At 38.8% G+C, this 66061-nt stretch overlaps 1 protein-coding gene and 1 long non-coding RNA gene across 4 annotated transcripts; one reads left to right on the top strand and one right to left on the bottom strand.

Annotated features, from left to right (window-relative positions):
• Nucleotides 1-3469: 3469 nt before the first annotated feature.
• Nucleotides 3470-52019, bottom strand: SCAF11 (SR-related CTD associated factor 11). Of its 3 annotated transcripts, none has more exons than XM_064701824.1 (15): nt 51872-52019; nt 34765-34840; nt 33781-33935; nt 24788-24865; nt 22992-23089; nt 21907-21974; nt 21229-21284; nt 18776-18882; nt 17755-17844; nt 16333-16439; nt 10138-12633; nt 7911-8143; nt 5145-5363; nt 4588-4707; nt 3470-4216 (listed from the first exon to the last, which is right to left on the bottom strand). In XM_064701824.1, exons 2-15 carry the CDS (start codon nt 34823-34825, stop codon nt 4088-4090), a joined length of 4017 nt encoding a protein of 1338 aa, XP_064557894.1. In that variant the 5' UTR covers nt 34826-34840; nt 51872-52019; the 3' UTR covers nt 3470-4087. The 3 variants fall into 3 exon arrangements, with proteins under 3 accessions (XP_064557894.1, XP_064557892.1, XP_064557893.1); XM_064701822.1 differs by having other exon boundaries at nt 7800-8143; XM_064701823.1 differs by lacking the exon at nt 51872-52019 and adding an exon at nt 51048-51580 and having other exon boundaries at nt 7800-8143.
• Nucleotides 52020-52497: 478 nt separating this feature from the next.
• On the top strand, nt 52498-57579 carry LOC135456903 (uncharacterized). The gene is made up of 5 exons (XR_010442627.1): nt 52498-52845; nt 54017-54523; nt 55399-55916; nt 56629-56668; nt 57460-57579. It is a non-coding gene; the product is annotated as an uncharacterized LOC135456903 (long non-coding RNA).
• Nucleotides 57580-66061: the final 8482 nt, after the last annotated feature.

The raw sequence follows: 66061 nt of genomic DNA on the forward strand, positions 1-66061 counted from the left end.
GCACTGCAGGGCTGTGTTCTATTGCCCCTGTACCGAGTGCTGCCCTACTGCTATAGAAATGTTGGTTCAAAGAGCCCTCTAGGAAAAGCCCTGCGATTCCAGGTACAGGCCTTGACCAAGACCATGTGTAAGCTACATTCCTGGTCCTCAAAATTCCTGAATTTTGGTAAAGGGCTCTGGAATTTACAGTGAATTCTGATTTCCATGAGTTATTTTCTCTCATAACGCTACTGCACCAAAGGATCAAGAAATGCCTGGCTATTTTTGATTGATACTCCTTATAATCCTCAGTGGGTATTAAATTTCTTCAAAACTTTAGGACTAATCCTATGACAACCTGCTGCCAAAATCTCATGTTTGGTTCCTGCAGTAGTTTGTGTTGGACTACACTCTGGGTTTGCATATTTATCATGTGTAACAGGCATTGACTTCATTGCTGTCAGCCCCTGTACTTACTGCACAGTGCAAGACAATGAAAATCAGGTTGAGCTTTATTGTTGGTGGGTGAGTCTGGGAGTTGTGAGTGACATTGGAAGTGTCAGGTTTATAATCAAGTTCCAGATCCCAGCCTGTGCTTTTCCAGAGCTTTATCTCCTTTTCTACAAGTAGTTACTTGTGCTCTTAGTGGTTTTCTTACCAACCTAGTGATTAAAAACTTTTTAAAAAATCATAGGTACTCCATTAGTAATAATTAGTACTATTAGTACATTAGTAATAATTATTACTCTTCAATTACTGAAATTGGTGATACACTTTATTGTTTTTACTGTCACCTCTGCTATTTATCAAGTATTGATCAATGTGAATATTATAAGGTGCAGTAATAATGAAAAATGTTGCCAGCATAGCTCCTTCACTGTAACTCTCACACCCATGCCAGCCTTACCTATGGAGCTACCTCATGAGGGTACAGTGGAGGTAATTCTTGGAAGCAAAGGGATGCCTGGAATTGCATTCCCAAGGCAGGGCAGCTCTCCTGCATTAAAATCCCCCGAGGGTATTTCAGTGAAGCTGCTTGTTCCTAGGGCAAGCCCAGGGTTTGGCTGCTGCCCTGGTGGCTTCCTGCAGCAGTAACCCACTCCTGCCCTGAGCCCCTCCATGTTGTTCAAGACCCAGGTGAACGGGCTCTTTGCCACCTGCACTTGTTTGTTTCTAGCTTGGAGCACCTGCAGATGGGCAAGGCAGGGTGAAGGCCAACTTAAAACAAATGAGATGTAAAGGAGGGGGCGCCCAGGCAACAAAGAACAAGATAAATGCATGTGCACAGAAGGAACAGGAGCTACCTTGCTTTCCAGACAACACCACTTGAGCCAGAGTCATTTAAAACCAAACACTGCCAGCTGAGAGAAAAGAATTTATTAGAAACTGTTAAACACTACACAAGACTAAATTTTAGAGTATTTTTTTCAGTAGACAGCACTCCAGCCTACATATACAGTACTGTGGACTTTGGACAGCCATGGTGCTGGTAAGGTATATCTTTAGGATGAGACATTCAAGCAGCATGCACAGTGAGAAAGGGAAAGGGGTGCAAGGGAAACCCTTTTGATTTGCATAAGTTCACACAAGGTACACTTTTGTAATTGTTTCCCACAAGGTAGTTTGGATCGAAGGAATCACCACTACCCCAGAGGCAGCAAGGGGGCTCAGCTCCCCAGCTCTGCTCTCAGTGCTGGTGCACGTTGGGAGGTTTCAGTAGAAGGCGTTTCAATAAAGAGAATTACACCTTTCATCCTACTGGAACGCAACCAGGACTCCGAGGTTGCCAAACTCCCCTTCTCACACAGAGACCAGCAGAGACCTCGCTGCTTTTCAGTAGAAACAGGAGCAGAGTCTACAGATTAAGGCAATGCATTTCTGTAATTCAACATAGAAATTGTAACAAACTCTGTATTTTATGATAAATTCTGAAGTATTTAATTTTAAAAAATAAAGTTACTGATCACACGCTACTCTATTTGGTATTCTTCATTAGGTTTTGAAATACAGTGGAGCATCACTATAGTCACTGCCCCAACAACATGGAAGCCAGTGACAGCTTCTCTTCCACCCAGGAGCTGCAAAACAAGAAACCAATTACCCCTCCCTTCTCCCAGTTCAAATCCTCCCTTGTGTCTTCCATCTCCCCCAATTTCCACCTCTCTTCCAAAAGAGGAAAAAAAACCCTTGAAATATTTATCTGACTCCTGAAAGGAGCTTTATAGCAAGGCTCAACTGTACAGACTAGAAAAAGATATAAAAGTGATTAAAATCCAAAAATTCAGAGAAGGAAAATGTAATAAAGTACGCATGGCGTGATAAACCAGGATACACATAGCAATTTGCTACATTTTTCAAAAAGTGCTAACCAATTTTAGCTTAAAATAATTCAAGAGATCTTACAAATTGCTATCATAGTGTAAAACTGAGTATATTGAAAAGCCTAAAACCTGACTTGACTGTAGAAAATGTATTATATCTGTTTCTAATTTACATAGCATCTGTACTTAGGCACACAAAAATAAATATAGACAGTCAAATGCTTCATTAAGTCTGCAGAAAGTTACAGTTAAAACCAAGCAATCAACTGTTGTGACAAACATCATGCTTTTACACCTCTGTCTCTACACCACACATGTACACAGGTGGATATCCCTTATGTCATCCTTAGGCTTCGGCAAAAGTTACTTAAAAGGTGAGAAAGTTTTCTGCCAAAAACAGGTAATTTGGGAACTACTGGCTACACAGAGATAATTCCTCAGAAATCTCAACTGATACTTTCTGTTAAAATGTTTTATTCCTGCTTCTGGGCCAGGAGGCTTGGGGCTGGAGCAGAAGCCAGGGTGATCCAACCCCAAAGACTGTTATGGCACAACAGGACTGGAGGGTTAGCGACGACATTTTACCAGCACTGTGTAAGAGTAAGGGAACAAATTGGAGTAAGGCTCCTTGGAGAAGGATCTCAAGCTGTTCTTTTGCTAAGGAGCACACGGTGATTGCAGTATTCCAGCAACCCTCCCTGCTGCTGCCTCAGTGAAACTGGTTTTACCTGAGCTGTAAGCTTTCCCCAGGCACATCCAGTGACCTGACAGCTGTTTTTAGAATGCTTGTGGTACCTCTAATAACTTGTCTCCAGTGCTCGGGGAAGCAGGAAGACACTTGGCTTCCAATGGCATGGGCTCACCAATACCAGTCTGGTGATTCATGCCACAGTCCCTAATTAAAGGAGAAAAGTATCATGCAGCTGAGATTGGCACAACTGGCAGTCTGCTCAACTGGGAACCTAACAAATTCCAGCTTTCTTGATTTTACTTGAAGAAGAAACTTTTCTGTTTCTGAACATCTAGCTTTGGTACACTAATTTCCTGCTAGCCTAAGGGCATAACCTAAACTGAGGTTCTCAGTGTGTGGTGACTGAGGGCTTTCAACACATAAAAATTATTCAAGTTATCCCACTATCTTGAAACAAATTAAAAAACATCACAAACAATACCAAGCAGCATAATTTTTATTTGGTGTTACAACAGCTGTGCAGCACCCATGCTTTTGGGCACCACATTTTACTGTTTATGACTTTTCTTTTTGAAATCTAAACAGTTGTGTTCAGACAACTCTATGTGCTTTTTTAATATACACACTGTGACCCCTTCATTCAGCCTGTCCAGTTAACACTAGAAATGTTTGTCAAGGCAATTAATTATTTCATCTTTGCTATAATTAGGGAGCAATCAAAAGAAAAAATTTACTTTAATCTGACTGATCACATGTACTGTACATACCTGTTCCAAACCCAACGTACTCCAAGTTTCTAAGTTAATGCACTCTCTTATTCAAGTCAAAATGCTGTACATCTAAGTATCCACACAACCGTACATTCCTAATGATTCTTCTTTACACCTTTATTCTTTTTAGAAATCTGTTTTTAAAAAGGAATAAAGAAGTTGCCCTGCAGATCTATATTTCTTTAGAACAAAACATCATACACTACCTTGAAAAATAGTTTTATCAAAACCAAATTCAAATCACTGTCATGTACAATTTTCAGTTAACAGTTCACATTGAAATTGCACTTTGCAGATAGAATAAAACTAAAAAATGAAAACATATTCTACTTCCTTTCACAGGAGACTGCCTCTTCAGGATTTTTCTTCCGTGAATGCTTGTATTTGTCTACATATGCTTTGACTAGATTTGCCACTTTTGCAGCATTAACTTCTCCGCTCTTGCTATGACAAACCTGCAACAGTTGAAAAAACAAAAACGTTTGAAACATTTCCATTGATTTGCCACAGTCCCACATGATTCACTTATTTCCCCACACTTCTGACTCTTCCATCCCAGGCAAAACATATTTTAAAACTCCTAATACTTTCCAATTGCTCCCCTAAATACTTCTGAATTCCCATTCAATTCTTCCACACAATAACCAGGTTCTGTTTTGAGAAGCCAAAGAAAGCTCTTGTGGATGGAGAAAGAAGAAAGGTATTTTTGCTTCTCCCTCTTCCCCCTTCCCAGCACCAATGTGCTGTTCCCAGAAAAGTGAGGAACCCACCCCAAAGCTTGCCCCAAGGTGAAATGTGTGCAGCCTGGATTACTGGACCCACTTACTTTATCTACAGCTTTCCGCACAATTTCTTTGTATTCCTCCTTGGTGATATCTTTGTTTTGGTAGAAAGGTTTGATCGCCAGCTTGACCTCTTGTGCTGCTTTTTCTTGAATTAACAATTTCTGAAGAGAAAACAAACTTGAGTGTTGTATTTCACTGCCTACGTATCTTTATCAATCCCAAGTTAAAACTTAACAGGAAAACGTTGCTACAGAAGATTAGAAAACCACTCCCCACACACACATTTCAGCTCTCATGGGAGCTGCCCCTGCTCTGCTAAGCACAGAACATTTTCCCATAGCAATTCAAGTGATATTTATAATAGTGCTGATTTAAAGAAGATTACATTAAAAAGAGTCAGAGGCTAATCTGTGTCCTATGATGGCCACAAAAATATTACATACATGATGGTATGGAGTACATTGCACTGAGGGGTTATTGTCATAACTTGCTATTTTTTAGTACATCAAAATGCATTTACATAAAAATTAAATTTTATATGTTTTAATGTAAATATATAAACAGTGTATATAAAATATATGCTGAACTTTGAACTTGCCTGGTCCTTCTTCGAGCTATCTGCACTGGCTTCCACTGTTACACTTGCTTTGTTTTCTCCCAATTTTACAGCTGCATTAGAGCTCTTCATGTGACCTGATGACGTTGCATTACCCGAATTTGGTCCCTGAACTGTTCCCACGTTTCCCAGGACTGCTGCTGGAGCAGGCAAAGCTGGAGCACTCATGCTGTTACTTACATGAGAAGCATTTGGAATACCCTGTTTTAAAAAGTTATCAGCAGTTAATACATCATTCTTCTATATGGCAATGTGCCTTTCTAGGAGTCGCAGCTGCTCCAGAACGAGCACAAATACTGCATGCTTTGGTTCATTACCTAACTTCCACACTGCCCACTATTATGGAAGGTACAAACATTACATTAGATTGACTCAAAGAAAAAAACAAAAAGAAAAGCTTGAAAAGTAAAGCATCTTCCATGTCACCACAATGGCTGCCATTTTCTAGCTCTGATCCCAGTAATAAAATACCCTGCAAACAGGCACAGAGGGTGTTAGAACAAGGGGAAGGAAGTTTATGGCTGCAGAATCAACCTGATTTACAAAACAAGTCTCTGATAAATTGACATTTTCTAAAAAAAAATCAGCACCTAAACACACCTGCAAAAGGTATCACCCAAAGCCACACTTGCATTCCTGCATCATACTGATGCTGCTTTGAAAACACCTATTTTCACGTTTGTTATCAGCTTGAACTTGCAAATATAAATACATAGGCAAGAGATGAAACGCTGGCTGAAATACCAGGATCTGTTTTCCAGGAAAAGCCATTTTCTGGCCATTTCCAAACATCACCAAAAGGCACTGCACATACTTTGGAACTGAGAAATTAAGTAGCTCTCAGACTTTAGATAGAGGCCATTTTTAGCAAAAGCCCAGAACATCCTCCTGGCATGTTTCTGGCAGGCTACACTAAACGTCGCTTTTTTGCAGGTCATCACCATTACTCTTTACACATCTGCATTTATCCATATGGAAAATAACGAAACAGGAATCTGAGCTCTTTGGAAAGGACATAGAAATGGAGCTGTTATAGCCAGCATGCCAACGCTCACCAGTGTGCTGCCTTCATTTTCCTTTCAGCAGGAAGGACAGGTGGTGTCCTGCAGTATTCAGTCATTTCTATTGTGCCACCACTAAGGGGTTGTTGAATGAAAGCTCAAAGAAAAAGCAGCAGCAGCTGCAAGAGCATTCAGGTTCACGGACACCAGTCCACAAAAGCAGGTAAGAGCAACAAGTGTAACATGGGCTTTACAATAGGTAAAGCTGCATTTTGCAGCAATACACAATCTTTACTGGAATTTATTTATTGCTACACTAGATACTCATTTCAGAGGTTTGAGGCCTATGTTCTGACTACTTACATTTTTGGAGGTTAAATCTACTAGATTTCCAATCGTGAAAATATTTTAATTAAGACAGGAGGAATTAATTAAATCAACAAGCAATCAACCAGCATTTTAGTTCCAGCAGTACCTTGCTGGTTTAATTTGCAGTGTATAAAGTTATTTCATATGGCCTGTAACCCCACTCAGTATTTCCCACAGCACTCAACTCTCTTTGTTGTAAGTTAATGACTATAAACAGATGACAGCAGTGAAAAGTGAGAATAATGTAGGCCATTTATCAGTTCACTTCAGATCTTTACAGGTGATGTATGAAAACAGAGGGCTAGAAATCGTTTGCTCACTTTTTCAAGCTCAAATGTAGGGGAAAGTGGTTTAGGTTAAAACAGGCAACAGCAAAAGAAAAGCACAAACCCCAGTCAACTCCTGAAGAGCCCTTTACTTATCATAAATGCAGTATTACATCTTCTTGCAGGGCCATGGGTTCTCCTCCAAGTTGCTCATATTCTTTTCCTTGATACAAAAGCTCTTAATGTAAACAGCCAGCTACAGGAGGAGCTCACATACATAAGAGTTGTTTTAAAGATATCTTGAGAGTCACAAAAAGATGGTCTGACCTGCCCTAAGCATGGCAGAGTCTTTTTGAAACTGGAGAAATAAAGTGGGAGTTAGGTCTCAAACAGGGCATGCAATACCAGGAAAATCGGGTAAGAAGGTAGAAGCAAAAAACACCAAAGAGACCTCAGAAATTATTAATTAAAAAGCTTAAAAGATCAAACAGAATAAAAAATGTGTATGTGGGGAAGCCACTGAGATGGTGACAGCTGGAAAATGGAAGTGTGGAAGAAATGGGTGCCATGTAGTACTTGGCAATTTTCCTCTGTTGATAGACCCCCCATGGGATGAGAACTGCAACACAGAAGGTTAGATCACTTCCTACATGCTGCTGAAACGGTATTCAAGCATTTCCTAAAATGCTTAAAAATCAGATTTGAAAGGGGAAGATTTAGTTTTGGAAGCAGGTCACTTCTAAGATAAAAAAGATAATGGACAACACTGATGAAATTTTTCATTACCACAAAAACCTGGTTATGATGCTCTATGTTGTTATTTTTTAAAAGCTACAACCCATATGCTCATGGATGCTTCCACTTCAAATTTGGTGCAGAGTGGAAAAAAGCAGGCAAGAGAGAAAGAAACTGCAAGTATAAATTTATGGTATTCAAGATAAAGAATCCTTAACTGGTATTATTTCACCACTGTTCTTGCCATGGCCTCTGATAAAGCATACCTGCAATTGTTTTCCATCTTGCTGTGAAGCAATGTAGTTGACTTGTTGAGATGGTGGGGGTGGAGGTGGAGGCGGAGGTAATCCCTGAGAAATATTTGTGGGAGCAGCTACCTGTATGAGAGGCACTCCAGCAGGGAGATGCATGGCCATTGCAGGGTGCATGTTGAATGGATTTCGTGGCATATTCATCAAGGGAGGATGGACACCCACTGGATACGGGAAGATATTCATAGGTTGGTGCTGTGCATTCACTTGTGGCATTACATTCATTTGTTGTTGCATCATATTTATTGCTAAATGAGAACCATCATTTTGCTGGTTGCCTTGGTCTTTGAGGTTTGGATCTGCCAAAACAAAAAAAACCAGACAGTATATCAAGAAGAAATTCTGTACTTCATAAAGCAAAGTGGGAGCCAGGTGTGTAAACTCTTAATTAGGGATGAATTATCAAAAAGCTTTCTATAATCTGAGTATTTTCAAGATATTGCACAGCACTCACCACCACGTGTGCCATGAAACCAAATGCTAGTTTCAAAGTTTAAAAAATGTAGGTTACTATGAAAGCCTGTATTTTGAATTTTTTTTCTATACTTGTTGCCATAACAAATCCAATAAATTATTTCATCACAATGAAACTGCAATTTTTCACCAAAGAGCAGGAAGACAACATAATTTACCCAGTAAATTTACCTTCTGCAATTGCAGAAGGTTAGTCACACATTACCACATCAGCAAGTCTCTGCTCCTGATTCACACATGCTCACTGTACACTTCTGGTAATTCCAGAAATACTCTGCTGGGATTTTTCACACTGAGCAATAAGTCATCCTCAAACCATTTAACAGATATTCATATTCAGAAAGAGTTGTTCAAAAACCCCATCATGGTTCAACAAGTAAAACCCAGAAGTAAAAATAACCTCTTGGGGTAGCAGGTAGCACTTTTTAACTGAGTTACTTTGATATCCCATCTTCTCTTCAACAGAAGCCAAAAAGTTAAAATCTAGACACAAGCACCAAGACTTCCAGAAGTCAATAACTTAGTTTGGAGAAATGATTGATATGCTGCAATTCAGATGTCCTTCCTTAGAATCCCTTCCTCGAGGAACCCTGTCATCTAATTCACAGGGATTGCAATCTAAGGCCTTACATGTCAGCCCAAATCCTCATTTGTAAAGATAATGGGTAACAGAATCACTGAGGTTGGAAGGGACCTACTGAGACTCTGCTTCAGCCTCCCTGCTCAAGCAGGATCAGCAAAAGCAGGTTGCCTTGGAGGACCATGTCATGATGGCAACCTAGCCTGTTTTATTCAGTTATCAGAGATGGTTGTACTATTCTCAGCTTCTAAAAGTGAATAACAGCATGACTGCTCCTCAACTACATTAAAAAGTCTCTGAATCACAAAATGCTTTCAGTTACAGGTTTGGTAGGTTTTCCCTGCAGCAGATAGAAGGGTGACAATGTTGCCTCAAAACTAGGAAGGCACTGATGCAGTTATCTCTTACAAGAGGGAGAAAACCGCTTGCATATGGGATGAAAATGCATAAAAATGAAAGGCAGAACAAGGAGAGAGTGCAAGAGTGCAAGTCTTCAGTGTCTTCAGAAATGGATTTCATAGTTATTAAAGTCAATCCACATCTATCTTTAAAGATTATTAATCAGGACCTTAATAATCTGTGGATGACTTCTTAACTACTCAGAATCAATCTCATCCACAGTTCAGTGAACTTACTTTCTACCAAAAAGTTTATTTCTGTCAGGGCAGTTGTCTTTTAGATATAAAAACCCCTCTAAAACTGATTTAGACTGATATTAAAATTTTGGAGGAATTTTAAAACTGAAATACAGTAAAGGCACTGGTTTTGTATTTATAAATTACCCTAAATTTTTAAAAAGCATTTAAACAGGACTACTTATCTAGGAGCAAGATAAATATCAATATGCTGCTTGGTCATCTCCAAAATCTGCCATGTGGGTCTGCACAGGCAAATTAATGTATTTTTGAAACAAATTAGCCTTTTTAAAGTTTTGCAGATGCTAAAAGTAACTATGAAGATATGCTTTCTCTTCAGCCAAATCAATTTACTTCAACAGCACTCTTCAGATGCAGTCCTTAAACCTGAACTTGGGCTTTATGCAAAACTAAGAAGCCATCAAAACACAAGAAATCACCAAATTCCACCTTTACCCCTCCATATTGCAAAAAGAGTATGGATTCACCCAAAATAATTTTTTTTAAGAACTTATCGGCAGATCAGATCACAGGACAATGTGACAGGATTTTGTTCAGCTATTGCATCTGTGACAAAGATATCATACTTCAAAACCATTAATACCTTGTTCAGGTGCCTCTTCTTCTTGTCTCATTCCCCATCCAGACTGTGGGCTTGATGAATTGCGTCCCCTTCTTGAATAATAATTCTGCACATCAGCAGGTAAAGTCTTCCTCACAGCCCAGCTGGATGCAGATGTCCACCCAGACCTGTCAGCAGGCGTTTCGAACGAAAACTCTTGTTCATTCTTACGCTTGCAAGGCTGCTGTTCCGAGAACCTTGAAGCTTCATTCCCAGAACCATCTGAGTTCCCTGAGAGAGGTTTTCTGTTTTGCCAGTGACTTTCACTCTGGTCTCCATACATGAAACCACTTCGGCCACGGCCACCTCGGCCACGCTGACCTCTCCCTCGATTCGGAATCCAACCTGAACCAAAGTTTTTATTCCAAGACTGTCCTGCATTATCATGCCTGCTCTCTTCCCAATGTGGTTTCTCTCTCTCTCTGTTCCTGGCCTCAGGAACAGAGTTTATCCTCTCCATTACCCAGTCTGGACAATCATTTCTCTGCTTATCTGAAGAACACTGATCATCGTTGCTTTTTTCTGCATTATTGTCCTTCTCTTTTTTAAGATTTTCATTCTGTTTCTCTTGATCATTTCTCCTGTATCGATCATTTCCTCTGGGACTTCTCCAGCTGTCATTTGCCCATCTGTCTTTCCATCGAGGTGAATGACTTTCCCTCTCATTTCTAGTGAATGAAGAACCTTTATTTCTAGTCCTAGATCGTGATCTTGATCTAGAGCGTGACCGTGACCTAGACCACCTCCTACTTCTTCTTTCTCTGTCACGATCTCTTCTTTGATTATCTCTATCACTGCTTCGAGACCTAGATTTTCGCCTTGGAGATGAATCCTTAATTCGTGATCGAGAAGATGACCTCCTGCTTTCCCTGACAGTTTCCCTTTTGGGAGATCGAGATGGTGGTTTTTTCTCATCTTTGAGTGTGTCTCTCTTTGGAGAACAAGATAAGGATCTCCTTCCCTCTTTCACAACTACCTTCTTGGGTGATCGTGAGCTCCTGTCTCCAGCTGTCTCCCTTTTAGGGGATGGTGATTGAGATTGCCTGCCCTCTCTCCCAGAAGGAGACCAAGTTGTCGATGGAGAGTGAAATCTAGATCTTCTAGTTCGAGCCTTTTTCTCTTTTTTGAGCTCTGGCTGGGACTCTCTTGCTTGAGGAACAGTTTCATCTTTTTCATCAGAACCTGATAGAGAGTTTCCCACATCACACTGTAAGGAGTTCACTTCCTGCTCTGTACTCTCAGGTGGTACTAACTGCTCAATCTTAGGTTCATTCTGGTCACTGCAAAACGAGTCACAGTCCATTGGTATCATTTCATTGTTATCTTCACCAAAATGTTTATGTTCAGCATTTACCGGTGGAGACTCAGAAGTTCCACCCTCTTCAATTTCTGAAATGGTGTTTTCTTTTGAGGGCTGTTCTGAGGTACTGTCCATGGAAATACTGTGTATTAATGCAGCTGGTTCTTCATCTTGAACAGGTTTTGTATCTGCACAGTCGCCTACTGGTTTTAGTTCAGACTCAGAATTATCTGTTTCCATGGCTTCAGGATGTTCAGGCAACTCACTTCCAGGGCTCTCTAATGGCTGATCTTTTCCCAGAGGATCCAAATGTTCCAACACTTCATTTTCTGGACTAGCTATGGGTTGATCTACTTTTGTCAAAGTTTCTATGTTCTCCATTAATTCTTTCTGAGTACTACATGATGTCTGATCTACTTTTTCAGAAGTTGCATGGTCACATACATCATCTTTGGGACTAGCTACTGTTTCCACTTTTTCAAGATTATTTTCACAATTGTCCTGACTGCCAAGATCTGCATTTTTTTCAGTAACATCTTTTACTTTAAATTCCTGACTTTCACTTCCTAAAGTTAGTATTGGGAGTTCTTGAAGAGAAAAACCAACATCTGCATTGCCTGAAGTATCTTCATCTCTGTCACATTCTCCTGTAGTTTCCTCAATTTCTGCATGCTCACTACAGCTTTCCAATCCATTAGCAGATTCTGTTTCTACATTATTCTTCTGTGGGAGGCTTGCATTACTGCTTTCATTATCTGACTGGTGGTCCTTATCTAAAGTTAAGACTGCTTCAGGCTCAGCAATGTCATCATCTTCCACTGAGCCACAGGGTGATTTTTCAGAACGTGCAGAACGTCTCAGTTTCTTTTTAACTGCAGGTGTTTGTTGTTTAACTGCTCTTTTAGACTTGCGTTTTGGAGGAGCATTCTCTGCTTCTGAATGAGTTTTATTCAGAGATGGGTTATTGCTTTCAGGGGCACTGCAAGCAGAACTGCTTGATCGAGGGGAGCTCCGAGACTGAGTCAGAGCCTCGTTTTTGCTGTTCCGTGCAGACCTTCTTGTAGGAGTAGTAGCAACTGATTTTCTCCTACTTCCTCTAGTACCAGATGAACCAGAAGCTTCCTTTTTCTCTTCTCCTTCTTGGGTACATGCAACAGCATATCCTTTGCCTAAAGATTCTAATAAAAACAGAAGACACTAAGATTTGATAATAATCATTTATCTGAACATATTTAAGAACATAAAAGGGCCTTCTGCAACATAAGAGATATCCTCCAATAATACAATTTAAGATTTAGTATGTAATACTGCCACAGCTTTTTTTCTTTTTTAAATGAAAACTGGTTGTTTTAAAGAACAGAAACAAGGTAAAGTGACACATCAGACATCTGAACACACAGTTTAGAAGCAGTGCTGGCATGGCTACACGGACAGTGACAGCATGCACAGTGAAACTGCTATTGAAATGGCTGCTCAAAGATAGCCAGCATTTAAGCTGTTAGAAAAGTAATTAAAGCACAGTACTAGAGAATGGGACATCTTCCAGTGGCCACCAGTGGATGATCACATGTGCAGCAGTTGATCAGGTACAGCAATGACAGTGCAAACTTATTCAGTTATAGGGCAAACTGAACTTAAACTCTGCCACAAGACACACAAGGTGCCAGCAGCACATACAGCATGCAGCCTACAGTGCATTAAAAAAACAAAAGCTCTACAAAGAATGACTAAGGCACACCTAGCAAGCAGCTCAGCTCTTGTGTTGATACTGCACTAATTTATTTCATTCAACAAAAGTCTTGGTAGGGAAGCTAAGGGTTCACTGCATAGGGAAGACTGCACTGTCAGCTATGAAAGCTTCTGGTGGACAGCTCAGGAATTAAAGATTAATGATAATTAAGAAAATATACTTGAATGTAATACTTCAGAACTAAATTAATTTATTGGGATGTCCATTAATTTGTTTCACACTTTGTGTAGATTAGAGGAAGCATCAAGGATGTAGTGCTAAAATGCATTCTTTCATGGCTTCAATTTCATACATGAACAGTGCAAACTAAGAAAGATTAATTGCTATAGATTTTGCAATAAATCTCTCACATCACAAATGTGTGATTTTAACTCTGCACATTATTTCCCATGCTTCTGCTACAGCAAAAATTTGGCTAATGTATTCACAAACATATTTTAGAAAAGTAAGACTGGAATAAGAAAACTAAGTAACTGCAAAAAAGCCTCTTTCTACCACTTACTACTTTGTTAGCAGAACCAAAAAAACCTATCACTGTATTAAATGCAAACAATAATTTCAAGAGAATTAATTCCATAACCACCTTGCTAACTTTTAAAACAGCACAGGACTACAATCACATCCTGTGACCTTCCTTGCAAATACAACAATTTGCCTGAACATGAAAAAGAAAAAAAGGACTGGTTCTGGGTTTTGCATGTCCAATGATCAAATAATGACTTGAGAAAATGAAAACCAACATCAACTGTACTGTATAGAAGGTACCATGTATTTAAAAGAAAACAACATGACAGTAAAGAACTTCCAGGGAATTTCAGGTGACTGACACTATTTCTCCTATCTACTCTAACAGTCTCACCAATCATTTTGTTACAAAGTGACTTTACAGTGGTTAAGCAGCACTTAGCAACAGGTGGCTGTTTCAGACTAATTATGTCTTCAAACCTATTACAATAGCCAGGAAATCAAGTCAGATGTTACATGACATTTCAAATTTTAATATCTGTGATTATTTTCTTCAAGGGAGAAGAAATCTTGCAATAATAAAAAAAAAACTCCAGCAGAATACCAGTGGAATGTGGGAATCTGGACAGAATTAAAAGGCGAGTTATTTTTCTAGCACATTCAAAATCTACATGTGAAGCACAAATCCTTTTTTAGCATGTCCTACTACTTGTAAAATTTTAACAGAAAAGCTTCACAAGATTTGGACTTGCACCAAATAAAAGGCATTTCAGCTCACTAACTCTTTACTGAAAAATATTTTAATCACACAAAAACTGCATAATGCCAGCATAAATCTTAGTGGTATTCGTAGATTCACTAAAGTGTTTTCAGGTCAAGTTAGTAAAACAGATTATTTAAGAGGAACAGGCTACTAAAACTGCAGCAGCTACAGGCATGATTCAGACACTGTAGTTATATGGTCATTATTGATATTTGTATGCCTCCTCATACAACTCTGGAAGCCAGTGTCAGCTGTTACTCTGCTGCAAAACTGTATACTTTAGGTGAGACCAAAAGTTGAGAGAAGCATAAAAGGAAAATAAAAAATGCTTATGCTATGATGTTTCAGGCACAATTTAGTAATAAATGAAATAACCAGTTTGCATCTTTTTTAAAATGTATTTATTGTCTTCATTCTCCTTTTCTTCACCTTTTTAAAAAGTCTGTGTCCTTTTATATATGTGTATATATATATATATGTACACTTGCTGTACATCTCTAACAATATTCAGATTAGGTTCCTCTTTGCCTTTGTCTTTACCTTTCTTATGCATGCTGTCCTTTTACTCAGATGCTATATAAAAATGAAATGGGGTAGGAACACTCACTCAACAGAATGTGACTGAAATCCTCAAGGGACATCTTCATGTCCACCATCCCCTTGTTTTACTATGAAATTTTAAGACTCTTACTTCCTGCATGCTCCTTACCAATAGAAAGTATTTAAATAAAATGTGAAGATGACTTAAAACTCTGAATCTTAAAACACTGTAGTATGTTGGAACTAATCTTATAATTCAATCTTTGTCCACAGTACAAGCATCAAAATTCTAATCAAGACAAATGATAAGATTCTGGTTTAAATGTAATTTTTTAATGCTTCTGGGACATCCTAACAAAAAAGCTTGACTATAGAAGTGGAAAAGTAGACAGGGAAGTCAAGAGGTATGAGCTGACATGTATATTACTAGAAGCAAAGTGGTTAAGGATCGGCTACAATGCACTGCCAAACATCAGAGCCCTGCGGAAGCAACCTATCCATTTTTCACTGGGAAATGTGGAGGTGAAACACATACCTTTAAAAAGAATAAAGAATATGAATGCAACTTTTTCATCATCCTACTACTACTTAATTCCTTCCAGTAATTTATTTTGACACAATTTTCATAAGCCAGGAGACCCAAATCTGTCCTATCTGCCTACTAGACAAGTGAAAGTGGTGTGATTCCCAATTCAAAGAAGGTATTAACTCAAGCCTTATAAAAGACTACTCCTTTGTTTCTACTTCTTTGAACCTGTGCAGCTTTTTGGAAGAGAAACTACATTTTTGCTGAGCATGGAGACAGAGGCTGTTAAAGTAACTGGAGGAAGGCAATTCCTTCCATGTCTTGTCTTCTGCTGCTTTCCTGACAGACCATGGAGCTCCAGCACTTTTGCAAGGTTTTGCCCAGTAGAGCTTGTAAGCAAACTGAAAGAGATCCATACACTTCACTGCTTCCTGACTAATGCTCTTCCCTGCTAGAAAGGTTTGTTCCTCACAGCACACAATATACCTCTGAAATATGCCATTCAAAATGCATCAAAATAAGATTTATCCTTGAACAATAGGAAATGACGAAAGAAGAGCACGAAATGTTGCAATTAGAAATGGAATGAAGTTACATAAATACTTATTAATTTAATCTTCAAAAGAATAAGTTAAACCAGCTTTGGGGTGGATGATTTATGTTGTGTACTTCAAATTCAGAAATTAGGTAGCTGATTTTGAAATACTACCAAACTGCATCAAAACAGATTTTTTTCCCCATTAAGTGTAACTAACTCTGTTCGATTTCTAATAATCATATTTTAACAATACTCCACATGAGCTATAAAGAAAACTTACAAAAAAAAAGTTTACCAAAGTTTTCCAAAGGCCTGATATTTGTTGGAAAAACTCTTCCAGCCACTGCAGAAGAAGTGAGAAGACAGGTCTCACCTTCAACTCCACAAGATACTAAAGGAGCACTGCAAAGTAAAAGCAAAAGCAGTGACATAAGTTGTTTTAGCTGTTTGCAGCAAGTCTTGGAAATAATGCACAAAACCAAAACACATTAGGCAACTACAATCCTTTTAACTTCATCAGAGCTGGAGAGAAACACAAAGCTGGCAGTGAACAAAACTTTCCTTGTCATATTTCATTTCAGATTTATTTTACTGCCTAATCTATTAAAACTGTTTGAACAAGGTATGTTATGTTAAAGCAATATACATCTGGCTTTCTTTAAAGTCAAATATAGAACAGCAACAGCCCAGTCCAAAGTAGTAGGTTATAGCACTGGAAATAAGGGAATGAGTGCTGATTCAGTACTTCAGCAGAACAGCAACCTTTTCTGCACAAAAAGGAGAAACTGTCTACATGAGAATTTAGAAAATACTCCTTTTATTTTTTTCTTCATACAAACAAAAAAATATATATTTATTCAGACTCCCTCAGAAAACCTTGGGCAAAAAGAGAGTTTAGTTAGAGATCTACAATTTTTGCATTATTGCTGAGTTGGAATGAAACTTCTCCTAAGAAAATGCAAATGTAATAAATTTTTTATTTCAATCCTAGATGCAATTTTTTATTATATTTTAAAAACTCTTCACTTGCAATTTTAATTTTAATCTTTTTTTAAATACCAAAAAGAGCAAAGAGATATGTAATGGAATTAAGATCATAGAACCAATTTCTTATTCTGTTATTTTAAAATCAGTTATTTTTATGGTTCTGTTTTACAGTCACAAAAAATATCCTTAGGGCATGCTTTAACACACATCTGCTCTCTGACAAAAAAACCCATAGAATTACTTTATGTTCTTGGTTTCACTTGATACAACTCCTGTTAGCTCTTTTTAGATGCAAACAGGATTTTTTTATAAATTATTACAGAAAAAGTGATAGAACCAACCCATGAAAGTAAGATACAGGGTACTGTGGGGACTCAGAATCAGATTGATGTTAAAGCAAGCATAACCTAATATCTAAGGATAGAAATAATTTTAAAAGCTCATTGAATATTAGCTTCCAAATAGAAAACATATTTCTGTGAAAAGGTGACATATTAAGAGGCACAAGTCAGTGGAGTTACTGTGCTTGTCACAAGTACCAAAAAAAGTATTAAGACATACAAAAAAGAATCTATTGACATAAAATCACCAAGCAGCAAATACACAAAAATTCAACGAGTTAAATGCAAACATAGTCTCATGAAAATAATATTCTATCTAAAGACCAATTTGAATTAATCAAACTCCGAACTTGAAGTATAAAGATCCACTACGAATCCAAAACACAGACCTTTCAACTCTAGCAATCAGAGATGAACAGGACAATTCCAGTTCTTGTCTCTTCTGTCTGATCCCTGAATTGACTTCTGTGAATTCTGCACTGAAAGACAAATTTCACACAAGAAGTTATAAAAAGTAACTTTGCACTATGATAATTTTGTATTTCAGTAACTACTCCTACCAATTACTTTAATTTAACTGTATTAGAACTTTCAGCAGACATGATTAAACTATGCACTGGTTATTGCTAAGAGGAAAAATACAGTCTCAGCAAACACAAAAGAAGTCCTAAACAAATAAAGCAGATGGAATGGAAAACAGGAGATGAAATGTGTCTGTTGGAAAGTTGAAGGACGGAGAAACTTTGCATCCTTGACTAATTAATTCTGTTGCACGCACGGCAAAAAGTTCATCTTTTACAGACTGTCAAAAACACACATAGTACTTTTTTTTTAATTAGGCCATATTATTCAAATAACATTCTTTTAGACTGTTCTTTTTCTTCCATTTATTCAATGAACAATTTATTTATACACCCATTCTTAAGTTAAAGGCTTAATTAAGTATTTTGCTTAATGCAAAATTGCTTCATGGATATTTAAAGTATTCCTCTTGGAATCAAAGAACAACAACAAAGAAGATTGTTTCTGATACAAACCAGGATATTTACCAATAACTTTTTTGGTAACTGCTGTTGTAGTAACAGGGCTAAGCCTTTCCTGTCCAAGGCTTCAAATCAGCAAGGAATTAAACATGAACTAAAGTTAAAACTCTTGTGAAATCAATGAGATTAAAATACTCAAGTGTGTGTTTCTGATGCTGACACATGACAGAAATTGGGGTGTGCCCTTAACAGTACTCATATTAAAATATTTGTGTTTGTCCTTTAACTGCTCTTTATCAAGGAATAAATACTCTGCCAATCTTCAAAAGATTTCAAGGCAGTATATATACAGGTAGGAGCAGAAGGAAGTTAAGAATCCACAGTACAGTTACCCATCAATTTATATGAAGCACTAGTACACACTAACCAGTCATTTCTACAGCTAATAAAGGATTCTTCACTGCTACCACCAGCCAGAAGTGTGCTGAAGAAATTAGTTCTCATGAGCTCATTCCAGCAGGTCTGTCTTCTGGGCTACACAAAAAATAAATTATGAATTAAAAACACCTAAACTAAAATAATTAACACAAAATACAAGAAGATACACTGAAATTAAATTAGGTCAGAAAGACTTTAGTTCATAAAAAGCAGACACCATAATAGCCCGATTGGTATATGTAGATATTTGCAGTTACAGCAAACAAATTTTCTCTACTCAGTCTCTAAGTTTTCAACAACTGCTCTTTGTAGATGAACTTCACATTTTATATAAAGCAAAATCTTTCATGTTCCACACAGACATTATGAATAAATAACCCTGATCTTAACTATTTCACAATTCTGCTACCTAATGCACCAAAGTACAGCTCAAGCACCTTCACAGCAATTCACCAAATACTTGGTTTCAAATAACAAGAAAACCTAACGAGGATAGCTGGGATTCTCCTTTGCCCTCAGGTAGGATTATGGAATATGAAGATTGTCTAGTGTGTCTAGTTACTGAGCCCTCACACAGAGGCACAACACTCAGAACCCACTTTGTATTTCAAAAGCTACCAGCAGCACCAGCAATTTACGTTGCTAACAAGGCCCAGCCATGTGCTGTGTGCCGCTGCCGTTTGCAGGGAGCTCTGCTCTGGGCACTGCACCGGCTGCAGGGGAAAAACCAAACCCCAACAGCAAACCATCAACAGTCCTCCAGATACCTTCCCACACTAATATATACCTACACTGATCCATGTTTGTCACAGCACCTTACGGGCTCATACCACCTCAATCTGACTAAAAGTTTCCTTTCATTCCCTAGGGTGGTATTTTAGTACAGGAATTTAGAATACTCCTGTAATTTTAATTCAGAAAAATGAAAAATAAACTTTGGAGTGGGATGTATAAGAATACATATGCAGAATGTCTCAATATGCAGAAATTATCCATATGCTCCATCAAACTTTGGCGCACAAAGCTGCTTCTGCAGGGAAAATGCCCTATTTTATCAGTGTAAAATTTTTAAGTTTTGCCTAAAAAACTGTTGGGTTTAAGTTTTATTTTAAGAATAATATAATTTTTTAATATTAACTTTTCTCCCTCCAACTGAAAGAGCTATCCAGATGTTCCACAAATATCCTTATGAAGTAGTTGCTAGTACACCATGGCTTTCTTTTAAATTTTGAACATTTTTTGGATAACTGAGTCCCATGCTTCCTCCTGAAGGTTTTTAATGGTTCTACTTTTGTTTATGCACTTTTTTTTTGCTACAGGTACTATCTGAGACGTTAATCCTATTAAACACTCTACCATAAATCAGTAAAACTAAAAATGAAAGCATTCCCCAGCCATGAAGTCACATTAGTGGCTGATCTACCGTTAAACCCTGTCTTTCCAGTTCAAAACCCCCTCAATGCAGTGAAATGTACTCTAAGTTTACAGGGCAACAGAACCCAAATTTCCAAATACCTGATTTAAAAGGGGCAAACTGGAGCTAACAATATCCCTGACAACCATGATGTAATGAGCACCAAACAGAAGTTACAATTCAGGCCATCGGCTGCTGAAAATGCACAGGATGTGCCCCATACTACATGAAACAAAGCAGTAGCCGGAACAGGGACTTGAACAAAGCTTTTCCTCCAAATATTCAAACTTCAGGTAAGATAGAATGATGGCAAATGATGGCATTTGCACTGCAGAACTAAATTTATGGCCTAAAACTTTTTCTTGCACATTCATTTACAACTACAACTATGAGTAAGAAAACACTGATCAAAAACTTGTGTCTTAGAGACACAAAGTACTTTTGACAGGAGGGATGGTAGAAATCAAACGAGAGCCTTTACAGCTCCTTATAAATCTGGCATCTGGTGATCTGTGTTTATAGGCCAAGATTTATAAACAAGAAACCTGGAAACAGAAACCTTCTTGACAGAAATGTCACATTTTAAAAAATCCCAATTTGATGCAAACCATAATATCTATGTCAGATTCACATAAATTACTTGGTTGATTACATTTATATATTTTATTGAAAATAATGAAAACCTTCATATAATGGTGCTTGGCTAAAATCTTCCCAAAGGAAACCATCTTCCTTTGGATGAAAGGAGACGAATGAAAACAGGGTTCGGGATCTTATAACGTAACAGCCTAATCTAAATGAAAATATTTACTACCACAAAACTAATTTTAATCTGAGAAAGAAACTCATATAACCTGGCTCTATATTCTAATTACTTAAAGACAAAAAGAGACAAAATAAAAAAGTTTTAATCATACCAAAATTAACAAATTTTGGAGAAGTTAACCTCAAAAAAAGGCAGGAAGGTAGTCTTAAAAATGCTCTAAATAAAAGAAAGCATTTACAAATGTTTCCTTTTCAGAACCAACCTTGTTTATCTTCACAGAGAAAGCTTTCTTGTTTTGTTTGTCATGCAAAATATTACCTGTGAAACAAGGAACAAAACTTTCATCTTAACTTTAACATATTCTTGATTGTTCATCAAAATCATTAATGCAATGGGAGGTTAATAAAATGTGCATCTTGAGTACATTTACAATGTTTACATACAACTGAGTAAATGAAAACGCACACACCTTTACAATAGCTTTTTAGCTACCAAAAAGTTTTTACCTCTTCAGTTATTTTCTTTATTTCCTAAGTTATGAACAGACTTATCAAACAACTTTTATTGAATAATTCTCTCAGAGCAGCAATCTCAAAACACAGCTAAATGTTGCTTGTGTTTGAACTCTCACCAAAAAAAACTTCTGTGAGTAAAAGCTAGTCATTAGCAGTTCCCCAGCTGCCTGATGCAGAAAATTACTTGAGGCTGAAACCACATCCATTTGAGTTGTGACTGAAATTGAAGAGGCAGTTTTCCAGTAATATAAGAACAGGAATTCCACATATTGCAATTCTGCTCTAAAAGTTCCACATTTCTACTACTTGGATTTTCAGTTTTATATAAAAATGTAAGCAATTTAAAAAAAATAAATTGGCTCATCAAGAAAGATATTCTAGAGTTCCTTAATAAAACACAGCAATTCTGGCAAATACCAACTTACTGTATTTTTTCTTCACAATTCTGCTTAATTTTATTGTTACTGGCCCTCTGTCTGGACATGCAGCTCTTCTGCAAGACCAAAAAAAGACATGAAAAAAGCAGTTTCTAGGCATCCAAACAAAATCCTCTCCTATTTGAAGGTAATTTTATTCTTGGCACATAAATCAAGTTTAAACTACTATTAAAATCTGAACTTGCATATCATCTTTTGTCTTTCAAAAGTCATAGTGCTTCAAACAGCTTAGGAAAAAAAAAAAAAGAAAACCAATTTACACAAAAGTTAATATCCTGTATTAAATCAGAATGCTGAGATTTGTTAGATTTCATGGCAACATGTGAAAGATGTTATAACCTGCTTCCTTTTAAGAATATCAGTCAGTGTTGATTCAGAATAGTGAATCTTATTTTCTTATGAGTTAAAAAAGGTAATTTACCTCCAGTTATCTTTGCTGTAATGAAGTCTGCTTCACATTAAACTTCAAGAACTCTGTAGTTTTCATACATTCCAATAAACACTGACTTTAGATAAGCACTATTTAGCAAAATTCATCTGTGTAATCCTCAGCTTCCCTTTATACAATGCAGCAAATGTTACAAGATAAGGTTTACTAAAACAGAAAGGTTATTTCCATATAACAACAGAAATGTTCCCTCTCAAGCTGACTAGAAAAAAATCAGTCCTTTACTACAATTATGTTTTACAGAAAAGGAGCATCACCAGTGCTTACGATAATATGCAAGAAAAGTGGATCTTTGTTTAGAGAAACAAAAAAAAAAAAATTTATATTGTTAGAATTTGATGTAGCCATACTTCAAAGGAATGTAAAATTTTTCAGAATTGCTGGAAAAATGCAACTTTCACAGAGATCAATGCAAGAAATACATTGCCCTTTACTTCTTCCCTGCTATTTTAAGTGGGAATTACAGCAATGATAAAAGTAAAATTAAACTACCACTCATGAAAACGAACATATTTTAAAATGAAAATAATTTTACAAAATTTTCAGGCTGTACATGTTAAACCAATTGATTTTATTTCTTTTGAATATTCCAATTCAAATACTTGAAATTACATGGCTGACCAACCTCACAAAACTTCTCATCTTCACATGGCTGTAAGTTTTCTTATTGCAGGCACAGTTTTCCTCTTCCTCCTTCCTCCTTAGTTGTTTTGTAACCTGAACCTGTGTTGTAAAATAGAATCAGCCCAATCTAGAATGTCATGACACTTAGGCTTTAAATTCATACAAAGTCTCTTCAGGTCTGTACAGAAATTAAACTCAAACAGAAGGACTAGAAAACATTTCAAATCTTACTTCTTTTGAGGTAGACATGACTTTGACTTCAGAGTTTGGAGGTTTCATTTTTTTTTTTCCCATAAAATAGAAAAACCTACACCTTGATATGCTATTGACAATGCCTAGATGCATACCATAGAACATAAAAGCCCTGAACATTCCAACTGCCATGGCTAGTGTCTCAGAGCTATGCACTAGTTTCCATTAAGAATCTATATGCTAAGTTTTTTAAAACTAAGTTGGTTGTTCAGAATACACCAGGTTCACCTTGGGAAAATCCTGAACTACCACTCAAATTAATATGCTTCCTCATAAATCAAACACACACAATTTTCTTCTAGAGTAAAATGACTGAGGTTTTTTTCACATCTCAAAAACACAGAGCAATACAACTTATATTTCACACTGTGAAGTTGCTTCAATGGCTACACTGCAATTGGTTGCATTAGAAATTTTGTATTTCCTCACCCCCAAAATCTGGCTTTTTATGCAACCCCCTAACATATTAGCATGCCAATTGTGAATATCACAAAGAAAGCTGCCAGTCTCCTGACAGCACCACTGATGATGCTGACAACTGTGTCTGTATATCTTGGTACACATTCCACCTATTCCTACAGCTCCGCTGGTTCTTTTTCAGGGAAGGACATTTTTCTCTGCCTACCTGTTTACACTGCAATTCTGCGAACAGACAATCTTTCAAACTATATTTTGATACAGCCTTTACACTTTTCCAAATGTAAACTTCAGTTTATCCCATTTCAACTAATTCCTTGATTCTTCAGAAATAAAGAAGACAAAATACACAAGAGGGGTTTTCTATGAGAAGGAAGCACCTCTAGTTGGCAGCATGGATCCTTTACAGGTGACTGCCTGGGCTTCCACAAGTACAAGAAATGAGTAGTGGGAGCCTGTTTTCTAAATGTCACAAAGTGCAAGACCAGCAGCTTATGAACTACTTATAAGCATAATTTCATCACAAAATTTTCAAATTGTACATGGAACTACCAGGATCTTTCTATATGCATTTTCAAGATCAACTATCAGAAGAGGTTTTTTCCTACTTGATAAACTACTCTCCATATCAGTATTTTTAAGAAGAATACAGAACTGAAAAAAATTCAGATTTTGGTTGAACAACATTTAACATTAATTGATCCTCTTGCGTTTTTGTCTGGGAATTGGAGGCTGTGAACCCAGAAGATTCACCTCAGCTAAAAAAAAAGGCAGTATTGCAGGATAATTGGTATAGCAGTTGTTTACAAAACCTAGTTTAAAAAACACTTTGAGACCAATTACTATGCTTCTATTCTTGGATATATCATGAATACTCAGAGATACTACAAAGTAGCAACAGCAGCTTTATGATTATTATTATTAGGGTAAAATACTTGCTCTGAAAAAAATAATTAAGAATAATTCCTAGCTTCAAATATATAATAGAAACATTTAAACAGTAATTATTTTGTTAAGAAAGCTTATTTAACACAACACATTTCATTTTATATGAATGAAAGGCTGCAGGAAAGGAACTTGGACATTTCCACAAGGGGAGTGATTTAAGAAAATAAGTCTGGAACATACCTTTATCTGCTTATCCAGTGCATCCAGCCTGCACACTGCTTGAAATGGTCTGCGATCAATAGGACATGAAGCCTGCGTCTGAAACATTATTTTTCTTATTACAAACTTGGTAATGAGTTAAGAGAAGCCCTAGAATTTCTAAACTTTTTATTCACTATTATAGTAGCTTACAGAAGCACAAAAAATCCCAACTTGTTCACAGTAAGAATACATTTGGACACATTATCCATACACTCAGTATTTTGTTTTATATAAGCAAGATTGCTCTTTCAGGAAAAATCTAAAGGAAACCAGAATATAAGCCAGAAGTTGTGTTTAGAAAAGGAAAAGCATTTAAACCATTTTACATCAAGTTACCTTCATTTTCTGGTATTTTAATTCCTTTTAGGTAACTGATTTTATACCAATGTGTCCGAATTTTGGCTGGGATAAAGCTATTTTTTCTTAGTAGCTGGTACACTGCTTTACCAGATTAATGTTGATAACACACTGAAAAGCATAACAATATGCAAATGTCCTCTACATTTCATATTGTTCTAACATTTTATTTTCAACAGGAAGTGGGCTGCATTGTGTCTCCTTTAAAGCATAAAACTGGTAATGCAAAAAGCAAACAGTGGTTATAACACATCTCTTTTGTTGCAGTCAGCAGACAACAGATTCCCACATGTAGTACATCAAAAGTTTTACAAATCAATTTTCAAGAAAAGGAAACTGAAGGCTATTTTACTCTACTGTTTGATGGAAATAGCCATTTTTTGTTTTTCCCTGATCACCTACATGCTCTCTTATTGGGGCTGCACTACATCAGATAAAACACACACACAGAACAATAACACATTATTAAGCACAGAAAGGGGAAATTTCAACTGAAGTGCCAGGTAAGTGGATCACATAGTGAATCAGCTTTAAGAAAAATCCACATTAGATATTAACTTTTGCTGTGAGAGAACCCTTTATCCCTTTTAATTCCAGACATGTTTGCTGTGGGGGTGTGGTACTTTGTTTGGTTTGGGGGTTTTGTCATCACTACACCCTCCACACCCACTTAAATTCCACTGGCCTTCAGAGGCTCAATTCAACAGCTGTAAAACAAAATAAAAAACCAAAACACACCCCAGTCTCCAGCCCTAATTCATTCACTGAACAAAATCAAGTACAGGAACTGCATGCCCTGAAGAGGCATATAATTTCTGCAATTTAGAGAGCTACAGGGTATCTATGCAAGCAAGATGCCATACTAGAATTACATAAGAAGCTAGGAAAAACCTGCATAAGAACTCTGCCCCAAAATCCAGTTGTGAACTTCATCGCTGTCTTTTCATCAGGCCTTCTAATTTTCCAGTTAATTCTGTTCTTTTCTCAATTTCAAGGAGTGCTCAACTTCATTTTCACATACCAGCCCCCAAACATGGAGCATTCAGGAAGTTTTTGAGCTTCTGATTTCAACTGAAGTAGATAGAACCAAACAAGACTGATTTTAAAAAAATCCCCAGGGGTAGTTTCAGGTGTAAGCTGTTGAACAAGAATGTAAGTTAAAGCCATCACCTACCCTTTGATGCTCTGGTATTTTGTCCTAACTAAAAACTTCCTCTTTTGGGGGATACCATTGTTCTCTGCAGTGTCATGGCCCCAGATCAGAAAAGCATATTGGGTAATTAAGCCTGTTCCCTAAGGACTCAGATAATGAAGACAGTTCTTGTCCTGTAGTCAAGGTACAGCTAACCCACAGTAACACAGCAGTGCAATGTTCCATCAGGATATTTGATAGCATGCAATGCACTGTAGCTTCTGAATCTACTGCAAACATCAAGGTACATGCTTTCATTCTTAGATATGCCAGATTGTAAAAGATAGGTAGGAGGAAGTCATTTTTCTTAGCCATTTTTATTCCCATTTCAGGATCTACCTTAGCTGAAATGTTTATCCAATACAGTCTCTTCCTACATTAAATTTACACATGAATGTCAAGTTATCTTCGTAAGTTTAAGTCACTGCAAGTTCCATTTATTCATTGCAATAAAGTATCATGGAATCTAAGTGTTACTAGCAGCAATCCAAATAACAGCTGGTTTTGCTTCACTAGAAAGATGTTCAATTCTTCTGAGCAAATGTTTAACAACTTAATACAGTTTTATACAGTAGTAAAAAGGGAGGAGAACATTCTGGAAGAGTCAAAAACTACCATTAGGTTCAGATAAGTTCAGAAACAGCGGATGCTCTTTCCACTCCTATTCAGTTGCTTTTTGTAGCCTTATAATTGTCTGTAAGCTGACAACATCATCACTAGAGAAATTCTGATAAACCTAGGACATTTGGTTGTACATCCCCAGGTGAAGTACAGTTTTGAGTACCCTGAGGGAAACTAGAAGTTACTTCTGTCTAAACATGCATCAGTTCTCACCTGTCTGCTAACAAATAAAAGCAAACCTTTAAAACATTGGAAAAAATGGAAGAAAAAACCCAAAGTTCCTCTCCTGTCCCTTTTCCCAACAGCAAGACAGGATTTATATGCTACAGAAAGGAATAAAGGTAGAAAAAGTCAACATTCATTAGAAGAAGCAATTATGAGGAGTGGTGACCTTTAACTCATCTCTCCTGTTTTTTGAGAACCTGGTTCAGGTAACAAAGTTGTTGAGCCTTCTTTCATCAAAGGCAGGTTAGCAATTCTAGTCTTCTGAAGTTTCCATTCAGGGAGCATTGTAAGTAATAGAGAATGTACACTGTACTTTTTGATAAAGAATATTTAAAACGAGAAAGAAGATGCTGAGATGGAGCAGCTACCACTTTTATTGTGCACAAGGGAGAAGGTATGTGAAATGTATCAAAACCTTAAAAGAACCACAGATTGTCACAGTATCTTTCTTTACCATAACTTTAAAAATCAGAACATGCAGCACATAATATCATTAGAACCTCAGCACAGGTATTTGTGGCCTGCTTGCTTTGCTTCTGAACAGTTCTATCTTTAGAAAATCACACACTAGTAGCTTAGCACACTTCAAAATATCTTTGATTGTTTTATTCTCCACATGAAACTATTGAGAGTTTTCCTGTTAAACCTGATAACTCCACAGTGATTTATTCTTTCACCCATCCTGTGATAGCTGAAGAATTTGCTTCATAAAATACATAAGCATTCACAAAAACCTGCAAGCCCTGGAAAGTTATCCACAAGCAATGTGCTTCATTTTCAGATTAAAAAAAAAAAATTGTATTTTATTTGTTTTTTATGACACTCTAGAAAAATCTTACTTTAGCTTCAGAGGCATAACTTTATTTCTATATTCCTGTAACTGCTAGAGTGACACAGAACTGCACTCTCTAAACTCAAGGAGCAATAGTCCCCAGTTTTAACTGCATCACTTCAAACAGCATTTGAACTAAGTGAGGTAGGTAAAAGGATGAAGCAGTTAGTATATTCCAGCCAGGAATTTTCAGAAAGCTATACCAACAGGTGCAAGCTAACCCTGAAACATATTTGGCTGATAAAATAACTTTGACAGATACCCCCATTTCATCAAGTTCCATGTTAAGAGGTTTCATAACAAGCAGTAACAAGATGCAAGTACAGAAGTCAAGTTGCTGCAGTAAATCCCTCCACCTTTTTTTTTTTTTTCAAGTGGCTCATAATAAAGTCTGTTCTCCAAATTTTATATTGAAAAGCTGATACAAAAAGAAACACGATCCTGCACTCTTAGATCTTTTAAACACAAATAATACCACATTCTCCTAAATAAATTCAGACTTAAAGTGCGATTTAGACTGTTAAAGCAATGTCTATTTCACTTCACCTTGTAATAACAGTACAGCAAAAAGCCCACAGTAACACCTCCAGCTTCAGTGAACAGGGAGACCATTACACCACATGTAGTGAGAAACATCCTCTCCACATTTTAATGAAAGTAGGAACACATCAGAAAACGCACTATTTTCTAGAAGCATGCAAAAAACTTACCATTACCTTTTTTTCAGTCTACTTTCAAAAAGTAAGTACATTTAAGAGTTTTATAGTTATACTTTAAGAAAGCACTATTTCAGACAAGTCTTTTTTGGAGGGAAAAATCACTAATAGTAATGATACAGAGTGCAAAAGAACAGATTACAGTTTTAACAGATAATCAGTAGACCACTTAGTTACAAATCTAAACAGCTCTCTTCTCTCTACCTACACGACACAGCTGGCTAGTTCTTAAGTTCCAATTCAAAATTGCCATAAAGTGTTGACAAATTAAGTTTAATTGTATTAACACTATTGGAAGAATTGGAGTAAAATGAAAACCACTCAGACTTTTGCACTGCCCTTCAACAGCATTAACACTCATAAGTTGCTACACAAATGTTCTTGCAAAATCACAAAGTGGCTGAGGTTGGAAGAGATCTCTGGAAGTCATCTTGCCGAATCCCTCTGTTTAAGTGGGGAAACAGCCAAGAACAACTGTTTACTAGAAAGCAAACATGAAATTTGCAAAAAGGTATTTAAAATCTACACTTCCCGAAACAATTTGATTAATACAGTTTTTCTGAACATCAGTTCTCAGATGAACTGTCTACGTATAGATCACTTTGAGTATACTTGAACAATAAGGTGTTTTCCACTGTTATTTTTGGGGTTTTAGGTTGTGTTTCTTTGAACACAATCTATGTTTCGTTCATTAGTGTCATCTTAAAACTTGCCCATAATTCTCTGTACTGCAGATCTCTGTGGATGTTGTTGCCACTTAAGCTGATTCCTTCCTATATCCTTCAGAAAAAAAGAATCCAGATCAGAAAGATCAGAAAACACATTAAGAATCCCAGTTATCATACAGGTAACTCTTCTTAACCTCAGAAGAATATACATGTGCAGTAGTATAATCCACGTACACAATAATCCAAACCTTGTATGAGCACAAAGGCAATGACTACTCTAAGAACTGAACATCAAAATCTATGAATAAAACACCTAAGAACATCCACTAGAAACATACTGCAAGATAGCTCTTTGTGCCAACTGCTTAGTGTTATTGAGTCAACCACAGATCCTGTACAGGGCCCACCTGAATATGCCCCAAGGCTTTGGAGAATTTATGACTGTATATACTCCATTTTCAAATTCTCCAGATGGGGAAAAAATAATGTGGGAAACCAGGATTAGAGCATGAGATAAAAAAGCTTGGTAGGTGAGGGTCACTGAAATTAATGTCTGTTACATAAACATTGTAATAATGCAGACAACACACTGAATCTTTTCTTCAACACTCATCTCTCATGACAGTTCATAAGAGAAATAATAGAAGAACAGATATAGAAATCTCCAGTAGATTTCTTAGCACTCTGAAGAACAGAAAGGAAGTTAAAAAGCCTACACTAAAGTAAATATTTATTGTTTCTAAGATTGTTTTCTTTGAATCAAATAGAAAAACAAAGAGATTTTTCTCTAATGCATACAGGCACAACACCACAGCTGCTAAAGCAGTTGTCTTAGCTGAGGTGGTCTTAACTACTTTGTGCATGTTTGCCACAGATGCTTAGTTAACTTTTCTTTGTATCAGTTTCACTTAAATCCTTTCAGAACCAATTACTATAAACTAAAACATGTGCTTACCAATGAAAATACAAAACACAAGTTTATCAGAAAAAAAGTTAAAAAAATTAGTTTTGACCCAAGTAGTTTAAATATATTAATAGTATTATAGATGACAGAAACACATTAATGTAATTGCTTCCTTTGGTGTAACACGACATTACCGGTGGTATTTAAAGACTGTAGACAGGGGATTTTTGTTGTCGGCTAGACCCTCCCCCCTTTTTTTATGTGGCCAATGCTACCACATGCATGCTCTTTACACTGAAAGCAACCCTTACTTACACTGTCCTTCTACATTCCCACTGAAGGGTGTGTCCAGTAACCTCAGCTCCTGATTTAGCACCTTCTACTTTTTTATGATCTTCCAGCACAAACTCACTGAAATACAAAGCCTCAAGCTTGAGAGTCTTCATTAGTAAATTACACCATGTTGGTTTACAGAAGTGGTTGACAGCTGGCACAGGATGACAAACATTTACGTTAATCTTCGTGTGCCTACTGAGAACAGCCCCCGGCAGTGACTGGGAGAGCACTACTTAGCACGGCCAAAAGCACACAAGCCAACAGTCTAATGGTACAGAAGAGTTTAATAGTATAGGCAACTGATTTTGTGCATAGCAATGCTCTCAAATGCCACAATTAACACAAAGAGAGCAGAACAATTCAAGGGACTTATTAAAAAGTTACTCTGAAGATTAACTCCTTTGTGGGAATTCTTGGTCTGTCCCTCACTTTTCTTTTAGGCTTTAGACATCTTTCTTTGAAGGGAAAGAAAATATAGCACTGACTCCACTGTAATGCTATTTAATGCTGAAACTAAATGTTCAAATTTAGCCAACAGGATCTGATGTATTAGTCCTGTTCTGCAGCAAGTTTCCTACCTCTCTTTACCTTTTGGAATAAAGGCAATTTTTATACATTGCTTTTAAGTGCTTTTTTAAAATCTATATTCTCTCACTTCTTAAAAAGTAAGCTGTTCAAAGTGTTATAACTGCTGCTTTCAGACAGCCGATCTGATGGTACAGCACACGTTACTGCAGTTGTCATGTTGAAAATCTCCTGCAGACTGAAGAGGGAGCAGAACAGTTAAACTCTAATCTTTTGCCTAAACTACCCTGGTTTTGATTAGAGTCTACACAGTTATATAAAAAAGCCATAAACTCTCAGGAGAATAATGATTATGTACAATAAGAAAACAACAGTTTAAAGAAGCAGCTTGCCCTGTTATATTTTGTAGTCCAGATGCTATACAGAACAATAAAATAAATACCCAATTTGAACACAGACTACTGGCAAAGCCTCTAAGTGTATGGAGCAGAACTGAAGATACACAAAATAACATGTCAAATAATGTGAATATTAGTCAGGGTTTTTTTTTAAGACTTAATTCAATAATTTTAGTCTCAATTTTGTTTTTCTCCAGCACTTAAAGAAGAAAATATCATTTCTAAAAGCAATTTGTTTATATTCCTAAAAAATACTTAATCTTTACCCAGAATCAGGCAGTCTATTTTTTAAGCAGCAGGTATTTTTTGTATCTTTTTTATATCTTCATTACTCAGAATGAATTAAATTATGTTTATGATCAAGGACCCAGAAAAATCTAACCCTTATGCAACACTACTCAAAAAAGAACACATTCAGTTACTAAATATCAGTAACAGGCAAAAAGCACACAGCATCAGTATGTTTTAAATGGTGACATGCTTATAATATTTTTCTGTCATTCAAATCTATAGAACCTCATCTGCTTCTCACAGCTGAAGCCTCTGAGCTGCCACCCAGGCTTCAACACTTATTTTGTCACTTTACTTTTAATTAAAACTACTAAATTAGGCAGTGGAGTTCCATGAAGTCAACAGGCCTGGCTGTCAGGTAACTTCAGAAAAGGAAGAAAGGAAGCCTGGCTGGTTTTGCCTATCTGATGTCGCTAATGAAAAGCAGCAGCAGCCTTATGTAGCTTTAGAAACTCCCCCACATCTTTTTTATGGCATCACATCTACTTTACCTGTCAACTTTTAAGAGAAGTTGCTTTTATTCTATTTGAATAGCACCTCAGACCACAAAAAAAAAAAAAACCATGACAAGAAAAATGTCGTATCACTCACCTGCCCTTTTAGAACAAGAAAATTTCTCTTGCTCGTTGGGCTTAAAAGCATCTCTTAGACAATGAGAATAAACTCGAATCCTGCAGCAAGCCAATATACTGCACTGCTTCCTTGGGCATGTCACTGTTTAATGCTTTTCAGCTGTCATTATAGCAACCAGCTAAGTCACTCAGGGTAAAATTACAGGTGAGAATTTCCTCTTCCCTTACAAATCAAATTGCTTCAATGAATTGAATGCAAAACAGAAAATCTGGCAACAGGAAACTTTGTTTATTATCTGGTTTGTAAATCTAAGCAATTTTAATGTAATAACCTTTTTTTAATACTCTGAAGTTCATATAAATTCTTCAAAAATTGTGTTACCACTGGCTTTCAGTAATAAATAGCACAAATATTAAGGTTAAAACATAGCAAGAATAAGTATAATGCATATATACATACCAACCAAATAATATCAATGTTCTAAAGGGAATACTGCAATCAAAAATCATACTTTACTTCAAAAGAATGAAAGAAACCAAACAGTGCAAAGAAACCCAACAGTGACACTCACTAAAGTGACAAACAAATTGAAGTCCATAGAAGCAGGGCAAAAGGCAGCAACCCCCACTCATCCCAGTAAAAAGCAATATTAATTTGGTGTTTTATACTGATAATTGAAAAAGTTACAGGAAAGGTAAAGACACCAGACTGAATGCAATGATTGCATAACATAGCTGAGGGAAAACAGACTAAATAGAACAAGGTCATCAAGGATTTCTTCAACAAGTCATTTTTGTTTAATGTTCCAGAACTATCTACTAAGTTACTGACATAGAACAAAAACCAGTTCTCATTAAAATTATTTTTTTTAGAATAGCAGTAAAGCTTTTAGCTGAATTCTCTCTACAGATAGAAAACTAAGGTTGTATCACTCATTTTGTAGACTAACATGGATACATATTGGTCCCAGCCCTGAGCTGACACTATGACAAACAGCCTAAAGGTTATCAGAAAGTAAAATTAAGCTAACAACAACGCAATATTATATCATGTATATAATACTGTCTGATCTTCCAAACAGACAACACCATCCTGTTTACTTATCCCTAATCTCTAGCAACCAATAACTAGAGTAAGCAAGATTGCCTAGTGAAAGAAAACTCAAAATACTTTATTGCATTAAGAACAAAGTTTTCCAAAATCTATTTACAAATTGGTCACTGCATACCTCTGTGCAAAGCCAAAGTCTACAACTTAGAAAAAATTTATCTGTAGCTATTAGATGCAATACATTTCACTGAAAAACAAAAGCACACCTTGATGCTCAGTCTTACCTCAGCCCATTTAAGAATACAAGTCATGCAGAAGGTATGACTGCAGCTCTCAGGAAACCCAATCTCTTGCTCTAGAAGGCAGTTCAGACAGATGGGGCACGTGTTGCCATCACACAACAACGTAGAACAGGAACAGCTTTCCTCATTTTCTTCACCTGGTATTATTAACAGTGACACTGAGAAGTTTTGACAGTTTTTGAAACAAATTCCTTCTAGATTTGAATAATAGAGAAATAAGAATTCTTTCATGTACTCCTCTGGCCAGCTTCTTGGCTACATTAGGCCTGAAAACTTGAATTCAACTTGCTTGTAACTACAGAAAACTGTGTTTCAGATGAAGAAAGCTAAGCAACTTATTTCATAGACTACTGTACCAGTCTTTGCCATCAAAACAAAGTTAATTACAGGGATATTTCAATAAAGCAGGTATCAGTGTTTCTTCCTGGTTATGTAGTCATTTAGACATAATTCTCCTATGCTCTTCTTCCTTGCGTGTTTGTACTCTCTCCATGACTTCAATTACACCAGCATATTCTATACTATCTTATATACATATGGTCTACCTTCACTTCAGCATTTCTGTCTTAGAATTATCTTAATATCTTCAAATATTTACCTGATCATGTACATTAAATAAAAAATGCTCCCGATTTTGTTAGAGTTGGAAAGTGTTTCCAGAATACAAAAATGTATGAACTCTTCTTCAAGGAATTTTACTCTGAATAATCATTTTCTCTGAATAGCAACTGCTATCAACATTTTGTTTTGCTACTAGAAGTTAACAAGTAACAACAAGAGAAGAGGCAGGAAATTATTTGGGGACCTCACAGGCCAACACCAAATATTATGAGAGAGTGGTTATATTTACACAACTTCTTTCAAAACAAGCAGCATACTAATTGAGAGAGCAAATGAAAAAAAACAGACCTTCACAGCTTCAACCTGAATAATATGCTTCAATCTTTTCACACACACAAACTTTACCTTCCATGCCTTCATGTGCTTGATCCTCAGTATCTTGAATACATTGCTTTCTGTTCTTCATCTTACAAAATGTAGTCTGGAAAACACAGAAACAGTTCATGTAGATTGCAACTTGAAATTAAAAAAATTTAAGAGTATTCTCCATTGTAGAGTAGAAATACATGGTATTAGAAGTTAAGAGACTGTTTATAAGTATCATTATTGCTGTCTAGCAACTGATATTTCCAACTTCAAAATTTGCTTTTGTTCAACAGGTGAGAAGTTTTTGCAGTGTTTTAAGGTGCACTGGTGATTTTTAAAAATGCAACATATTGCTAAGTTTCCATGCAAATGATCCCATGCAACACTGCAGTAACTAACACCTGCAAACTACTCTATGCAAATAGTTGAAGCAACAAACTTTAAACACTCTAGCACCAGAAGAGTTGGTTGTTTTACAAACCTAGAGTCACTGTAGTAATGGCAAGTGAGAAAAATGAAAGCAGCTTATATTTGTATGACAAAAGCAAGAAGGAAATCATTCAAATTATTTGCACTCAGTAAAACATGTAGAGAAATTTATATCAAACAAGGGACAGATCACAAGCACAACTGCAGTGCAGTATCATGAATGGGGATGCACTTTTTAACTGCTCAGTGAAAGAGATAGCTCAGATGAAGTACATCCCAGTGATCCACATCACAGAAGTTGAAAGAATTTGACCCTACATAAAAAATAGCAAGTATATGTTGTTTGGAAGCTTACTTAATACATGTAGAATGAAACACACTTGAAAAAGAATATCTATATCAAGGACTGAATCTCCTGCATTTCAAAACTCCTGTAGTCACAGCAGAGACAGTATGTACACCTAAAGCTCCAACCCAAGCCCCAGAGGGAACAACCGCTTTCTTCAAAACTATATGAAGCTTTAAAGATGATTAGTATTTAAAAGGACAAACTAAAACTTCAGAAGACATTGAAGAAATCAGAGATTACCAATGTCTGCTACTTAAACATTCAAACCTGAAGCAAATCAGCTGAGATGCGACACCTTTGCTAGACAAAGGTGGGACAGAGCTGAAACTGCCACAATCGCGTTCCTCAACCAAACTTCCTCCCATTTCACTCAGAAACTACAATACTTTACCACCACAATATCCAGAAGAGAGAGACACAGAATTTGCTTCTGCAAATTCTTCAGATCAAGTCTTTATTGCTTGATCTTGGCAGCAGAAGTATTTTAATGATCACATTTTTATACTAAGAAAAACAACTCTGCTGCACATTCCCATCACATATACTTCTCATTTTCTTAGTCAGCCCAAGAAATCAGGAGTCAGATCTATGAGTCTCAAAACACAGGCAGTTTGCTAAAGAAATGGTCAAAACTGTGAAACTAATTAGAAATCTGCAATTAGACTTCAAACTGGCTTCAACATTCCCATTAGAAATTACCTGATTCTCCAAAGGGAACATGGCAATCAATCCAGCTGAGGGTAGGGGAGAGTGAAGGGACAAGGAAAGAAAAGCCTAGCTGTAAGGGATTTCCCCCCTACACTGCTATTGCATTTTTATATCTAAAATTATTTCCAAAGATATCACCAATACATGGCATCAACTGTAGGCTGGTTACCAGCACTAATACTAACACTGACCAAATTGCAGCCAATGCTGTAAGCTATAGGCAAGTTCAGTTGACAGAACAACCATTGTCCAGACCTCCACCTTTTGCAAGCTAAGCAAAAGGAAACCCAACCCAAGTCAAGCTGCTCCTTTAAAATTTAATGTCTTCAACAAGCAAAATCTGTGTGAAATTAGGACAGGTAAGACCGTGAAAACCACATTTGAATTTAGGAGATTGTGTTCTGTTGCTTTTGCTCTGATTTGCACAAGTGGCTTTGGCCCCAGAAAGTGTAAATCATGCAGTAGTGTGCAGTATAGATGATTTTATACACAGACTATAAGTACATCCTCTCTTCATCACATCATTCAAACATCACATCAGCAATGCTTTACAGAAGTCGAAAATTCCACAAGCTGTACTCAAACACGTTTCAACCCCAGAAGTCCCAGGACACCTCATAGCTAAGTCAGTCTCAAGACAAGACCAAGAATTCTGCTCTCTGCATAAATCCACAGAAAATTATTTAAATAGACACAACCTAGATACCAAATTAAGGAGTAGCTTTTGAGTTCGCACTTATTATAACAGAGGTCAGGAATTCACTAAAACAGATTGCAGAAACAGAACACAGAAGCTCTTCAAATTGTTTTTCCCCAGACAAAGTAACCTTTTACTCCATTGTACTCTTTCTAGACACAGACATGCCATAAATTCTGACACACTTATAATTAGAAAAACAGAAATCCTAAAATTCTGTCAGAATATCAGTAATCCAAGACATGCAGCAACCAAAAACATTTATGTGGTGTTACCCTTTTCTTCTCACAAGCCTAGTATTTAAACAGATACTGAGTGCTGCTAATGCATTTCACAGATCACTTTGCACAGCACAACTTCATCAGTTTGACATTGCATTTTGCACAACACAGCACAGGAATTTAATACTACTGAAATTTTTACAAATTAAGTAAAAGATATAATCAAAATTTACACACTATTTAACAAATTAACTTTGAAAAGACTGTTTTCTCCACTATTTTAAAAGGGGCATCACAGGCATTAGAATAGCAGAAGAGTTAACACTGGACTGTTACTACATTTATATGATTAAAAGCAAAATTAGTAAAAGAAAACATGGTCATTTAGACAGAGCAAACAGCATAAAAAATAGAATACTTATTTTTCCCAAAATGTGATAAGACAGCCACAAACACTATACTATGTTAATGCCTTTGACACTGTCTCCCTCAGCACATGCCTGGAAAAGCTGGAGCCCATGGCTCGGACAGGAGCACTCTGTGCTGGGTTAGGAACTGGCTGGATGGCTGGGCCCAGACAGGGGTGGTGAATGGTGCTGCATCCAGCTGGTGGCCTGTCACCAGGGGTGTCCCTCAGAGGTCTGTGCTGGGGCCAGTTCTGTTCAATATCTTTATTGATGACATAGATGAGGGGATTGAATATTTCATTAGTAAATTTTAAGACAACTCTAAGCTAGGATCATGTGTTGATCTGTTGGAAAGTAGGAGGGCTCTGCAGAGAGACCTGGAATGGTTGGATGGATGGGCAGAGTCCAGCAAGATGCAGTTTAATAAGGCCAAGTGCCCAGTCCTGCATTTTGGCCACAGTAACCCTCTGCATTGCTCTGGGCTGGGGATGGTGTGGCTGGACAGTGCCCAGGCAGAAAGGGACCTGGGGGTGCTGGTGACAGCCCACTGGACATGAGCCAGCAGTGTGCCCTGGTGGCCAAGAAGGCCAGTGGCATCCTGGCCTGGATCAGGAACAGTGTGGCCAGCAGGAGCAGGGCGGTCACCCTTCCCCTGTACTCAGCACTGGTGAGGCCACACAGTGAGTGCTGTGCCCAGTTCTGGCCCCTCAGTTTGGGAAGGACCTTGAGAGCTTGAGCCCGTCCAGAGGAGGCAGCGAGGCTGGTGAGGGGCTGGGAACACAAACCCTGTGAGGAGCGACTGAGGGAGCTGGGGGTGTTTAGCCTGGAGAAAAGGAGACTCAGGGGTGACCTTAGCACTCTCTACAACTCCCTGAAAGGTGGCTGTGGTCAGCTGGGGTTGGTCTCTTTCACCAGACAGCAGCTGACAGAAGCAGAGGACACAGTCTCAAGCTGCATCAAGGGAAATATAGGTTGGATATTAGGAAGAAGTTTTTTACAGAAAGGGTGATAAGGTAGTGGAATGGCCTGCCCTGGGAGGTGGTGGAGTCACCATCCCTGGATGTGGTAAAACATGGATGTGGCACTCAGTGCCATGGCTTAGTTGAGGTGTTAGCACATGGTTTGAACTTGATGATCTTGAATGTCTCCTTCAACCCAGTGATTCTGTGAATTCTGTGCTGACAAAAAAAAAAAAAAAAAAAAAAAAAAACAAACCCAACAACAACAAAAAGCCCAATAAAAATCCAACCAAAAAAACCCACCAAGAAACCACACCCCTCTCCAAACTCTGGAGAATCCTTCCTAAGAACACCTAAGGACAACATAACATTACAGCTAACCTGGTAATTTTTTGGTGCTTGGACATTCTCAATGGAATTACTTTCTAAGAGAAATATCTTACTTTATTTCATATTTGACATAAAGACATGGGTATTCTAGTATATTAAACTGAGAAGAGTGATGAGAAACACTAGTACAGGTACACAACACTACCTCATTTCCCTGCTCCCTTAAATGTTTACGTTTCCAGGCTATTCTTCCAAGGAAATTAAAGTCCTGTTCTTGTTTACATGGAATGCTTCTGCCAACAAAAGTTCTTAAAGAGAGTTGACTGTAGATTGTGGTAACAAATTTGTCCCCCTCCGAGGAACTCAGCTTCATGAAGAATTTAGACAACTCCATAAAGCAGACTAAGTACCATGCACACATTAAACTATTTCCTATATCATAAAAGTACAACTGTGATTCACACAAACTACTTCATACAAGTCACAACCTAAAAATACAGATGTATTTCAACACTAATTCACTGTGCATGTGGAAAGAAAATACTTGGTCTGTTCATAGTCATGCCTCTTAATTTCTCAATGGATCTATTATATTATAATCTTAAATAGACATAGAAAAAGCATTGGATTAAAAAATTACAGAAGCCTAGTTATAAGCGACACATGAAATTAGCACATGCCTCCTTTTTGCCTAACTACAAAACAAAGTCTTTACAAGCATTCTTTATACCCTGTAAATATAATGCAACAACTAAATACACTCTTCCTCAACCACACTAACAGTCTAGAGACTCATCCACACACAAGTACCCCAGTTCAGCTGGAAAGGGGGATGGAAATCAAGAACACACACAATGAAGTCTCCAGTGAGAAAGCTATCTTGGACATCATTTTGCACTTACTCATTTCTGCAACAGATTTAACTCAAGAAACATTTGTAATCAAACTTTCGGCCTTTTAGATACGTGTTGCACTAATAGAGTTGCAACTAATAGTTGCATTAACTTAGACTGTTCTGCTACTATTAAAAATATTTTACTTTTAAAAGTATTTGGGGGACTCTTAGTTGTATTTTGATTTTTTAATAACTCAAGAAACAATCAGTTTCAATTATGAAACAACAGTCAGACATATATTTAGTCCACAGAATTTATTTCCTTAATTAACAAGAATAACACCATTTAGTCCCATCAAATTCTTGGGCAGTAGTAGGAAGGACTCTGTTTTTCCCTATTAATTTTCATGGTCATTAAGAAACCTGGGAAAGATGTTTAAGCCAATCCCTCAGGAAATATGTTTTTAAAGAAAACAAACCTCAACAACTAGTCACATTCACAAAACCAGATTTTTGTTGTTGGTGGTTTTTGTTATTGTAGTTTTAGTAGTTAATGACAGAACATGTATCTTCTGAAGTTCCTCATACGGGCTCATCCTAATCTCTGGACCATTACTGGGAACACGTCCAGCTGCTGATGAAAAAATTTAAACATTTTGCCAGAACTTGTATGCTGTCTAAGAGATGGGCTGAGAAAATACTTATAATTTCCAAGAGCAGTTGAACATTTGAAAAGTTTTTGACTACTTGTATCACTATGTCTAACATAACACATACACCAAAAAACAGAACAGGAAAAAAAACACATTACTGGGTATTTGTCCAAGTACATCAAGCACCTTCACAGTTGTTTTATTTTTTATTTGGAAAAACATCTGATTTGTCAGAAGAGCCTGGAAGGTAGACTTGCTTCAAGTGACAATTGAGTAATGTTGTTTGCCCTTCAATAAATGAGGGCTACATTGAGAATCTGGAAGCACTTATTGAGGATTTTCTCCTTTGAGTAAAATCTCTTGGTCCAGCACATTAGTGAGAATAGAACCTACAGTGGCACACAAAAGCAAGCTTTTAAAGAGGATCTTTACTCTTTGTAAGCTTAAATTGCACCTTGTCTGCATTCCCAAATCAAATCCGATAGAACCAACAAAGATGAAGAGAAAGAAAGACCAGTGCTCTGCCTTGGGGAATAAAGAGAGAAATCTTTTTCTATAGGTGCTTTAAGCCTATTCATGTAGATCCAGTGTCTTGGAAAGAATCACTGCTATTCAGGCAAGGAGATACTGCTGATTTAAAGACTCTTTCCAGACCCTCTAAGGATGCAATTACCCAGAGAGCTGACAGCTTGCTGCCACCCAAAGAAGCAGCTATGTTTCTCACCACTAGTGATGGTGAGCAGACTCACTAAGAGCCATAGGGGTCCAAAGACTTTGCAAGTGACAGAATGAGGCAGGGAAGACATAAAAAGGCATTGCCCCTTTTGACAGCAGTAAGGTGCAAAAAAAGCTCAGATTTTGTTGTCAAACTGCACTCCCTTTGAGGATACAGCAATACCGAGCTAGATCAGCTGCCAGGTCCATGAAAATGCAAGATAAAGTCACAGGAGAAAACTACCAAAGCCAAATGGCTAGAACTATACCATACTAAACAGCACACTGCTGTCTGTTGCTCTGCTCCCTCCCTACACAAAAAAAACCAAAAAAGCCACCCCCACCCAAAGCAACACAGTGGATATTATCCTCAGACTTTCCACAATCCAGCAGCAAGATACTGACATGTACACCTCAATTACAGATGCTGTGGCTACAGCTATGTAGCCTACTAGAATCAATGTGTTCATTTTTTGTGGCCCAACCAACAATAACAACACAAATAGCAGCTGCAAACACTCATGTCCAGTCAACACCAGACAGGACAACACAATAAAATGCCTCCTAAACAGGGAAGGCAGGCACAACTCCATCAAAATGTGCTTGAGAACTGCTGCAGTGACTTAGGTGCAGTGACTATCCCTCAGTAACCTATCTGACCATCCAGAAAATCAAGAGTTTTAAGAAAGAACCTTACAGTGGACACACAAACACACACACGCACAAGGTAATCTCCTTCATATATATAATGCTTATAAACTGTCTCAAAAATCTGCAGTACAGATCTTGTCAAATTAGCAGAATAGCCAGTGCTCCTCAATGAAGTTTAACAAAAGAGTACCTGCAAGACTTAAGCAAAAAATAAGAGTAGTAAGAAAAATGCTATTTAATATGACCTCATATATTTGAGAATATTCTACAAACTGAGGGGACACCATGTCTTTTACAGAATGTTGGGTGTTGAAGTGCTGCAACAAATCAGATTGAACTGTAGAGTTCTGCAAGCAAAACACTTCTGTTTACTGGACAGTGTAAAAAGGTAGAATGGATAGCAGAAGTTTAGGATCTCTCCTGAACTTGTTTTAAAGGCGATAATAAACTGTGGAGAAATCTGCTGAAGTACACAAGTCACTGTACATCAACTATCCCACAAGATTTTCAGTATCTGGCAGCAGCAGTGAGGTTAGCTCATAAGACCATGTGACATTACATGTCAAAGTATAACCATGTGGCACCTCTATACTATCACTGTGTTTCAGGGTGACCACTGACAACCAAGATGGCCCTGTGTTTAGGCAAATTCAATTTGCAGACCAAAAAACTAGATAAAGCTAAACTTGCCAGTCAGCAAGGAACAGAATAAAAACAAAAAAAGGCACTTAGGGGAGTTAGTTGTCACAATGCAGCTTCATTTGATTCACAGTATATGCTCGCAGCTGATCAATCTCACCTGTAATATAAAATTATGCTTATGTCCCAGCTGCCTCTTTAGTGACACTTCTCAAGTCTGTGAGAAAACTCTTTCCTGTTCTGCTAGAGGACAAATTATATTACTCAAGCCTCTGTCAGCTCTTGACAATGCAAAAGGGCAAAGCTGTGAAGCTTCACTACGTGCTAAACTAAGGCAATCTTGGAGGGTAATTCCTCAATAAGTCTGCACAGATAACACTGCTTCCCAAACATGTTCTGAACTATACAAGTCAATTCCAGATGTAATCTTTACAGAAGTGCACAGCTGGGCTCATAATAGCCATAAGGAGGAAACATTCATTGGAGCTGTAGTTTAAGTCCCTTGGGAAAAAACAGCTTCATTTATACAGAAGACAGGATGAATAAAACCTTTTAAAGACTGATACAAGGTGATGAAATATGTATTCACAGAAATTAAACGCCCACCTTATTTTTCTTTCCAAGCCAGTATTTTGAAGAGAAAGCAACGTGCACTGTTCTGCTGTCTCTCCTGCGCATGCACGCATATGATAAGATGCTCAACAGAAGAAGCACTACACCACAACCACCCTGTAGGAAGAACACGTGTTTGCCACTGGCTAAGTCACAACATTTCATATCCTGACAACAAAACACTGAAATACTGTAGTAATTCTCATAATACAAAAAATATTAAAGAGAAAATAATGTACGTAACACGCTCTCACAAAATCTAGAATTCAGCACTTTGGTCTAAGTAGTCTGTGACTAAACTGAGTGAAATTGAAATTTACAAATAACAGGAACTCATTAGGCATTAGGTACTATTTTCAAAGTGCACATGGTTCAAGCAACTAAATCCAATCAGCTTAAACTCAGGACCTTGCCTTCTGCTGTTCAGGCTCCTTAGTCACATGCATACTTTTGCAGCTGGAAGGGATAGCATTACATACCAAAGTCAGCAAAAATGGCTCTGCCATTTCCTAGAACAGGGTTGTTTTTTTAATGTACTTTTTTCTAGCCACTTGGAAGCACTAGTATTTTCATGCTTTCACCAAAGTGCAAATATTTGGCAGTGGGTCACGGAGAGTAAGAACATGATTTCCACACACGTAACCCTTCCAAATAGAGCCATGTCACAGATCTGGAGGGAATAAAAGGTTTGTATTTAGTCAGTAACCCTTGCTCGTCGTTGCATTTAATTTTCCCCCCATAATCTTGATCCGTGCTAAGCATACACAAATAATTTGAAGTTCCTATCCCACTGCTACACAGCACATACAACATTCCCACAAGCTGAATGAGCATACTTCAGCCACTGCTATGGCAACACAGCAGGACTTGTTGCAGTCATCTCTCTGATGCTAAAGAAACTAGAAAGACTATCTTTATTTTTCTTAATACCATCCTAATCATACCCAAATAGCCAGACTCAAGCATCAGGGATGCAGGAGCTGAACCAGGAGACCTTGCAAAGACAGAAGCAGCGAATGAGACTTTTTAAGAGGGGAAGGAAAAATGATGGGCAAAACTGATGGAGTAAGACTGAGCTCAAATGAAAAGCTCTGGGGCAGCAGCAAGAAGCATATTTAAGATGCAAAAAGTAATGGGGCAACAGAGTAAGAGTGGTAGGTGATTAGAGAAGCATCTCGAGCTGTAGACAAAAAGGACAAATGCAGCAAAGGAAGAAAAACAGAATGCATTTGTCCAACTACAGACTACCACTATTTTTTCTTTTACCTAAACCACAGTACTCCTATTTTTCAGCTTCTGCATGTTGAACCCCTGCAAAATGAAGGACATTCTCTTAACAAAATTTATGTAATGCACAGGCTTCCCTATAACTTTATGGTTTAACTTTCATGGGAAATAAAAAGGACTACAGAAGACTGCATAGAACGATAGACACAGCCTTGATAAAAATACCCTGAATTTGAGTCTTCTATTAAAAGCATGCTGTTCTTTTATTTGAAACATCAAGTCAAGGGTTTAGATTTGTATCATGTTTATGTAATGTTCACAAATAAAAAAATTGCATTTCTGCAAAAAAAAAATTACTATTACAAGTAAAATATACAGACACTGAGTCAAAAACAAACAAAAGAGAGAAAATAACATATCCATTTAAAAGCACATGTTGCCTCTCTGAGGCATACACTTTAAAAAAACCCACACTAGATGAAAGCTATGGTGTCAAAAACACAGCCCTCGAGCTCCTTCTTGCTTGGAATAACAGCATTTCATAAGCTCAGGTCAAAGACCTACGCTAACCTCTTACAAAACCTGAACAAAATGAAATGCTGTATTTGTGGAAAAAGAGAACTTGAGAAGGATTTACAACTACTGTAATAATTTTAAGCGTAATTGTATTTTGTACAAAATCTCCTACAATATCTGTAGATAACAATGCCTTGAATGCCATTTCAGAAGTAGCAGATAGATGGGGAGTACGCAGTTTCAATTACTGTTGATTTTGTTTTCACAGTCCTTACTCAGCAATAACTTTCAAGACAGCTAAAATAAAGTTAGAAAACCCCAGCCAGGAACAGAAGACAGGTTTGTAAGAAAAGGTCCTTCTTAATATGAACATCAATGCAAAGAAAGGTAATAAACTACTAATGCAAGATGGCAACCTCAGATCTGAGCTGGAAAATACAACCTGAACTCCATTACCTTTCCTTCCAATTTGTGAAGTGAGTCTAATAGACAGTCATGCTAATCCCCTTTTTGGCTTCACCCTATATATGGCAGCAAGAAATTATCTATAACACAACAGTACTTTACTGTGAATTCTTAAGTGACCAACATAGGCTTTATTACAATTGTTATTCTATGCCATTGCAAAAAGAACTTAAGCTTTCCATGTTAACAACACTAGAAGTTCCCCACAGCCAGGAACTCCACTGTCATTCAAAGTTTCTTGCCAGAATAAGAGCCACAAATAACCACTGGAACCTACTAACTTCTCCAAGACTTGCATAATGTACCTTTCTTGCTTAGGCTGATGAAATTGCATCTTAAAATCAAAATTGCATAGCTTTAGAGAGAAGAATATATTTTACTTTCGTTGTTAGAAGTATCTTTATTTGGTAACATCTCTAAACCAAAACTCCAATGAGCTCAAGGTAGCCCTAACAGATTGATTTCCTCCAGCTGTTTCACAGGACTTCCAATTACTTTTTGTTACACCCATCTATCCACAATGGTCACTACCTCTTACCTAACAACTGATAAACTAAGAACGTTTTGAATAAGCAAAACTGCATATAGAAAGTGCTTATTCAGCAGCTATATGGAAAGCATAGGAGAATTTCATTGCCGCTCCTATGTCCAGAACTGCTGAAGTTATTCACTCTGAATAGCAAGCAGGCCAATTAAGAGCACAAGCCTACCTTCAGATTCTACCTCAACATCCAAATTTTTAATATCAGTTCAACTCATTTTCACGTAAGTGTCTCCATCTCTCCTGTGGCACAGCAAGGAAAAGCACAAGTAGTCATTGCTCCAGTTTTGGCCCGTGCTGCTATCTAAAGATATGGACAGAGATGAAGACTTTTATCAGACACTGATCACATGGAATTTCACGTTCTTTATTACTGCTGGCAGTCTAACAAAAGCCAGGCAGCAAGCCAGAGACAGCAAGGGTTAACTCCATTGACATTTCCAAGCAATTTTGTACTTGCTTGAAAAAGTTTCAAGTACCACTAAATGCATCACTCAGGTTTACTCATAAATAGTACCTGCAAAGGCAGATCACAGTTAAGCAGTAATTTCCCCCCTAACCATTGCATTTTAAAGTGAGCTCACCAATCCTTAAACTACAAAACACATTAAGAGAGACATTATTAGTGTCTTTTAGAAAAAGTGTTCAGATACTGCAGTTTATTAGGCTTTAAAAAACAGCTACTGGAAAACATTTCTACTTCCCAATTCTCTCTACATATTCTTTTATTCACACACACACATCTATATTTATATACATATGCACACGCAAAATCTGAAATCTTAGTAAGTTAAGAAGAAATACCACCAATCACAGAACCATAAAATTAAAATGTTACTTTTTCATTTTTGTTATGGCAGAATATTTTTGAGTTCAAATTCCAATTCTGTGTTCTCACAGAGGAAAAAAAAGAAAGAACAATACTATAATTTCATCAAAGTAAATTTGTAACTTGCTAATAAAAAATAAGTAGGTGAAAATATTCAACCTAGCAAAACATACACAAATATAAAACATAGATGTACAATGCCGACACAGGGGGGTGTGTGTGTGTGTATGTATTTGCTTCCTGAATAAATTAAATGCAGTATTTTGACAGTCCTTTGTGAAGTCAGTTAACAATTTCCCAAGTTTAGAAGTGACAACTTCTACATTTATATTGTATTTGTTTCTCCAGCTGCAAGGCTTTAGGAAACTTGATGCACTGCAATAAAAGGACATAGGAAAGTTAAATCTTTCAAGAAGAGGCAGCTTCCTCTTTCCTATTTTTTTTTTTTTTAGTGTCATGATTTGACACTGGCTAAACACCAAGCACCCACAAAAACTATACACTCATTCTCTTCTGCTACAATTGAGAAGAGGAAGGGGAAAGAAAAACTGAAGAGCTCATAGGTTGAGATAACGATTAGGAGAAAACACTAAAGGGCAAAATAGGCTTAAATAGTATAAAGAAAATTTATTAACAGACTTAAAAGAGAATACTGAGAACTAAGATAAAGCTCTAGAACACCTTGTTCCTCCCTCCAGTCCCTCCTTCCTTCCCACCAACAGCACAGAGACAAAACATGGGTGTCTTTAGTCAGTTTGTTATTTTTAAAAAAAATTTTCAGTTTGATTACAGAAAGGAGTTTGGTTTTTATCTGCTGTGCCAAGGGATGTTCCTCACAGGAGACAGTTCTCTGTGAACTTTTCTAGCGTGGTTTTAATTTTCACAAGTGAGAGTCCTGCCTGACCTGCTGCAAAGTGAGTTCCTCCCACAGGCAAATAGTTTTCCCACAACTGTTTTTCGTGGGTCATTAGTTCAAGGGGGCTAGTCTTTTGAGAATGAGCTGCTCTACTTTGGAAGCAAGGGTCCTTTCTCTATCTCTCTGTTTGAGCTCCCTACAAGATTACAGCCTTTCAGCATCTCCTTGCTCCAGCATGAGCACCTTTTCCCATGGGCTGCAAGCGGACCTCTACAACCTCTACATCCCTCCATGAACCTAATGAATTACAGGAAAAACAGTTTGTTGTACTATAGTCCTCACCACAGCTTGTAGAAAAATCTCAGCTCTGATACCTGGAGCACCTCCTCCTCCCACTCCCTCCTTTCACAGACCTTACTGTCTCCATTGTGTTCTCCTCATGTGTCTTCACCTTCTCCTTTTCTCTGACTCGGGAGAGAACTGTTATTTGTAGGCTTGTTTGCTCTCAAGTTCTACCAATCCAAAAGTTCTTATGGGGTTTTGTAGTGCTGAAAGGTTGTTCCCATCTGGGCTCCACATCAGGGAATTGCTCATCGTGCCCCTTGCTGTCAGCCATATGATCCCCTCCAGCACTGCATGGGCAGCACTGGCCGCTGGCTCCATTCAGCGCCTCTTTTCATGCAGGGCACCAAAAAGGAGAAGCTGCTGCCACCCTGCCCTTCTGCCTGCAGCACGGCTGGTTAGAAGTGGCCAAGCAAGCACAGCTCACCACAGACCATGCCCAGACAGCCCTGGCTGCACGGTCCTGGCTGTGCAGCCACTTGTGGTGCCAGGATGGCCCCTGGCAGCATGGCCCCAGCAGCTGCCTTGCATGGCTTTTCCTTTTCTTAAAGATGTCATCACAGAGGTGTTACCTGCTTCTCTAATTAGGCCACCCAATATGGCCACCATCAGAGCCTTCAGGGTTTGGCTCTGCTGGACATAGTACAAGTTTCAAGGAGCTTCTCTCTCAGAAGCAGCCTCTGTGGCTTCCTCTGCCCCCACTAAAAGCCAGGCTGAATTAAACCCACACAGTTGGTTGTTTTTTTTAAAGCTCCCAACAGAGAAAAACTACTTTTTGGATGTGGCGTGGGGCACTTACAGATTATGTACATTGAACCTGAGAGCCCTTCCAAGGCATCACCCTCATCATGCCTTTGGTGCTTCACCAGAGCCAGATGCAGAGGTGACAAACCTCTCAAACACAGCTGTTTGAGACAGCAGAGCTGCAGCTTTAGCAAACAGAAAGGTAGAGGTACACTCACTTTTTATTCATGTGTATGTATGTGTGTGCGTGTGTATCTTACAGCTAGGGCCCTCCCTTTGCTACTTCATGACTGTACCTATGTTGCTACACAAGAGAATCAATTGGTTCAGGGTATCAAAGTTAAGCAACATTCTTGCAAATTGTGTCCATATCCTCACCAGCTGGGTGAAAAGACCAAACAACTAGGAAGATACAATATCACTGCACACAGACCTGCAATCAAGCTCACTGCCTTTCAGGGCAAGGTGGACTAGTACAAACAGGTGAAACAAAATGTGTCTACATTGCTGAACAGCCATGAACAGCCCTTGTTTTGAAGCGCTCAAAAGCATGTGCACTTAGAGATCTCTGGCATTGACGAGCACAGAGGATGCTTAATACTCCGCCTCCAACCTGTAATTAAAAAAAAGGCAGAAAAACTGGACAATGTCAAGATTTATAAAATCTACTTCAGCCTTTTTTAAGAGTTTAGCACATTAACTATAACCATTTATAAATTCACTCAGAAAAACTGATAACAATGCTTGACAGCACTGAATAGTCAGTTTAGCCACCATGAGGAATTGTTCTGCATGTTTTTTATAGGTATTACCTGGAAAGACAGTTTTTGTCCCTCACCTTAGACTGTTGGCAAAGAAAATCTGAACACTGAACAGCAGACTGACAGAAAGCCAGGCTTCAAGAATTTTGCTGTAGGTATGGCAAGTCAGCCCTACAAGCTTTTACCAGCAGTAGTTTTTCCACCCCTATTAATATAAAGTATGTTTAAATACATCATTATTTGAAAGATAAATTACCTTTTAATTACTATATAAAGCCAATTTAAGTAATTTAAAGTTTTTGCACAGGTTTTTTAGTACTCGGGACAGCAGAAGACTGAGAAGATTCTGCAAAGAAACCCTGTAACAGGATAAAACCAAAAACCAATAATATGTAACCTGAAAAGAGCAATCGTGTATGATGAGCAGAACTGTCTGCAAGTTTTACAAAACCAGGGGCTAGAAGCCATGCAACAACTGCATCAAACTACAGCCAGTTGAGAGCACAGAGAAACTCTTCCTCATCTAGATGTTTCCAAGGCAACAGCTGACTAACTAGAAAATAAAATAAACTTACAACTGCCCATTGGGTAAAACTCAACAATCTGCACATATGCAACAAAGTCAACCTTCACATGTGATGGAGAACCATAAAATCATGGTCAAAACATTCACCATATACCATGCAACTTTGGAGAGTTGTTTCCAAAGGCAACCCAAATATGAGGTAAAAACTAGTCAACCCAGGATTGCTGCTATTTAAGAAGGTCAGAAAAAACATTCACTTCCATGACCATTTGAGAGACAGATTTCCTCACATAGGCACAAAGCTGTTACCTGCTCTGCTCATTCCAAAGCAGACTTTAAGGTCAGTGATACAAGAAAAAAAAGTGACATATTTTTTTATTTGTGTAATTTGTCACTCTGAAAGCTGACACATCAGCAAATGTAAACTGCTGAAAAGAAAGCTTAAAAAGATGTAATATTCTGACTAAATGCCTAAATAGCCTCCCCACCTCCAATATGTCTCATCTTAAGAAATCACAAAATCAAACACCGTATTCCTTGTTAAAGGAAATACTTGAAAAACTACTTGGGATCATTTCCAAGTATTTTCCATGCCACTAAAGAGGATGCCATCCATTTTCTTTTAATACTATGAGTTTCTAAATACAGCTTTTCCAGTTAAAAAAGATGAGACATGGATTATCACATCTAATCAACCAAATAACAGCAAATTTTTGTCACTGTCATTTCAAGAAGCCTACAACTTATTTCTGCTAAGAGCAAATGAAATCATGACAAAATGGCTCTCCCCTGTGTAAGGCTCTGAACACCTACATAGTAAAATTTAAGTCAGATTATACTTAAAAGTATGATCCACTGCAAAGAAAATCAAAAGCCCCCAACACATCAGTGATCTACAAACTTCACACTGGACACTCAGCTAGATTTCCCTTTAAGGTTACTGAAGCTATAAAATTCCAAACTTAAAACAGCTATTCAATAATCACGGACATTCCAATCCATGATACAATTATTACTTAGATGGGCACAGACTTAACTGTTTCCTGACATTTTAAATAAATTACTCTTTGCCAACAGCACCTAGTTACTGATACTAAACACACGGTAACTATCCGGCCTTTCTCTCTGTTATCTCATTCTCCCTAAGAATTTAAAATTAATTAGTAGTCTAAGAGCAAAACATCGTGAGAGGGCGCGGACAGATTTTAGTCCTAACAATGCTGCTTTGTTTTGAAGTTATAAATGTGAAGTTGGACTGTCAAAGATGAGTTACATTTTGGGCTCAGGCTAATAATATTCTTTAATACTCACCAAAGGAGAAAAAAAAAAGAAACTAGGACACCATGTACTATAAAATTCAAGAACTGGAGATTATCTCAGTGGCTCGGTAAATTGCTTCCAGGCTCCAGCGCTCCCCCTGCGCAACTTTGCTGCTGTCTAACTCGCGATCCCAGAGCAGCACAAAAGCAGAGCTGGGCTTTGAGCTGAGCCTCTCTGTGCAATTTCCTCCGCAACTCTCAGCTCGCAGGAGCCGCTCCTCCAGCAAAACCCGCCGGTGTTCACAGCTCCAGGCTCCCGGTCGTGCGCCCACCCCACCGGGAGCAGAGGGCCGGCGGCGCTCCGCGGGCCGTATCTTTGTTCCCCCCGGCTCCCGGGTTAGCGGGCAGGGCTGCTGCTCCTCCCGGTGCGGCTTCTCAAAAGCTTTCGGCACGGAGCGGGCCGGCGGATCGCCCCGGCCGCCCCGCTTTGTTTGCCCTCCCGCCCCAGGGGGGCCGGCGGGCACGGGAGCCGGACCCGCGTCTCGCCGCGGCCACCGAGCGCCAGCACCGGGCCGGGCCGGGCTCCCGCTCGGCGCCACGACGCGGGCGGCAAGGAGGGGTGGGGAGGGGAGGGAAGGGGGGAAAACGCGGCCGGAGCCGGCAGCAAACTCCGCCCCAGCCCGACCGAGCGGCGGGAGCGCCCCGGCCCGGCGGGCTCCGCGCAGGGGCGAAGGCCCCGGCCGAAGCGGGACCGCACCGCCTCCAGCCTGCCCTCCCTTCCCGGCCCGCCAGCGCCCGGCCCGCGGCCCCGAGCACTTCCCCTCGCCGCGCGGAAATTCCCGAGGGAGGCGGCGGGCAGCAATCGCGGGTGCTCACCTGGCGCCGCGGCGTTCCCCGGCGCGGTCTCTGCCCCGCAGGGAGCGGCGAGTCCGCCTGCCCGCGCCCCCTCCGCCGCCTCGGGGCTGCCGGGGCTCGCGGGGCCCCGCGCGCTCAGCGCCCGCCGCGCTGCCACATGTCCGCGCGTGGCCGGGGAGCACGGCGGCAGCGCCGGCGGGGCCCGGGCGGGGGCGCTGCTCCGCTCCGGCAGAGGCGGCGCCCCGGTGGCACAGAGAGACGCCTACAGGCCGCCCCGTGCCGCCCCCAGGGAGCATTATGGGATAGGTCCTCCAGCACCGCCCGGCGGGGAAGGCGGGGAGAGGGCACGTGACCGGAGGCCCCGCCCCGGCCGGGCGCCAATGAGGCTGGGGGGCGGGGCCGAGGCGGGGCGGGGCCGCGCGCCGCGGGCGGGGGCGCCCTCTGGTGGCGGCACGGCGGGCGGGCGCGGCCGAGACATGGCTGCGCGGCCGGTGACGTCATGTTTCTGCGACGCGGGGCTCCCCCGAGTGCCAAGCCTTTTTAAATTTAATTTATTTAGTCAGTAGGAGTAATTGCAGCGCTGTAACTCAGTCAGGCACACTGGACGGAGTCCCGTGACCACAAGAGGGTGTGGCGGGCGGCGTCGGTCCGGCCCTGCAGGGAGTGGAAGCGGGGCCCCACGGCGCCGCGCAGTCAGCGGCGGTTCGTGCTGGCCGTGACGTCTCATCCTCGGACATTTCCGTAGGCACTTATGTTAAAAGAGTTTGCCGTGGTGCCGTACGTCCTCATTATGTCATTATGGCAGCCAGGAAAGCAGCTCAGCGCAGCTGCCGCTTCTGTGCGCTGCTCCGTTCCGGCTGCATCACAGCGCCGCCAGGCCCAGAGCAGCGGAGCTCGGGCTCAGAGGCGGCGGAGGGTGGGAAGCGCCGCGGAGAGCCCGCAGCTGAACCCCCAGGGCAGCGCACCTGCTATAGCCACAAACGGCAGGAAAAAATGCACGTATTTTTTGATTGGCTTTTCGCAAATATCCAAATTAATATTATATGTGTTGTGCTTTGTTAGAAAGTAATGCTGTATTAATTCTTTTAAGTAGTGTGTTCAATATAGCTTTAGGTTATAAAACATGTTAAAATAGAAACTATGCTATGTAGGATACTTTTTTTTAAAGAAGGAACTCGCAGCGAGATAGCAGCCACAGGACACCTAAATCTTTCAGAGAACAAGAATTTATTGTCCTGTTATCAGAAGAAACGAACTTCTTCCCCCCTCAAAGGCGCTGTTAGGATTCAGAGGAAGAAGTTGACGATGACCAGACAGAATCCTGTATTTGTATGGAATTTATGCATCATGTATGAAGTGTATGAATATGCAACAGGCTGTTGTTTTTAAGGGTGAATCTTTTGTTAACGGGTGTCCTTTTTCGGACTCGTGCTGCCCAGAAAAAGGTACCAGACGTCTGTGACTCTTTGTCTCTATTGTCTCATATTGTCCTAATTCAAATTGTCCAAATTATTATTACTCTAATTGTATTACTATTTTTATAACCATTTTATTACTATTAAACTTTTAAAATTTTAAAAACAAGTGATTGGCGTTTTTCACACCCCAAATACGCAGGCTTAGTTTGGTGTCTCCTTGTGTTCACAATGAAGTCACGGCCTGAATCGGGTAAAATGTGTCAGTTTATCAAGAGTTATGATACCTTATTAGTTGGCATGATTGCTGAGAGAGTATTAATTTGGGATCATATCAGAAGAACTTGAATTAAGAGCAGGCTGTGGGACAGAATGTAAGAAGAGTGATAGGAAGGTTGGAAAAGACCGTGTTCATTAGAAGGCTGCAGGGAAATGTAATAAGAAGTAAGACTATTCCCATAGTTGGAAAATACTGGAAAACATAGATTTAGGAATGGAGATTAAATTTTTAAGATAAGTCTGACTTTAAAGTGATTAAGGTTAATAAATTCCTCAAATTCTTCAATGGGATTATATAAATAAAGGAATAAGGTGTTAGGAAAATTGTCACTAAAGAAAGCTTTGTTACAAACACAAGTGCTGTGTTTTAACTACACAAGGAGGGCATACTATACACAGCTACTGTATGTTACTGTTTATTACTGTTGAATCTTTTCATTAAAATGTTTACTAAGTCGCTTGGGGCTCACAGGTGCAGAGAGGGGCTGGAATTCACCGTTTCTGCCACAAGTCATGAAGATGTTGCTGTCACCCACTTGTGCTGCACAGATCATGTTTCACAGAAGAGCCAGGCAAGCTGAAGAGAAATATCTGTGAGAGGGAGGAATGCAAAGAGAAGCACTCATCACCTGTGATGTGCTGTCTGTACTTTCGTTTGATCCTCTGATTGTCTGTCTCACATCCATCCCAGCACTGGCCTTTTTGGCTACTCACACAACTGGCCCTCTCTCACTCACCTTTTGAGATGGATGTGTTCTGTACACTGTTTATGATGAGGGGGGGGAAAGTGTGACAGACATCTGTGACTTTGCTCCTGCCAGTTCTGGCAAATATGTCTTTAGTTTTCCTATGTGTACATGAAGTTCCAGCCTGCAGATGTTTCCAGTCCAGTCAGGGCTGAAGGACAGTCCTGTCCTGTTGGATGTCTGTTCCCAGAAGGAGTCTGGCAAGGATGAGCAGCTGGTCAGATCTGCCAAAGGTGAGCCTGAGATGTCTCTCCTTCTGTGAGCTCTGTGCCTGCTGAAAGGGGAAGTGGAGTTTAGGTTTTGTACAGCAGTGTAGAAAAAGAGGGTCATGAACTCTGATTTTCTACTAATCTCAGCAAACCCTGTGATACAGGCACTTTCCTAAATTTATTGGTCGTTCATGCAACCATTAGTATTTTTCTCAAAAATCAAGACAGGAGGATGATTTGACATGAAGGGATAGTTGAAATGTCATTAGGGATTGAGATGAAGATGGCAGGAAAGTAAGTATTAGTTGGGGCAAAGTTGATAGGAATGGATGCAGAAATTGTTAATATTTCTGAATTAGTGGATGAGTTGTCAGCACCAGCCAATTTTGCTGAAAGGAAAAATCTTAAATTCAAAATTGAAGTATCTGGGAGCCAATCTTGTGATTTTTTGACATTTGATAAAATTTTGGTTTCATGTTTTACAGTGGTAAAAACATTATAGTCTGTTTTAATGTGTTCTGAAGGCTTCAGCTTCTCCAAGTGACTGATGGCAGAGGTTATCCTTAGTTTAGGTAGACACCACACCAATAAATCCTTTGCAGGTGAAGGATGGGACTAGTAGAGGCAGTTACTGTTGCCTATTGTCTTTTCTAGGTAGGTATGAGTAGGGCTGTTTCTTCATTTCCAGCTAGATATGAATTTTCTGCTGAAAGACCATGAGTAAACCTCAGGCTGTAGGAGACACACAATTTTTAGTGGTACTTTGGAGGCCCTTTGTGCGTGCCCTGTGTTTTGTTTGGGAGATTTACTCTGCCCACATTTTCAGAGTTTTCCAGTATCCATGGGACCTAGAAACTTCCCTGGAGCAGACCCTCTCACCAACTTACATTTCTTTCCAGATGCCAGCATGGTGTGGAAGCACAAGCAAAGCCATATTCATGGCACAGCTCTGAGTATGATCAGAAGCCAGATGTTCCAGAGAAAAACTGGAGAACATGCAGGGAGAACAATGTGAAAGAGGGTATGGTCATCTGGAGAGGGGAGCAACAGGGAGTGTGATACTAGAAATAAGACAGGTATTGGGGTGAGGGAGAGGGGGAGATGATGGCAGAACTGACAAAGAGATTTTGACCACAATATGGTAGAGCAAAGGAAGGGAGGTGATGCTTGATGAAAGTAGGCATGAGTCAAGCATGGGACACTGGAGGACAAAATGGTAGTTATCCATGAGAGCAGAAACTAGAATTGTCATGGAGTACAGAGGGGAGCTTGAATTAAGTAAGAGCAGGCTGTGGGACAGAATGTAAGAAGAGTGACAACTGCTTATTTGTGGTGTGAATTTAAATTCTTAACTTGGAAGTATTCTGTGCCATCCTACACCATTTGCCATTAACACAACATTGCAGTGACGGCGCAGGTAAGTGACATTATTATTATTATTATTACTACTACTTTTATTATTATTTTTACTTTTATTATTACTTTTTTCAATGTAATGAACCTGAAATGGTATTTCTGGGGTTTTGAAGCTGCCAGTACTACATTCTATCTCTGGAAGAGAGGAGTGAAAAAACTTTAGCATAGTGGATTGTTTTTCCTGCTGTAACACTGTTGGGACTCATCAGTTAAACCACTGAAATATGCTATACCCAGGGAACAGAAGAACTATTTATGATATAATACTTCTGCTGTCCAATTTCAGATGCTCATTTAATTAATAAAATATTCATCTATTGGGCTCTTGGATTTTGAGCTTTAAAGAATGTAGATAGATGCAAATGGCATAAAAAGGTGGACATTGGGAGTTTATTCAGAGCTCATTCACTCTCTCTGCCCCATGCAAGTTTAGTCATGTATATGATGCTCCTTCACTCAGTCTATACTTCAAGATCTCTGGTGATGGGCTCTCCTTCCAAAGTCTCCTTCCTCAAGCAGGCCATTTCTTTAGTTTAAAATTTATACTTTTGAAAAGCTGTACTGATTCCTATCTATGATCCTTCCTACTGCATCAGAAGCCCATTCATTTATCCCTGTCCACCATAAGTGTTTGTATCAGATTGTCCCCTTTCTATTTGAAACAGATTTTTACTTGCTTTTACAATTTTTAATTAATTTTCAATCTCTTTTAGGTTAAACAACATTGAAAGGTCAACTAAAATCAAATATATGGTAAGTTCTTTGTCTGCCCTATACAAGGGGCTTGATATTTTCCTATAAAAGGAAACCAGAGTGATTTGGCAGCAGTTGTTCTTGAAAAATTAGTGTTGGATGTTGTCTTCTTATTAACTTTGAAATAATTAAAAATTGTTAGCTTGATAATTTTTTCAGAGAGGTTTTTTTGGGACTCTGTCTGTCCCTCTTTCCAACAATAAATTTTTGTTTCTGTTTTTAATTTGTCTTGTGATTATATATTATGCAAAAAAAGCCCCAGTTAACTGAAAATAGACTAAGTGGATTAGTTCATTGTTCCAATAATGTGGTGTTCTGAAGTGTCTGTCTTTGGTTACTGGCATTCTCATTTCTTTTTAGGGAATTCTTAATTTTGAAATTCTGCTATATATTTATATATATATATATATATTTCCAAGTAAGTAGATTGTATGTTTTCTTGTCAAGATGACTGAAATACTTGGCTGCACAGAGAACATTATTTCAGTGATAGAGCTTTTAGTTTTTTCTTGTTCTAAAAGCTTTGATTCAGAGACTAGTTTTTTATTTACATGCAGTATGTGTTTGCTTGCAAGTTTCATTGTTTAGAAATACAGTGTGATAGTCTATAAATAAAAGTAAGTAGGATGAGTTAACACAGACTGGTGAGGAATTTCAGACTTCTTTTTAGCCAAAGGTAATATAAAAGTATGGTCTAACACCTAAAAAAATCTTTTTTGAAAGTATAGTCAGTCAAGTATAGACAACTGTTCTGTTTCCTTTTTTCTTCTGTTTGTTTTAATAAATCACAGAATCACAGAATATTCTGAGATGGAAGAGATCCACAAGTTGTCATCAAAGTCCAACTCCTGGCCCTACACAGGACAAACCCAAGAGTCACAAGTGCTAGCCACCATGTTGGAAAAAAAGTTATCAAGCCTCTCCTTTGATATGTTGGTTGGTTGGTTGGTTGGTTGGTTGGTTGGTTGGTTGGTTGGTTGGTTGGTTGGTTTTTGGTGAGTTTTCTTTGTCTTCTAATTCATTCAAAGGTACTGCTCAGTTGCTACTGGTTCTACTGTATACATTAGAACTGGCCACTTGCCAGTTTGCCATTTAGTAAAGTATAGACAATTGTCCCTGTTGGCCTAATTTTTGAGAAAACTGAGTTTAAAAAGATGGACGGGATCAGATCAGATAAAATTTGACAGCACACATTTCAGATTCACAGTATTCTGTGTTTAGTACAACATATCAGTTCCCAGGAGTTTCCTGTTCAAATAAAGTATGTTCTAGCTCTGAAGCTGCAGATCTTGGACAAAGCCTTGGGATATCGGGCTTTCTCAGTTCTTTGTGGGTAGCAGCAACCCTTTTGTCAAGGATCAGAGGAATTTTACAATGGTCTTGACTGGAATTTTTCTCTTGTTATGCCAGGTTGTTGGTCACACTTTGACTGGGCACCATGGAGATAGACTGTAATTCTCTGGAATACATCCCACTGTAGAAATGAAAGATGCTATTAACAGCAATATTGAATATCTGGAAGAAGAAAAGGCTTCCTGTGTTTAGGGCTCTGAGGAAACAGGATGTGAGATAATTAGCCATAATTTATAATATATAGCCATATTGTTTCCTCAGCAAGAAATGGGATGGGTGTTATCCTGTCACCATTCTTTAATTATTCAAAGAGTTCCCAAGAGCATTTTGCATCCTAGTACTGTGCTGTGACCAACCACATTTATTCACAGTTTAAAGACAAAAAATGCTCAGAGCTTTTAACACTATGTACATACCTAACAGTTTCTAATAAAAATCCAACAGGGCACTCCTTAGCAAAAACAGCCACCATACTTTCCTTGTTCCAAATGATTTGCTCTAGTTTGTGGGATAGTGACCTGTCTAACCAATTTAGTCCATTGAACTGAAGCTGAACCATATTACATAATGTTTCTCTTCACCACCCTGAACTGGTTTCTCTCAAACTTAGTGTAACAACAGGTTGACATAAATATTGTTTTAAGCGTTGTCTGCAAGTACCACCCTTCATCTTAGAAGAACTGTAGAAGATAGCTAAATAAAAGCAAAGTTAAACTCAAGTTAAAGGCAGCCATGAGCTTGAACTCATAGGATGAAAAGGTTTTTCTCTGGGACTGTGTATGACAGAGCGAGAGGAGGATGAGGGAATGAAGTTAACTGGTGTCATGCTTTAACCCCAGCCAGCAGCCAAGCCCCAGGCAGCTGCACTCCACAGACTGAGGAACTGCTTTTATTGTGTCCCAACACTCACGACATCAACAAACTTAGAAAACAGTGTTCCTTCCCTATTTTTGTTTGTTTGTTTGTTTACCTAAAGGGATGAAAACATCTTATCTGTCAAAGAATTTATGCAATCTGGACTATGCTGGATAACATTATAATACTGCAATCTAATAGCCTTGTTTCATGTGAATCAATATTTTTGTACTCACATGAATATCTTAAAGATTTTTATTTTTTAAACAGATACAAAATGTTCATTAGTTGATTTTTTTGCATGACAGATATGGACAGACTGATTTTTCTGAAATTCCTTATTTAAACCTTTAGAGATTAAGAACATTCTTTGGCCTTTGCTGGTTTTACTGTAGAAGAGCTCCTTATTTTAATTTGAAATGCTGAATCTTTAGCACAGATTTATGTTCTCCAGAGTATTGATTAACTACTACAGTTCAAAGGTGCTTTGAAATCTTCATCTCCCTTAATTGTCCAGCATGTTGAATCCTGCAGTGTCCTTTGCTCTTCCTTGAGATTTTGCATACACCAGACTTCTCAAAGTTTCTTGCGCTTGCCACTCCTCCTGTTGAGGAAATCTGTATCCATAACTTTGTGTTTTAGCAGTGGCAGTAGCAGGATGAACAGGAGTCTCTGAAATCCAACATACATGCCGTCACGTTGTGGTGCAAGAGAAGTTAACAAACATGATGCAGAACCATGTCTCAGGAAAATGTCTGTGTTTTCATAATGAGAGACATTACCTTCCCCTCCTACCTATTCTGTCCCTCTCTCAAGGGTTTCCATTTAGAAATAAAACAACTACACACGATACAAATAAATCACAAACTGACAGTTCTTTACAATAATCTGCCATGCAGTTTGAAACATTGTTTCTACCTCTGTTGCAAGGTGGTAACCATGAGCAAAATGGAAAAGCAGATTACCAGAGATGGAAATATCCTCTTTGATTGCTCAAATGAGTCAATCAAGCTTGTCACAAAGTACACAGAGAGCGCAGAACACAATCCATGTTCAGTTTAGGTAATGTTTTGGTGAGGCGGTGATGAGAAGAAATTATTTTACATAATTGTTTTGATTTTGAGATAGTTAATTTCATCTTTTCAGCAAGTCTGAGTCAGCCAAGTTGATTCTGTGATGATTGAGTGGCTCTTTTTCACAGAAGGCAGAAAACAGAAATGTAATTCGGTGTCTCTCAGGTGGAAAAAAATTGCTCTGAAGCAGCAGCTCTCAGGGGCTGGGAAGCTTCTTGGAGGACTTTCAGGCAGTTTTTTTCTGCTAACTACTTTTAGAGTTGTGTGTGTTTCTTTAAATGCGTTCAGAAAATGTCTCATCCTAAGCATAACAGGCAATAATCCAAGTGACTAAAATAAGAACAAAACTTTGCCATAACTTTTAAAAAAATCATTTCAGGCTTTGGATTATTTGCTGTATAGCTCATATGAATTACATCAGTTGCCAGCACCACCACCATCAGCTTTTCCAAACAATCATTTAGTTTTGCATTATTATCAAATACTTTATCTTGACAGCATAATTAGTGATTTACTGCACTGGGCTATGTTATTCCAGTCCCTAGACAGTAATCCCCAGCTGATCAGCCAGTGAAGTCAGCTGAGAGGTTGCTAGCTAATGGTCCAATGCAAACTGAAGTGCTGTTCACTATCTAATAAACACATTTGTTCATAGCACACTTGCTAATAAGGGCACCACTAAAAAGAACATCCCTTAATCATGTATAATACCACTGGAGTATTTTTAGTGCATACTAAACAATCTTTTTACCCAAAAGAAGAACTAAGAATCCACTCTACTAAAAGTATACCCCACTTAATACACTCTGAGAACAGTATGTTCAAAATCATGTTGAAATTAATTATTTCAGACATTTACCCCAAAATAACACTTTAACAAGCCTCTGCTTGTCTGCAGCTGCTCAGGATGACATTATGGAAGAAGGCAGCTAGGTGGAGGAGTTGTTAATGTTATGGTGCTCATATTCATGCAGCCACCATCAAGGCTGGACTAGAGGGGTATGTTTTATGCAGTGAGAAGAGTTCTGTTGAATTCCTGAGATTACCTACAGATTATAAAATTTAGGAGAAATATAATTATTTATTTGGTTTATCATCCCATGCTCTGGGGTTTTTCTAAGCTGTTTTATTTTGTACTGTAGTTACATAAAAAAATATTCTTGTCACTTAAGCCACAATTTTTTGTAGTGAAGCTTTTTCCACCTGAAGTTTGCTTGTCCTTTGTATTTAAAATGCTGAAAGAAGAATTTAGCCAAAACTCAAAGCATTTTCACACCTTTAAATACTAACTAAAAATACGAAAGTAACCTTCCTGATAATAATTCTTGACCACCTTCTGATACTCCCTCTGCTGCACTCTTTGGCACTGCATGCTGTGGGTCCCTGTCCCTGCTGCTCTCAGCTCTGCATGGTAGAACAGCGAGGTTGCCATGATCTGAACCCGTCACCCCAGGAAGGCTCATGGGACACAGAAGTGGAAGAGAAAATTTGTAGTGATGTATGAAAGGAAAAGCCATAATATCTTCAATAGACCCAGAGGATGAAAAGAGGAACTGGGTTGTAACTAACATATAATATCAGAAATCAGAGGGAATTTGAGCCATCAAACCCAATTAGCTGTTGAAGGAAAGAACGTCTTAATTATGTTCTTCCCCCCCACCTTGCTGTTACCATAGACATGTTTAGGTGGAGTGACTGCAGGTAAATGCTCTTGTTGCCCACAACTCCTTAGTGAGATGTTGTCCTTCGTTGTCTGTGTCTTCTTTTTACATTGGATATATCCTTGTGATACGCCTACACAGAATGGTTATGTATCCATTTGTTTATCAGACAGAATTTACAGAATGGCAGAGTTCTTGTGGTTGCAAGGGACCTCTAGAGATCATCTGGTCCAACCTCACCTTGCTCAGGAAGGGTCACTTAAAGCTGGTTGCCCAGGACCATGTCTAGATGGCTTTTGAATACTCCAGAGATGGAGATCAGAGCCTCCAGGGGCAATCTGTGTCCTGATATTCAGAGGGTACCAGCTGTGTTTCAGGCTGTGTCTGTTGTAATGGATTCTGTGTCTGGGCACCATTGAAAAGAGCCTGGCTCCATCCTCTTTACACCTTCCCTGCAGGTGTTTGTACACACTGATGAGATTGCCTTGAGCTTCCTCTTCTCCAGGCTGGACAGTCCTAGGTCCCTTGGCCTTGCGTCCTATGTGAGGTGCTCCAGTCCCTTCATCATCTGTGTGGTCCTTTGCTAGACTCTCTCAAATAGCTCAATATCACTCTTGAAGTGAGGAGCCCAGAACTGGACGTAGCACTCCAAGTGAAGCCTCTCCCCAGTGAAGGATCACATCCCTCAACCTGCTGGCAATACTTGCCTAACACTTGCCTTCTTTGCAGCTGGGCCACTTTGCTGGCTCATAGCTCATGTTCAACTGGGTGTCCATCAGGATCCTCATGGCCTTTTCTACTGAGCTGCTTTTCAGAAAAAAAAAAAAAAAAAAAAAAAAGCAGCAAGCTATCAAATAGAATAGTTCTATAAAATTCCAAATTTCCAAAAGAGCTAAGTCGGTCCTATTAAGGCCATCTTCCCAGGTTAGTGAAAAGGAAACGTTATAAAGCGTGAATAAAATAGCCACATTTGTGCTGAGGGAGCACATGGTGTATTTTGTAGCTATTTATAACACTGAACTGTTAAGAGGAGTCAGTAATGACCTGCTCAATTCAGCATTAAAGTTGTGGCTGAGTCTATACCTGATCTGTGGCAAACTTTGTGTTTTCAAGTATAGAGGTACACTGCCACTAACATTCTAAGTACATAGTATAGGAGTATGTATTTTTGCCTGCCAACTTCTTTCCAGCTGCTTTAAAGTCTATAATACAAGTGGTAAAGAAACTTCAAATGAAATTTTGTACCTTTTTAACAAAATTGAGATGCAGCACTGAGATTGCCCCTCTCCAGCAACCAACCCCTCCAGAATGTTAGATGTGTTGAACAGTCTCTAGCCCTGCAAACTCAGTGTTCCCTTGATGCCATTTTCCCTATCACTGCATCAAAATATTAGTTCATGTGGGAGGTTGGTGTTGGGTGGCCTGGAGAGCACTGCTGGCCTTGCATGTGGCAACAAGAAAACTCCTGTCAGCCAGCTTGTGCATACTCCCTCTCCCTTTCTCCCCCCCAGCTCCTGGGAACGCTTCCTGTGGCAGTAGTTTGTGCAGATTTCTGTGCTAGTTTTTGTAAAGCAGATTTCTAATTTTTAGAGGGAAAATGTGAATTTTCATTTGATTCTGAACTAATAATTCTTGAAAATTTTAAATGGAAATAAAAACTGCATTTGCTAGCTACAATTGTCCATATTTTCTCAAGCTATAGTTACCTAGATAATTGTGGGAAACGATGCAAAGTCCTTTTTGAATAGGACCTCTTCCCCAACTGAGCATCAGGATGAGCAGTTGGAAAACCCCATCGGAGAACCTTCCTGGGGCATCTCCCGAAAAGCTATCGTAGCAAGCAGCTCTTGTGCGCCTGCAGATGCAGAAGATGCCCGTTAACGCAAGCAGCCGCACGGTGGAGCTAGATTTGAGGAGAAGGAGGTCAAAGCATCCCAGGAGATGCTCCTTCTGCCTTGGGAGGAGAGGTGCTGCCTCCCAGAGTGCTGGCAGGTTTCCTGTTTGTTGTCTTCCAGACATAAATGATCAGTAGACTTTCAAAGAGAGAACAAACACACAGAGAAAAAGCAGTTGTCAACAGGAAAGAGGTTTAGCAAGCCTTTCAGCAAAGCTAAATAGAGAGATTGAGTGCCAGTGAGCGCTGGACCCCAGCTAACTGCTGCAATGGAAAAATAAGATTAGGGGAAGAATTTAATTTTCTGAATGTTGAATATCGTGACTAATTTCCACCAAGAACCTGTATTTCATCAGGATCTAAAACACAGCCTCAGAATACGGCTGCAGTTGTTTCTGTGGACACTGCTGCTGTGACTGAGAGGTTTAACTGAGCAGTAGCATCCTGCAATTCCAGGGGGAAAAAAAAAAAAAAAAGAAGAGGATTACTGCAGCAACTCCTTTCAGACAAGTTTTCTGTTCGCTGCAATGAAATCAGTTCAAAATTAATCGTCATGTTAAGTATCAGTTAACCACACCATTTGAAGGAGATATGGAGTTTCTCTCTTCTGATGGAGTTTCCCAGCAGCCAAGCAGAAGAAGCTGTAGGTGGCACCATGGCACTCTGCAGGAGGGCAGTCTGTGCTGGGCAGTTCTGACTCATAACTGAGCTGGTGAAAAGAAACCACAGACTCAGTGGAGACACCACTTTTATGCCACATTGCAATCTCCCTCCCTACAGTAGCCCTCCTGACCTCTACACATTACCATCCCGGGCTTTCCCCACCAGATATCCACTTACTCACCCTCTTCCTTTCACCCATCACAAACACTTCATTGCACAGCACTGATACCACTGGGTTTTGCTGGAGTTTTATTCTGCTTATCCTTTTTTAGAGAGGGCTAAAATCTGTGATTGAGCACAATGACTCACATAGGAAAAGGGACAACTAGATATTATTAGTTCCTATTAAGTGGTAATGCCAAAAATTCACAGGATCAGCTTTTATATGACCGGATATATTTAGCAATTCAGCAGGACTATAAGTGAGGATGTGCATCATTTCCTGGGATTGTCAAGCCTTTGATGGAACTCTTGGAATGCAATGAATAATATTATTACAATACTGTACTTTCTTAAACATAGTGGGCATAATTAAAGTCCCACCCACAGAGGTCAGATCCATCTGACTCACTATTGTTAAGAATTAAGAGACGTCCATTTATTTTAACAGTGGTTTGTTTAGAATATGAAGTCAGTGGATTTCTTGCCTTTGTGGAAGGTGTCATTTTACTATGTCAGGGACAATGTGGAATTCTGGAGTAAAGCTATAAATAGAGTACAGATATTATTGGATCTGGTTGTTGCTTAACAAAAGTTAAATTTCTTTGATTAAATCAATGAAATTATTATTTGCATCAGGGTATTATCTGGTGTAGTATATTTACAATGGGTCTATACCTTTAAAGGTAGGATTGCTAAACCAATAACAGTGTATGAAACAATAACACCTTAAAAATCCAGGTTTCTCAGGTATTTTGCTTAATCTTTTCATCACAGTGAACTAGTTTCAAGAAAAAATTATATTTCTCATATTTATGTCAGTTTTACCATCTAGAGCTTTTACAGATGCACAGAACTGATACACTGTATTTGTATCAAGCATTGCATTGGGACTTTTAAGGGGATCCTATGAGGAGAAAAATAGTTTAAACTATTATTATCAATAGCAGAATGAAAGCCATTAGCAAAAAGCAACCTCTATATTTTGGCTGATTAATCTATGGATTTAATAGCAGTCTGTGTAAAATTAGTTTCATGTGTTTGCTGATATGGCCACTTAAATTCAGATCTTCAGAGGTATTTCACATTTCAGACTGAAATACCTCTGAAGATCTGAATTTAAGGGCAAGCCTGGTGCTTGTGTTTGTTATTAGGAGCCTAAATAACTTTGTGGAGTCAGAGGTCCTGCTAAAGGAAACACATTAATGCGTACCTTACTCTGTTACTGTGAACAGTCTGGTTGTCAAGCTTAGAAAGAAAAACAGTGAAAACCAAAACTTATTTTTTGCTCTTGAAATAAGGAAAGAGGGCTAAAGTGTTCCATCCAGCAATACAGAAGATAACAGCAGGTGAGTGGCTTTCCATTTAGAAGCTCATGCTCCTGCTGATGCTTTTGCAGGGTAACCTACCCAAGAGGCAGGGGTGGGCAGGACAGTGAGCAGCTGCAGTGGGGATATGGGTGGGAGGCCCTCCTCACCCTCTCAGTGAAAGAACCACAAAGGGGAAAAAAGCAGAAATTCCAGGCAACACACCTTCTAGCTTTCTTAAGGCAAAGAACCAAAGCACCACAGAGACCTGACATCTCTGAAGGAGATGTTCTGTAACCCTGCAAACCCAGTCTGCTCCACTGCCCACCACATGCCATCCCCATAATTTTGCCTGAGGAAGCTTAGGGCTGGCAGTTCTTGTCCCCATGGAAACCATGTTCTTGGTGGGCAAACCATCACCTTACTCC

This window comes from Zonotrichia leucophrys, chromosome 1A (genome assembly GCF_028769735.1).
Source record: "Zonotrichia leucophrys gambelii isolate GWCS_2022_RI chromosome 1A, RI_Zleu_2.0, whole genome shotgun sequence".
NCBI lineage: Eukaryota > Metazoa > Chordata > Aves > Passeriformes > Passerellidae > Zonotrichia > Zonotrichia leucophrys.

Excerpts from the sequence above, each read along its gene's own strand:
- SCAF11 (XM_064701822.1), bottom strand. The coding sequence starts at position 34,825 with ATGAAGAACAGAAAGCAATGTATTCAAGATACTGAGGATCAAGCACAT. Across the intron at positions 16,440-17,754 it reads CTGATTGCTAGAGTTGAAAG|TGCTCCTTTAGTATCTTGTG; the intron begins GTCTGTGTTTTG and ends TTTACTTTGCAG. Across the intron at positions 8,144-10,137 it reads AGAAGAGGCACCTGAACAAG|ATCCAAACCTCAAAGACCAA; the intron begins GTATTAATGGTT and ends TTGTTTTGGCAG.